At 44.3% G+C, this 72,089-nt stretch overlaps 4 protein-coding genes and 1 long non-coding RNA gene across 5 annotated transcripts; 1 reads left to right on the top strand and 4 right to left on the bottom strand.

The window, feature by feature from the left end:
- Window positions 1-18,122: 18,122 nt before the first annotated feature.
- Window positions 18,123-20,861, bottom strand: LOC123123768 (ER lumen protein-retaining receptor). The gene is made up of 6 exons (XM_044544372.1): window positions 20,605-20,861; window positions 19,700-19,965; window positions 19,393-19,508; window positions 19,044-19,117; window positions 18,889-18,952; window positions 18,123-18,459 (listed from the first exon to the last, which is right to left on the bottom strand). The coding sequence occupies exons 1-6, from the start codon at window positions 20,693-20,695 to the stop codon at window positions 18,423-18,425; spliced, it is 648 nt and encodes a 215-aa protein (XP_044400307.1). The 5' UTR covers window positions 20,696-20,861; the 3' UTR covers window positions 18,123-18,422.
- Window positions 20,862-21,787: 926 nt separating this feature from the next.
- On the bottom strand, window positions 21,788-24,574 carry LOC123126153 (probable polyamine transporter At3g13620). Its single transcript, XM_044546544.1, has 2 exons — window positions 23,586-24,574; window positions 21,788-22,749 (listed from the first exon to the last, which is right to left on the bottom strand). The coding sequence occupies exons 1-2, from the start codon at window positions 24,568-24,570 to the stop codon at window positions 22,166-22,168; spliced, it is 1,569 nt and encodes a 522-aa protein (XP_044402479.1). The 5' UTR covers window positions 24,571-24,574; the 3' UTR covers window positions 21,788-22,165.
- A 7,490-nt stretch (window positions 24,575-32,064) lies between these two features.
- Window positions 32,065-40,103, top strand: LOC123123766 (inner membrane protein PPF-1, chloroplastic). The gene is made up of 12 exons (XM_044544370.1): window positions 32,065-32,511; window positions 33,874-33,984; window positions 34,764-34,838; window positions 35,373-35,433; window positions 35,635-35,708; window positions 35,797-35,901; window positions 36,626-36,733; window positions 37,194-37,297; window positions 37,665-37,883; window positions 38,969-39,113; window positions 39,195-39,290; window positions 39,459-40,103. Exons 1-12 carry the CDS (start codon window positions 32,167-32,169, stop codon window positions 39,570-39,572), a joined length of 1,557 nt encoding a protein of 518 aa, XP_044400305.1. The 5' UTR covers window positions 32,065-32,166; the 3' UTR covers window positions 39,573-40,103.
- LOC123123767 (uncharacterized) lies at window positions 40,038-40,916 on the bottom strand. Its single transcript, XM_044544371.1, has one exon. The coding sequence runs from the start codon at window positions 40,794-40,796 to the stop codon at window positions 40,425-40,427; it is 372 nt and encodes a 123-aa protein (XP_044400306.1). The 5' UTR covers window positions 40,797-40,916; the 3' UTR covers window positions 40,038-40,424.
- A 679-nt stretch (window positions 40,917-41,595) lies between these two features.
- On the bottom strand, window positions 41,596-43,058 carry LOC123126152 (uncharacterized). The gene is made up of 2 exons (XR_006461577.1): window positions 42,544-43,058; window positions 41,596-42,033 (listed from the first exon to the last, which is right to left on the bottom strand). It is a non-coding gene; the product is annotated as an uncharacterized lncRNA (long non-coding RNA).
- Window positions 43,059-72,089: the final 29,031 nt, after the last annotated feature.

The following is a 72,089-nucleotide window of genomic DNA, read 5'->3' as shown; positions in this document are numbered from 1 at the left end:
TGTTGGCGGGCCAACCCATGGAGATGAAGAACTCCAAGAAAAAAGCACTGGCCAAAGAGTTGAAGACGTTGGCAGACGAACTCTTGAATAAAGAAAGCTGCAAGAACAGCCAAGGATTTGGATCCCAAGTGCACTTTTTTTTTCTCGCGGGGCACCGAAATTCTTGGTTACTGTGGTATCCGTGAAATCCCGGAAAATTTTCGAACGAAAATTGAGTTTGAATTTTGAATTCAGTTTACTTTAATATACTATAGAATAGCACTGGATTCGACTTCATTAGCAACACCCGTGACCACAGGAATATAATTGGTCGGCACACGCTTACCACCAGTACGCCATGGCTACCTGCCTGTTCTTTGTGAGTTCCTAGCATATCTAACTTATCTCTCAGAGTTTAAATTCAAAAATTTCAAAAAAAAATCAAACTTTTTCGCTTGGTACAAAGGTTTCTCTTGGGGTGGCGAGAAACGCGGTTACCAGGCGGTATCCGAATATTCCGCCCGGTACCCAAAACCATGAGAATAGCAAGGGCCCCACCGTGCCTACCCCAGAAACTCTAATGGCCACCTATGAGAGCCTCCAGGCCGGGTTTGAGGAGATAGTCGCCGTTGAGAAGCAGTATTTCCCCGGCGAGGCGATGGCCCCCTTCGAGGAGATGGCCCCCGGAGGGATGGGATCCCCCGATGAGCTGTACAAGGTAAAAAAATATGGTTTACCATAGTTGTGGTTTTTGATTATTTGCAATGTGCTTGCTAATATGTTAGGGTTGTGCAGGTGCAGGTGCCGGTGGACGTCCTTGATGATTCCGATGTCGCGGCCCCTCCAATGGGCTCCAGAGATCGATCCCCATGCCGTTGTCCTTCCTGTGGACATTGCCCCACGGATCGATGACAAGAAATAGTTGGTCGCGCTAGTCTTTCAACGTAGTTTGCAGTGTTTAATTACCAGAATGATGTGTGTTATCATGCCTCTTAGGGCTAGTGCAGTGTCTTGTGTGGGCGGTACTTGCTACTTTTATTTGATAGTGAATCATGTGAACCCTCTCCGAGTTATGGAAACAAATGTATCCTCACCAGCTTTTGATATAATATATGGCATGCTTAGGCGTATGTTTAAACTGTTTATCATATAAGCAGGGCTTGATTGATGAAAAAATTGTTTGATGATTCTTGGTGTCAAACCTCGACTGGTTTCGCGCTGTGTTAGTAGGCTAGCTGCTGTGCGAGCTATAGTACTTGCAAATACTGGCCGGAGAAAAACGTTAGGGCTGATAGGTTAACGTGAATATTTAGTTGACGTCGTACTTTCGGAATGGCTACAGAGAGAGTGTGTACGTGTGCTAGTGATAGGTTGTACGAGTGTGTACATGGCCCGCCTCACATATCACTAGTATATATCTTGGAGTCCTTGCGCGTCGGCCGGCGGATCTCTTCTCCCTCCCTGTCTCATTTTCCTTGGCCGACTCTCGGAGGACAATTGCAACGCGTGTCCCCTTTGAGCAGCATGCCAGACTGATTGTGGCGGGTGCGACGCGAACGCGACAGGTGTGCTTTAAGTGTGCCGCCTTTTCCTTTTGAACTTGAAAAGTGTAACATTTTCTACTCTGTTCTTTCCCTTGTTCATGCAATCCATCGATACAAATCCAGAACAAAATGACGAGAGCAGGACTTTCCCGCGCGTTAGGCGGGCTTGTTTGGACTAGTGGGTCTGAGTGATATGACGTGCTACAGTGCCGTGCAGTCTTCGCGTGTGATAGCAGTATTGCTGGTACAGTAGTTTTCTTGAAGAAGCGGATTCAACGAAGTCATGATGGTTCCTTCGTCCGAGCAACTTACAATGGGAAAGGTTGGGCCTGCGATTTGACGGCTCATTAGTCATTATTACTGCGGTGCTACGACCGGGGTGAGTCTCCCTTGAAGTTCCGTGTGATGCAATCTAATTTTGGTGCATGGCAAGTGGACCAGGATGGTCGACGTCCCACATGTCGGCGAATGAAAGTATTCTTTCAGATATCGAGGACGAGCAAGGAAACCAGGCGATATAGTCTCACTGCTCTTTTGTACCGGGCGATATAGTGTGAAATACAGCAGCCCAATGAACTTGGCATGTGCACTACTCCCTCCATCCGTGAAAGTATGTACATATCACATTGTCCAAGAGGAACCTCCATGGCATAATTAACGCCCGAAGCCGCCATCGGCACGTACTGCATCATAATATCACCGTGCATTGCACGTAACATTTAGTGGTACGATTAGTAAAAGACAAATGCCAACATGCCACGCAGGTTCAATTACTGTGCTACATATTACTCAGGTTCGTACATCCCTGGGTACATGTCCGTCTAGTAGTTCCAGTCCCACGTGTTCTTCATAGATGGCACAATCCATAACGGTGGCAACGGGAATCCATATCATCGCAACTCTTTAGTGCGGCTCCCCACGATGGAGACTCATCCAAAGTGAAGCAGCATACATCAGGGGGCGTTCAAGATATGAATCCATCGGTGCACAATGAAAACGCACCCGTTCTTCATGAACGGCAGGCTGACGGCGTCGTGCACGGAAGGTGGCATCATTTTCACTATGGGTAGCTATCCCCAATGAAAACCGAGTACTCTTCAAGTGTGTTCATCCGTACCTAGGTAGCATCACGGGGGTCAAACTCAGCGCCGTTCATCTGATACACGCGGCATCTCAAATCTGGACACATGGTGAATATTGTGCACATAGGTAGATATCGTGTCATGTTAAATGCAATGCTACTTTATGTCATGCATGGCAATAAATAGAATCATCTATGATACTACTCTATGATAATATGCATATGAAGGTACTACTAGTAGTATCATACACTAGTATCATTATTTTTTGAGGAAAACGAGTGCATTAGTTGTGTGCTTTTGCAATTATTGGAGTAGGTGACAATCCCAATCAATCATCAATCAAAAGAAGGAAATAACTACTCCTGGTCCTAGAGTGTAAAGAGGCATGCACTAAAATGTTATACAGTAAGATATACTAAGTCATCTTAGGTTGTGCATCGTGACCAAGGTGGAGGGACAACGAGAGAACTTACTGTTTATTTGCTAATTAATAGCATTGCATGCAATGAACTGACCACTGCATGTCGTGTTTGGTAGTTTCAAGTCATTAAAAGCACACACATCCCACATCTCTTATTGGTTTATTCATTTATTTATGTCAAGAAACTAGAAACGAGGCGGAAGTTAATGCATCGCGCCATGTGTTTTGAGATTATTTGATTTTCGTAAGGTGACTTATACACCTAGACAGAGGGAGAATGGATTACCTGGGTACATGATCAGGGTCCGGTCGTGATAGATCATGGCACCTTGTTGCCCTTCAATGGTGCCATGGGTAACGACCGCTAATATAGTACATCCCAACTCGGTGTCGTCAGCTACAAGGTTCCAAGCTAGAACAAATGCCCCATGCACATTGATGATCGGCGATCTGATTCTGATCGGGGCATGACTGTTAGGGTGGCCAAACGGGTGACGCCGGACTAGGTTCCTCGGCGACCGCATGTCATTAATGTGGATGGCACAGACGAATGGCCGGTCGTGCTATCGTTTCAACGCGGAGCAGTCGCGTGCACTGGGAAGTGGCGCTCTCTCAGCGGTCGTGCGGCTTCAAAGCTGGCGCCAGTGAGGTATCGCATCCGCTCTTTGCCGGGCATTAATGCGGCACTGACACTCTGGGCGGTGCTAACCGTTTCAGGCAGAAAGGGCGCGCCGGCGAGGGGTGGGGTTTGGGTGGGCCAGGGTGGTCAAACGTGGGTGTGGTGGTGGTATTGATTTTGTACCCTTTCAGCCGTACTAGTACTTCGCAAAAGTACATTCATTTCTGAGTTTTCTATAAATCCTTGCATGCAACGATTTAATGCACATTGAAATTTGAACATGTGATGGGGGGCTCTAAATTTGACACTTATAAAACGGAAAATCTAAACATGTACTAGTAAACTAGAAGAAAGTGAGTATACCGTAGGATTTGTCCCATACGAAACAAGCCCCCTGGTTTGTCACCGCGAATATGCGGTTAAAAAGGAGCACGGTGTCTTCATACTCGTACAGCAACAAATCAGTTGCAGACGCATGGTCCACCTTTGACCGCCACGTTCAAGATTGTCCGTGAAAGCAATCGCGATGTCGAACACCGCGATGAAACTGTAATTTTGTTAGCGCACGATCTTATCAGGGCTTCCGGGATTGCTATGTTCTTCAATCTCACCGTGGTTACATCGTACCAATTCAGGCGATGGCCCATTGCATGGCCGATCCCAATGGTGGATAACGGTTCGCCAGGAACAATGTCACCGTTGTGGATGTAGTGCAAATTGATGTTGGTACCCTCCCGTACATATGCAAGCCAATCTCCATTGGCATCTAGCCCAACCTGTGAAACAGTGGGTAGCGAGGGAATTATGAAATGGAACACAGAAGTAGCCTTTAGAATGCATTGACGTGATCAAACTCATCTCACTTACCTCCTCATCGGACAAAATCCGATTGCCCCTCAACGTCAGCATCTCAAGGGGCGTCAACTTGCAACTATGGCCACGCCGCCCTAAAGAGACCCCCCAGGTAACATCCTCGTTCTCGAGGACGCATGGCAGACCAACTAGCATGGCCTTCTCCCACGCATATTTACGCACCTTCACTTACCTACTCATCGGACAAAATCCGATTGCCCCTCAATGTCGGCATATCAAGGGGCGTCAACTTGCAACTACGACCACGCCGCCCTGGAGAGACCCCCTAGGAAACATCCTCGTTCTCGAGGACGCATGGTAGACCAACTAGAATGGCCTTCTCCCACGCATATTTACGCACCTTCGTCAAATATTTGGTGCAAGTACCGCTGAGTCTTGCGGATGTGAGGAAGTTGGAGCGACTTATGATTTCTACCAAAGGATCGTCGTCCAAGGTCTCCCAACCTCGACGAGGACGAGAAGCACCACCGCCTTGCGAATCCATGGAAATGGCGGTGAATTGCCTTGTGCCTTGGGGAACTTGTTTACACGAGAGAAGATGGTAACAGTAGGGCTTCGTCCCTTCAGAAATGATGTTCTGCGGGCGTGCACTAGTGTATACTATTTGAGAATAGGGAGCCGACAGGCGGTTCGGTGTGCGGCATCTTAGCGTCCATCCACTACCCAAGAATTAAAGCACGCACGACATTTAAAGCGACTGAAGTAGTAGTTTGTTTTCTGGGCGCACGGACCAACGCAGACTAGCGGACCTCGTCGTCCTTTTTCGAGCATGACTTCGACAACTACGTACGTTACATGCCTGCATGCAAAATCTTGCGTGGACAAACCATGCGAGCTAGAGAGGTAGGCTATCGAACCACAGCCTGCATGTTGTAGCCATGTCATCCACACACACCCTAAAACTAGCCACAATGGAGAGTAACATACACTAGTAACATACACATATCCCTAGACTATATTACTACCTTTATAGTAGATAGTAACATAAGTGTGGTGTCATGCAAAGCTTCATTTATTAGGTTATAGACTCATATTGCATTGGGACATTGATGTTACAGTAAGTAGCTAAGTTACTCAAACTACCTCTCTCCTCATTAACTCATTGCCACATAAGCAAATTTATTGAGTTGGACTCGATGTTACTGCTGAAGTTTCTCCCACTGTGGCTAGTCTAAGGGCAAATCATACTAAGCTGGTGTACATACAGGGAGGAGAAGAAGTTGCAGTAGAAGGCTGAGATGGGAGGAGGACGTACGCGTGCGTGTAGGCATACTGTACGAGGAAGAAAAAGGAGGCGATCTAGTTGGCTTAATCAATTTGAGAGCAAGAGGCGAAGTGGAAGTGGAGGGTATTCCTGGAAAGAACGGGCTAAGATCAGAACGCGCAGAGCATTCTGTAATTTTTGGCAAAAAGTTATACACGGACTAAATTGGATCGGATGGCGTACTAGCCGGTCGCAATGAGAGTATCATGGCTTGGCAATTTTGATGAGGTGACATTGTATTAAATGAAGAAAGAGAGGGTCGTGTGTCATATCATGATATTGTATCATATTATACGATACTAATATATCATACTATGCTTAGGGAGGTGGTAGTATCATACACTAGTACCATGCATATGCATGATACTAGTATACTATGCATTGTTTGGCACGAAAGTTCCTTGAAGCTCGTGCTGCAGCAGGTTCCACAGCCCGCATCTCCTCTCCTTCCTCTTCCATCGCCCGAGAAGGCGGGCACGTCCGCGGGAATCGACCGGTCTACTAGTGCTACAAAAAGATGCATGCATGACCACTAATTTCATTCATTCACCTTAAAAGCATTTTACATTGAGTACTACTACTATTAGATAGTACTATCTCAAATCCATACAAACCATGCAATAGGAGTACTAACTAGTACTACGCACATAACCTAAGCTAGACCACAGTACTCGTCGTCGGATATGGGTAGGCGGCCGCATGCTGCAACTCCAGCTCCTCCTGCTCCTCCTCCAGTTCGGCGAACATCTAGTTGATCCCCCACTCCCATTGCCAGAGGAAGTGGCGGTTGGCCTTCACCTCGGCCTCCGACTGGATGGGCTCGAGAATGGCCTGCTGTTCCACTGGCCCCTCCTCTTGGGTCAACTCCTTCATGGCGTCGGCCATGGCGAAGTATGCAGCCGGTGGCGCCGGCTCCGCCTCGCCCGCGTCGTCCTCCTCCTGTTCTGGCTCTGCCTCGCCCGCTTCGTCGTCCTCCTCCTCTAGCTCCGCTTTGCCCACGTCGTCCTCCTCCTGTTCCGGCTCCACCTCGCCCGCGTCGTCCTCATCCTCCTCCGGGTCCGTGTCCTCCATGACCGCGTGCTGCTCCGCCTCGTCCTCCGGCTCCGGCTAGTCCGGTGGCAGGATGGCTACGATCCGGACTTCGCACCGCGTCCAGATCTCCGGAAGCAGCTCAAAGTGTTGCTCTAGCGGGAGCATGGCATATGTTGTTACCTTCGGCCAGGCCATGGCTATCGGGCGACGGCGAGCGGAGAAGATGCAGTGGGAGGGGAATGAATGCGACAACTGTTTGGGTTCACTGTCCGGCTTAAATAAATGCGGTCCATCATGTGTACCCGTGTGTGCACAAATTGTATACACATAAGGGTCTGTTTTGGGTGCATCACGTAACTCGCATGCGCGTGCACGAATGGTGTGTTTGTTAGGGAGTGTGCGTGTGTCCCTCTACTCTTCGGACACGTACTCCACCTTTTGCATCAGGATATAAGTATAACGGTACCTTACCTTGTAATTTACCTAGCCATATTAATCAGATTTGTGTAAAAAGAATGTCACTTCTTCTTCGTGATTTGCATTATATAATTATCCGAAGTTTGCTAACTAGTAAAATAAAGTGGAATTTGTGCATGTTATAAGTAAATAAATGTGATTGATTATCATACGGGTAAGGTTGGACGAAGGGTGGTAGGAACAAATACTCCACCTAGAGCATGTGTGTGTGTGGTCGTATAGATAGACCGTGTGTGTGAAAAAAGAACGGCGTGTGTGTGTGTGTGTGTGTGTGTTGTGTGTGTGAGAGAGATGGAGTCTTTGGTAGGTAAAGTAATTAAGTGTGTGTGGCTTCATCGTAGACAGTTGATGTGTTTGACAGAGGCCTCCAACGAGGGAGGGGGGAGAGAGAGAAGAGGCACATAGATATGGAAGAAAGGCATGTGTGTGTGAGACGAGTCGACATCGAGATAACACGTTTGTTCGAGAGACACCGAGGAAAACACTATCAATGGTGCATATAGGTGGGAATTAAACGAAGTGAAAGTCTTATTGGTTTCAGGGATAGAAGGAGGGAGTGACAAAATGGGGTAGCCAGAAGGAGATAGTTAAGTGTGAGTGTGTGTTTTAGAGAAGAGACACATCCAGACGGAAGCCATGTGCACACAAGAAGAGAAACATTCGATGTGGGGTGGGCGCTAGGGGTAATTAACTAGGTATGGAGAGAGATGAGACCTTGGAGGTGCATGTGCAGGACGTATACATATATACATGGGGGTTTGTGTGCACGCGTGCATGATCGAGATAAAAGAGAGGACATAAGTCATAAGATCAACATGATGGGAGAGATGGATCGATATGACAATATGCATCATTGTGAGAGTGGAAGAAAGAAGGCGCGATGATGGAGCGTGTGTTTTTGTCTTTAAGAAAGAGTGGCGTGGGGTGGAGCACGCATATATGGTGAGTACAGAGAGCGAGACACAAATGTGTGTGCAAAAGAGACCGACCTATAGATGCATGTAGAGAGAAACATATATAGTGTGCGTGATAGGAAGCAAGAGTGCGTCTGAGAAAGAAGGTTGATGGAGAAAACACAAAAATAGGGAGATAGAGATGCCAGTTAGAGGGAGATAGGCTAGTGTGTTTTTGTCTTTAAGAGAGATATGGCGTGCGTGATAGGAAGCAAGAGTACGACCTAGAAAGAAAGTTCATGGAGAAACACAGAAATAGGGATATAGATATGCTAGTTAGAGGGAGATTGGCTAGTGTGTTTGCTATAGATAAGATTCGAGTAGATCCGAATAGTAGGCTATGTGTGTGTGTGTGAGAGAGAGAGGGTGTGTGTGAATGACATACAAATGAATATTAGAGAGAAATGAGACCCCGAGAAACGAAGTTTGTGTTAGCGAGAGAGAGTGAGACTTTTCAGAGGGAGAGTCGTAGCTAGAGAGACATAGGGAACACGAGATATCCCTAGGGAGAGAGGGTGTGTGTGAGCGGCATATAGGGGAACGGTGGAGAGAAATGAGACTTTGGGAGACTGAGTTTTTGTTTGAGTGCGAGAGATGGATATTTAAGAGGGAGAGTCGTAGCTATTGAGACTTAGGGAGCGTAAGACATGTCTAGAATGAGAGGGTGTGTGTGAATAGCATATAGGGGAATAGCACAGAGAAATGGGACCCCCGGAGACGAAGTTTTTGTTTGTGTGAGAGAAAGAGATTTCATAGGGAGAATTATAGTTAGAGAGGCATAGTAGGGAGAGATATAGTGAATGTCGAGGGAGAGACTACTGTCAGAGTGTTACGAACAAGAAAATACTGCTATCAACATACAACTAGCACATGTGGCACCCCGGATCAGAGAGACCGGAACACCCCGTATTCCAGCCCAGAGATCGAGGTGAAGTCTTCTGGAATATGGCACTTCTTTGCATGGAACAAATCAGCTCTTCTTACAATGGATAGGGTACAAGGGTCTAATGTTACAAAGGATCACATCAACACGGCGACACTACGCCTGCAAAGGAAGCTCTATGCTAGCAGCGGAATACTTCTAACAACGAAACAACAACGAAGGTGGTGAGCTCCACTCCGCAGGGACTCTGGCTGGGACACGATCTAGCTCGCACGCGCGGTAACCTCGACAAGCAATCACTTAATCACGGCATCACCTGCAATCTGGCATGACACGCCAGGTCAGTACATTGAATGTACTTGCAAGCTCACAACAACCAAAAGCATCAAGGCAAAACAACCACATAACATTAGCAAATTAAGTTATCAACAACTACTATGATGTGAAAGCAATTATTAAGGATGATATAAACTACAGGAATACAGATGAACCAACATCTCAAGAACCATCTCACTCTTGGCTATCCCACCAAGCAATATATCCCCTCGATCACCTCGTGATCACTACCTCCACGTGATCACCACATGATCACATCACAACTGAATGATCATCCTCGAGATCATCCCGACATCATCATTGACATCCTGCCAAACTATTACTGATCACATCATAAACATATGAGTCATCTATAAGTCATTCTGCCATGTGAGTGTTGATCGAACGTTGTGACCTAGTACGAACTTGTGCCCATGACCGAGGACACAGCTATCGATAGATTAAACACACACTCTGCAGAGGTTAGTACACTATACCCACATCACAGAACCCATGGCCTCTTGCTCCCATTCGGGTGGACCAACAGCGTTCCGACAAAACCAATCTACTGCCATGACACTCTCCCGGCCACTCCGACCAACATCCCCTTTGGGTTCAGTCCTGGGTGGCCCCAATGTCAACTCGTGACATCCAACGGCCACCATCGTGGCAAAACAAAAACGGTCCCAAACGGGGACATGTGCACATAACCAAACTCGGGCTCACAAGGTTATTGCCGCCTACCGGTCCAGGGTAGCGCACGCACCTAACCTTCCCTAGTTGGAGGCACCGGCGAGAGGCACGACAATAGACCGCATTAGGGCCTTCCCATAAAGGCAAATGTGGTTGCACTGGAAAAACCCAGTTCGATGGCACCTGACCAACGAAATGATGGAATTAATCCCCAAAGTATCATATATCCACTTGTAATCCAAGTCATAGCAATACCCAACACATAATCCATAGAACAATATAGTCATAACTAATACTCCGAGGGTAGCATATCAACTAAGATCGTGATGAATCCAAGAAACATTATACTACTAACCGAATAACAAAAAGCAAGATAGCTAACCATAAACCAACATGATGACATCATATCCAAAGTAAAACTCAAAAGCATAATATCAACTACCATCATGATGAAAATAATACTAGCCACTAATAATCCAATGGCAACATGATATCCATCAACTCCAAGCATAAATCCTAGTAATCCAAACAGTAGCATGGCAAAAGCAAGATCAGAACAACTCCAAGAAATGAATGTCGAGGGAGAGACTACTATCAGAGTGTTACGAACAAGAAAAGACTGCTATCAACATACAACTAGCACATGTGGCACCCCGGATCAGAGAGACCGGAACGCCCCTTATCTAGCCCAGAGATCAAGGTGAAGTCTTCTGGAATACGACACTGCTTTGCATGGAACAAATCAGCTCTTATTACAAAGGATAGGGTACAAGGGTCTGATGTTACGAAGGATCACATCAGCACGGTGACACTACGCCTGCAAAGGAAGCTCTATGCTAGCAGCGGAACAACTCGTAGCAGCGGAATACTTCTAACAGCGAAACAACGACGAACATGGTGAACTCCACTCCGCAGTGACTCTGGCTGGGACACGATCTAGCTCGCACGCGCGGTAACCTTGACAAGCAATCACTCAATCACGGCATCACCTGCAATCTGGCATGACACGCCGGGTCAGTACATTGAATGTACTTGCAAGCTCACAACAACCAAAAGCATCAAGGCAAAACAACCACATAGCATTAGCAGATTAAGTTATCAACAACTACTATGATGTGAAAGAAATTATTAAGGATGATATAAACTACTGGAATATTGATGAACCAACATCTCAAGAACCATCTCACTCTTGGCTATCCCGCCAAGCAATATATCCCCTCGATCACCTCGTGATCACTACCTCCACGTGATCACCACATGATCACATCACAACTGAATGATCATCCTCGAGATCATCCCAACATCATCATCGACATCCTGCCAAACTGTTACTGATTGTCGGATTTCGGGTTCCGCAGACCCTTGAGAGGTTCGAACTCGGGGGGTGCGTGCGAAGAACTCGTCCTCCCCAGTCTGCCTGCTCGCTAATCTCACGGCCAAGCTCGATGAACCGAATGGAAAACAGACACAACAGTTTACCCAGGTTCGCGCCACCTTACGGTGTAAAACCCTACTCCTGCTTTGTGGTGGATTGGCCTCGAGGGGCTGAGGATGAACTAGTACAGTGGGATAACCACCTCCGGAGGAGAGGACACTACAAAAAAAAGACACATCCATGACATTTCTGGCCGAACGAAATTTTTTTCTGTCATGCTTATGACACTTCTATGACGATAATTGTGACAAAACCTCCCCATATACCAGAAGATGGGCATCGGAGACCTGCCGGGGGCCCACAAACCCTGGGGGCGCGCCCTGGGGGGTAGTGCGCGCCCTAGGGGTAGGGCGCGCCCCCCCAGGCTTGTGGCCACCTGGTGGGTCCCCCTCCGGAGTTTCTTCACCCAATAATTTTTATATATTCCAAAATAATTCTCCGTAAATTTTCAGGACTTTTGGAGTTGTGCAGAATAGGTCTCTCATATTTGCTCCTTTCCGATCCAGAATTCCAGCCGCCGGCATTCTCCCTCTTCATGTAAATCTTGTAAAATAAGAGAGAAAAGGCATAAGTATTGTCCCATAATGTGAAATAACAGTCCATAATGCAATAAATATCAACATAAGAGCATGATGCAAAATGGACGTATCAGCGGCCACAAGCCTTGTTGCCCTTTCGATGATGTGTGAATAGTTTACCATAGACCTACGGGTCCATAGCCAGTAGCTAGATGGCTTCTTCTCTCTCTTTGATCTTCAATACAATGTTCTCCTTGATGTTCTTGGAGATCTATTCGGTGTAATATTCTTTTGCGGTGTGTTTGTTGAGATCCGATGAATTGTGGATTTATGATCAGATTATCTATGAATATTATTTGAGTCTTCTCTGAATTCTTATATGCATGATTAAGATAGCTTTGTATTTCTCTCCGATCTATCGATTTGGTTTGGCCAACTAGATTGGTTTTTCTTGCAATGGGAGAGGTGCTTTGTGATGGGTTCAATCTTGCGGTGTCCTCTCCCAGTGACAGAAGGGGGAGCAAGGCACGTATTGTATTTTTGCCATTAAGGATAAAAAGATGGGGTTTATATCATATTGTTGCTTGAGTTTATCCCTCTACATCATGTCATCTTGCTTAAGGCGTTACTCTGTTCTTATGAGCTTAATACTCTAGATGCAGGCAGGAGTCGGTCGATGTGTGGAGTAATAATAGTAGATGCAGAATCGTTTCAGTCTACTTGTCACGGACGTGATGCCTATATTCATGATCATTGCCTTAGATATCGTCATAACTTGGCGCTTTTCTATCAATTGCTCAATAGTAATTTGTTCACCCACCGTATGCTTTCTTTGAGAGAGAAGCCTCTAGTGAAACCTATGGCCCCGGCCGGGGTCTACTTTGATCATATTATTTTTAGATCTATGAAATCAAGAACACAAGAATACCTCGCTGAGTTTTATTTACTTTTATTTGTTTTACATCTATCACTATCAGATCTCATCCTTGCAAGTGACTGTGAAGGGATTGACAACCCCTTTTTTGCGTTGTGTGCAAGTGTTTGTTAGTTTGTGCAGGTGCATATATTGGGGACTTGCTTGTGCCTCCTACTAGATTGATACATTGGTTCTTAAATGAGGGAAAACTTATTTCTACTTTGCTACATCACCCTTTCCTCTTCAAGGGAAAAATTAACGCAAGCTCAAGAAGTAGCAACCCCCGATGCATATATAAACCGAGGCGTTTAGTCTTTAGAGGCACGATTACCAGCCTTAGGGTTTAGAACACAATCATACGATCTCGAGGTAGATCATTTGTACTATGTACATCATCACATCAATACAATCAAAGCTGGACATAGGATTTTACCTCTTCGAGAGGGCCCGAACATGTGTAAACATCGTCTCCCTTTGTCCCCGGTTATCATTCTTCCTAAACCTACAGCTTGAGACCCCCTACCCGAGATCCGTCGGTTTTAGTTCCGACAGCAATGTCACGAGATAATGAGAGGATCCACAATCAATGGAATCATATTAAGTGACTTGCCCATGGTCAGTCACCAATGAACAGTACAATGACTTTTCCCCCTCTCTAGACTGGTGACGATACCATGTGCACCCGCATACGAGTGTTGCGGGGATGTTTGATCGTGGATCAAATAGTCACATGAAGAGCTCATTCAAATTTGCACAAAACCCCAAGGATTTTGATAATTGCACCCAGATCCAAAGACTTCAGAGCTAACCGTTGGATCCACAATCCAACGAACCGGGAGCTCTCGTATCGTGGGAGCACCTAATAGCCTCCCCTCTAGATGGACCGACTGAGAATCAATAGATAGATCAATATGAATAGTATGTATATACAGTACATATACTACAGAGATTCTCTATAGTGCAATGCTACATGCTTGATGTTGTAGTGCCTGATTTGGCATGTTTAGGTTTGTGGTTGTTGTTGCTTTCAGAATGGTGGTGGCTTCAGAAAAGGGTGTTGCGATGGAAAGTTTTCTCTTGGATATGGTTGTGGCTGTCGTGGAAACAAAACGACTCCTAGATCCTACGAGGAAAGGCCCCAAAGACTAAAAATCTACACAAATATTCAAATTGCAGGACTAAGCTCGCACAATTAACCAAAGGTGGAGGAGAAGTTAGACCCAATCATTAGGAGAATGATGTGATAGTCATGGTTTCCTGACTATACTCGTTAAATTTTTGGCATTCTAAAAAATAAAATTATAAAAAGTATACAAATTTGGTATAAATTGTATTTGTTTTAATTTTCTTCCTGGTACTAAATTTTGCTAGGACCGGTCGCTGCAGAACCAGCACACCGCTTTCTCCTTTCACAAACAAATAACTTGAAAAACAAATAGCCAAAAGTCTAACTTCTCCTCCACCTTTCTTGTATCCGATATCAAGTTTTTCTTCCAAGATAAGATGTCAAAGGCCTTGAGATGTGTGGCTCCATCCTAGAAGCAGCTAAGCAATTCTGAACATGCCCTATAAGGATATCGTTAACACGCTTCTTGCCATATATGATGGAGCTGTGTCATTGTTTTCTCTCGATTGGTCCTATATTATGTGTTCCGTGCAATGCGGGCCGAATAAAAAACATCATGTCTTCATCTTCCTCCCTTCTCCTTTTCCTAATTTTCGATCAATAATCTCGGAATTCATTTTGGCACTACAACTAGAATAAGCAAGCAACAAATAAGAACTACATTTCATGTTTTACTTGACTTATGCAAGTTCTTCATAAAGACATTATAGAAAATATTGATATTTACAAGTTAGAATATCATATCATTAGGAGAGAATAATAATACTACAAGAGGTCAAGAGCTATCAAGTAGGATATACTACTTCGGTAACTAAACAAGGTCAAGAGGCCAAGAAGTACCGAAGTTAGGTGTGGCAACTGGCTCCCAAAACGGAGGCAACTCGTCCACCCCAACAAGAATCCAAGCGGAAGGTTATCAAAATAAGAACATATCAGCAGCATGTAAGATGACATATAATCATTCATACTAGAAAGTAGAAACAAACATCATATGAAATGGTTCCACCAACACTCACACACAACTCAAAACACAATGTACACCATACTGTGGGGTTTCTGGGCCACGCGAGGAAAATCCCTTCAAAACCCGCCCGAAGGTTCAGGCTGCAACATGCCTAGAAGGCCTCCGGCTTGCGGCAAACAGGATTCAGATGCCGACCATTATTGAGTCATACAATGCGTAGGTGATAAAGAGCCTGATGGTGCAGGAAATGAAAAGAGTATTTGTGCCCGGATTGTGGATGTGCAATGGCACAAGCTAAAGACGGGATGAAGCCAACTTCATGGACCTCCTGCCATCGGAATGCTCGTTGACCAAGAATGTAATTTTCATTTTGCTTAGAGTAAATAAATTGCGGGCGCCTAAACTTGTCATGCGCGGTCACTTTGATGTCTAAAGTTGTAAAATACACGAAAGTGGTGCTCGAACTTGTCCGGCCCGCATGGCACGCCAGCATGACAGCTGCCCGCATATAATATTAAGTGGGAGCATTTTTTACAGCCAACCCCTTAGATTTTATTTTAATATTGTCCCGCATATTAGCTCAGGCGAGCGGATGAAATAGTAGTAAAAAGAAAAAAAGAGCGACCCTTGAGGGATTCTAACCGAGCACCTGTCGTGCACAAAATATACATGTTTTTTTTTGCGGGTGCACAAGATATACATGTTAACCACCACACCAAGCACGACCGTCTATGTAAATAGCAGAAACAACGTCTTATATAGAAAAAGATACCATGTGAAACAATAAAGAGAAATAATAAGAAATAATCGGCTTCAAAGTTTGAACTCGGGAGCTCATTCGTGCCAGCCTTATTTAGAGAAACTCCATCTTATGTAAAATATAAATTACCGTATTTATTTTTTGTGTTGTATCTAATCATTTGTAGTAGTATTTTTCTTAATACTGGATCTCGTGTGTGTGTGTGTGTGGTATGCATAATGCGCACACGTCAATGACAATTTATTTGTTTGGCCTATCTAAATTCTTCACTTGTTACTGTACGTAACAATCTCATTAAGATCTAAACTTTCTTTATCCCATTAGAGCTTCTAGTTGGAATTTTCCTGCTGATTTATTTGCCTCGTCCATTGAAAGATGCAGACAGTATTTCTTTGTTTTAGGCATCACCTGGTGTCCTGCCTGGTGGTTACCTTAGGTTTGCCGTGCATTCAAAAAATTGACAACATGTATTTAAAAAAATGTTCAACGTGTACTGAAAAAAATTATTGTGTAAAATTATTCTTACATTTCTGCAAACACCTTTAACATGTTTTAGTTCCTCGCAAAAAAAACATGTTTTAGTACTTCTAGAATTACTATTATTAGACAATAATTTTTAATACATGTTGAACAGTTATGTTGTCATTTTTTTGCAATTGTGTATTTCAAAAACACAATGAATATAAGCAATAATTGTCCGTGCTTGTGCTCCTGCATCAAGATACATAAATTTACGCAATAATTTTTAATATACGTTGAACTATCTAAATCCACATAAATTTTAGAATAAGTTCATGCTTACCTCTTCAAAGTAACAATAATGGAAATAGATTAAAGAAATAAAATACACAGTAATTGCCTACTATTATTATTGTATTTTTTATGGTAAAACTTACATATCATGAAAACTAAACAGGAACTCGAAAATGAATAAAAGGAAAACAAGTAGAAAATGTGTGAAGTAAAATTATTTTTTTTGCATGGTAATGTGTTTCTCATTTATATATCATAAGGATCATAATACAAGCCACGTACATATCGACCTGGCAAAACTGAAAAGATAGTAAAACTCTAGCCTTTGCACAAAGAAACACCAGCCAAGAAGTAAAATTACAAACGAGACCAAAGAATCCTTTGAGCTTGACACCGACGCCCGTCACCTGTCTCTGGTCCACCACAGCAGCCACCAAAAATGGCGGATCACCTCAATACCCGAGTTCGAAGCGGCTACATCGTTGATAAGCAGCTTTGCGGACCTCCAAGGTGGTTCGCCAAAGCCATTACCGTCGAACGAATCAGGCCGGAGCAACACCTTGGACACGCCATCAAACTCCAGATCTGGCACCCCCATATGACTAAGACGTCGGAGGAGGAAACCATACCTGCCATCCACCAAGCACGAACCCAGCACACGATCCACCATCTTCCAGATGCCATCAATGCAGACCACAATCTGCATTCGCTCCTGAACTACCTCCCAAGCTCCGCGTCGGCGCTGGAGCAAACGCCGTCGCAACGGCGGAGCCCGAGGACACAGGTCCACCATGAGGATGTCGCCACCGCCACACCATCCTTACTTGAACAGACTGATTTCCAAATTCATCCCCAACCATAGGACCGATCGCCTCGTCGGAGTAAAATCTGAAGAAACTTTATTCAGCGCCGCATCCTCGCCGCCGAAGCAAAAAGGATGAACAATCTGAAAACCTAAACTAAAGTAATTGCAAAGCGATACGCGGACTAGGTCTATGTATATGTATATGAGTACTAGCTAGTACTAGCACACATGACTTAATTCGGCCGGGTGGTCTGCTCATGCCCGCACTAAGCAGTAGGTCTACCTGTAATTTATTTTAGTGACTTCTCTCTCTGTCATACCTATACATGGGACCTGTATTTCTAATTTGAATAAAACAAGAGGTGTTTTCTAAAAGAAAGGTTGTCCACTGACAAGTGGGCCAGCCGCCAGCACGCAGGCAGCCCATACAGTCGATACGGCCGGAGGCACCGTATATGCACGGAAGACAAGTTACATCATCATTTTTGTATTTTTTGCAAGTTTAAGTACCAAACTGACCATGACAGAGAAGTTCAGACACTCGCAATGTATTTAACTCTTCAACTAGCCTAAACCGAGGATCCTAGAGCAGGACATCCATGAATCTAGTCCAGGGTGGTGTTTTAGAGTGTTCGAGGTTCTAATATGGATCGACTTCTCTCATTTAACTTCTTCACTAGTTAATTACTTTCTTTGAAGGAACACACATGGACGCTATGACATTGCAAGTTATGAAATATAACCATATAAGCAGTATACACTCGCCAAAGGGAGTACAGCAGCAGCACCTTCATCGAGTTCCAAAACAGTATCACAAGTACACAACCTCCTTATATTACCTTACAAGATACAAGGCGAACCTAGCTTTCACCTCCGAAAACATTGGAAGGAAACAAGAAAATCCAGGAACCCAAAACGCACATCTGTATCATATGATCCATATCTGTCCTGTCTATCCATTAAGTTAAGCAAGCCGTAATACCTAGTCTATCTTGGAAGAAAACAGCGGCTCAGGCTGGTAGCTCTAGCTTCACGTTGTTCTTCCAGCTGCAAATTGTCCAGAGTAATACCGTCAGTGGAAAGGGACAATTCATGTTGACTAGCAACTGTGTATGTGCAATGCACATTTTACATAAATGATATCGCAGAATATGTAGTGACATATACAACCAAGAGACGAGTGTTCCAACAGCCGGAGGGTTAGATTATATCAGACAGAATATGTAGTGTACAATGGTTCCAACAGCTGGGGAGCACTGTGTGCCGAGTCAGTACTGAAATGTAACAACAAGACAGAATGCGGGGAAAATCGATACCTAACGAACAACTATTGGTGGGTACTTAGTGTGTAAGTGATTATAAGGACACAAGGTTATCCATTGGATTAATCTGTTTGGAATATGGATTGACTGGACAAATTCCAATTCATGCTTTTTGTATTGGTATAAAAATGATACGGTAAATCAAAGGCAATACCTTATTATGTAATAGTAGAAGAAGTCAGCATACAGCATAGTCTGCACGATACCCGCAATCCAGCCTGCATTGAGAATATCTCGGTTACAAAATGAGTAATGAGTGCATCCTTGTAGTCTTGAGAAACGGGAAGGTATGGTGCATAGAGTTCATACTTATCCAGTGAACAAAATGGGGCTCAGTGAAGTATCGGTAAATCCAGTTGAGGATATAAAGTACGCGGTAGGCACTGTATCACCACCAGGGTAAATGTGTCAGGAAACAATTACATAGCAGCAGCATACCTAAAACTATAAGATGGAAAATAAAGATCCGAGATGATAGCTGAATACCAGAATATGATATTAGGAAATTCATATGATTAACCAAAACTAAAGACACCAATAGTAAACAAAAGGGTAGATTGAAAATTAGATTATGTACAGGCCGCTTTATTATCATACAAAGTACAGTCCTAATCTTTATTTGATATATGCGTCTTCAGATAAAAAGAGGAGACGTTACCCCAAGAAAAAGACATATTGGCCAGTCAAGTTGTCAATATTCCTTGTGCGCTGTAGCAACACAAGTTGAGGCAGAATTGCTACGGCTTCCAAGTAAATGGAGAATGCCCACATTACCTGTCCAGATTAAAGGTGCAAATTATCACAACGGTGGAAATCTATCTAAAGAGTAAAAGTTCAGCAACAATATAAGGCAACACCCATCACAACATCGTGCGATGGTTCCAACAAAGGGACAATTTAGAAAGGTATAAATTTGGCATCATAATTCATAACGTAGTGAGCATCTAGGAACTAAAAAAACTGACCTCTCTAAAGGTAAATCTCTCATTGATGAGGAGAGCCAGAACCAAACATGGCAGCACTATGAAATGATGGCGAAAGGTGTCGTGCTCCCTGTCATAGGTCCTACGCACGATCTTATGCTTCCTCATGTACCAAACTATTGAGAAAGAGCTCGCCAGGAAGACCAGCTTCATGACGGTGTTATACAAAGATACAAAATGCACAAACAGATCCAGGTAGCGAGCTGCAAAAACTAGTGCGTATAGCTCCTGCGTCTTCAGAGATATGCCTGCAGGGAATTATCAAATGTAAAAAAACAAAGGCCCATCAAACTAAATGCTAACAGACTCCATTGCCGGTAGTATTAGCACAACTAATTACTTCCTCCATCCGGAATTAGTTGATGCTCAAACAGATACGTCTAGATACATCCGTTTGAGCGTCAAGTAATTCAGGACACTCCCTCCGTCCCATAATATAAGAACGTTTTTGACACTAGTGTAGTGTTAGAAACGTTCTTATATTATGGGACGGAGGGAGTACTATACAAAGAAAAAATTCAAGTTTAATTATTATGGAGCAAGTTGGCTTGTACTCCAGGATTTGACTCTTTAGCGGTGAGGCGATGCTGTTACAGAACTGGCCTACAGCATAGTCCAGGAAGCAGAGTAACTGATCTCATTAGTAGCATCGATTTACTCTTAATTTCTTACCAAATAGTTGCATCAAAATTAGCATAGCTTGCACAAGCCACCAACATTTTCAGAGCGCAAACTGTCTAATGCTCTGAAATTAGATTTTCTGAGCGCGCACCACCATTATCGATACATGGAAACGAGAAACCAACAGATAAAACTCAAACTAAATTCACCCTCCCTGACTGATTTAACTCTAATTGTATGAATTTCTGGTTCCAAGGCGGAGTTACCTGCGCACGACTTGATGGTGTGGATCTTGAGGAGCAGCACCACCACGCTGACGAGGTGGGTCATGTCCCCGGCGAGCCGAAACAGATTCATCTCCGCGTGCCTTTGAGCGGCCGGGATCCGGCCTCCGGAGCTCTCAGATCTCGTCGGCGGCGACCTGCCTCTCTGGTCGGCGGGAGGGGGGCGAATGGAGGGGGCAGGGTGAGGACTGAGAGGTGGGGCCGGGCGAGTAGAAGGCCGTTTCGGCCGCGTGTATCTTGTGCGTGGCCCGGTGGGCGTGGGCTACGTGGTCGAGCTGACGTGGTGCCCTGCGATTGGCCGGTCCCTCTTGTGGAAGGGGATATTCAGCCCTATATTGGCCGGTCCATTATTAAATTCACACACAAAATCAGTTTGGTGTGAATTGTGTATTCATCTAATAAGTGTAAATTTGGTAAAAATGCTGAAGTTATCGTCTCTTGTCTTCAAAATTGAATGCTATTTGTCGGTCGTAGAAAGGGTGTGTTCTAACTATCCGATTATAAGGAGAACAAAATGGAATCTCACTCACTCATCACATAGGCTACGAAAATACGTTGTTTCATTGCTCCGCGCGCAGAAGAAACGTGATACCAAGAGAATCATAACACTCAAAAAACGACATTTGCACCAACATTTTTTAGCGCAAACTATCTAATTCTGAAATTAGATTTTTTGAGGCCACGCCACCAGTATTGATGCATGGAAATGAGAAACCAACAGATAAAACAGAAATCAAATTTATCCTCAATGACTTATTTAACTCTAATTGTATGAATTTCTAGTTCCAAGGCCGAGTTACCTGCACAAGACATCATGGCGTGGATCTTGAGGAGTAGCACCACCACGGCTGACGAGGTGGGTGATGTCCCCCGCTAACCGAAACAGGTTCATCTCCGCTTGCCTTTGAGCGGCCAGGATCCGACCTCCTGAGCTCTCAGATCTCATCGGTGGGAGGAGGGCGAATGAAGGGGGTCAGGGTGAGGACTGAGAGATGGGGCCGGGCGAGTAGAAGGCCATTTTGTCCGCGTGTATCTTCCGCATGGGCTACGTGGTCGGGCTGACATGGTACCCTTTGATTGGTCGGCCTCTCTTGAGGAAGGGGATATTCAGACCTATATTGCCTGCAAGTCAGAAATGGATACTCTCTTACATTTATGCATTAAATTCATACGAAAAATTAGCTGGCTACAGTATTTATTTAATACGAGTACAAATTTGGTAAAAATGCTTGAGTCCCCATCTCTTATCTTCAAAATTGACTGCCATTACATTGGTTGTAGAATAAGGGTGTGAGCTTCGTCACCATTTTGTTGGTTGACAATATGAGGTTGGTCAATTATCTATTATCCGTTTTCTAACTACCGGATTGTAAGAAGAAAAAATGAAATCTGATTCATTCATCGCATAGGCTATGAGAAACATTGATTTGTTGCTCTGCACACAAAAGAAAGGAAGAGAAACATATGGCATGCACATTACTAGATGTCATAATTGCACTGGCCAAATCAAACTTGTCAACGTGACATCAAGAGAATCGCAACCTCAGACACCAACATTTGCACTCTCCTGGTGACGCTCATACATCAAACCCTCGCCATCGACGGTGCCAAACTTGAGGAACCCCCTTGCCTTACAGAACTTCATGAGGTAATAGACCCCAAGGCCTGCCGCAGTGAAGATGGCGCTGATGGCATACGCCTTCCAACCGGCGATGGCCATGACGAAGACAAGGAACCCCGAGGGGACGAGACACAGGACGACAATGCCTGGGAGTCGGAGTGGCACCCGGTAGGGGCGCGACATCTCGGGCCGCTTGATTCGGAGCCAGATGAATGTGGCAAACTCGAGGAGCATGCCAAGGCTATAGAGGAAGTTGGCAGCGGTCACAATGTTGTTGAAGCTGAAGAAGGACATGCCGAGGGTGATGAGGCTAGTGACCACGATGCTGACCCATGGAGTATTAAAGATTGGGGCGCGTAGGGCGAAGACGCAAGGGAGTAGTCCCAGGTCCGCCATTCCAAGCAGCTGGAATGCCGCACTGCTTAGTGTAGCCGAGTAGAGGCCGATGGAGGAGAGCACCGCGCCCACCTCGATCCAATACTTGAGCCAGTCGCTGGCGATCATGCCTGCGTTGCAATGAAATTAGTCATGTCACAAATTGTTTGTGGCAAAATGGCACTCCTAGCTTGTGTGAACAGAAACCCTTCTTTATAGATGAAAAATAAAAAGTTAATTTGTCTTGGATCTTCATTACTAACACACTATGAGTATTACCAATTGTTGTGCATCTATACATTTTTCTTCTTAGTGACAGTGCTACTATTGAAAGAAAGTCCAACGCGCGAAAAATGGGAAGCTGGAATATAAGCCAGTCAAGTGTCGTTCTAAGGTAAGTAACCCAAATGAAAATTTTCAGACTCACTTTCCCTGCCCTAGTAAGTGAAATTTTAGGACCGCGATAAATCCTGAATCTTCGGAATTTTCTGCCCTATATTGTCATGGTTAAATCCTGGACTTTCGGGATTTATCATTTCCAAAGATTTACTACTACTGCATGAAAAGAAAGTACTACTCTTGCCTAGTTCTACTGGCCGCGACGCAAAATTAGGCTTTTGTCGGGTTAAAGTTTCAATGTTCATGATTTTTACATTTCAAATATCATTTTCAGTACTTGGATTTAAATTCAATGTTGATCTTGAAAATTATTTCAAAATTTTGGGGACCCGGGACCGGGGAGTATATGTGTGCACACCAACACCGCGCAACAATATCCTAGGATTCTTTATGCCAAATGGGTCTCCTCCACACGTGGTTAGGAATCATTTTGCAATCTAAAAACACTAAACAAGTGACAGTAAAATACTAATCCATAGCTGTTCGTAGTGCATCGACAGACAACTTGCATGCAACAAGGGTGTAAAGTCACGCGTTTGCGTTGATTTATAATGAGTAAAATAATTACCCGCGGCGTCGGCGAAGAAGCCGTTCCCCCACTGCTCCGGCGGCGCGTCGATGGCGCCGGTGGCCGCCATGAGCGGCAGCAGGTACCCGAGGGACGTCATGCCCACGGACGCCATGAGCGCCGTCGGGAACGTCTTGCCGGGGTTCTCCACCTCGCCGGCCATGGTGCTGACGCTGTCCCAGTAGTTGAGGTTCCAGAAGAGGGTGTTGAAGAAGAGCTTCCAGTCCTTGTCGCCGGCGGTGGCCCCCCACCTGTGCGGCCGGATCTTGGGCAGCGCGACGCCGGTCATGAGCACGAACGGCGACAGGGAGGCGACCCCGAGCGCCACGGCGGACCACCCGACGACGCTGAGGCCGGTGTAGTTGAGCAGGGAGAGCGCGACGTTGAAGGTGACGATGGTGGCCACCCGTGCGCCGCCGCCGGCCACGGCGGGGACGACGCGGGCCAGGTAGTCGGCGCACAGCGCCGGGAAGGCGGCGCCGTTGATGGCCCCCGACACGTACTTCCAGGTGCCCATGAGGGAGCCGGAGACGGGGCCGAACGCGCGGTCCGCCCACACCACGAAGCCGCCGTTCCCGGGCATCGCGGTGGAGAGCTCGGCCGTGACGAGGGCCTCCGGGATGGCCCAGATGAAGGGGAAGATGAGGAAGCCGAGCAGCGCGTAGAGCGGCCCCGCCGACTGCACCGCCGGCTCGGCGCCGTACGGCCCGCCGGCCACCTCGAAGAAGATGAGGAAGATGAGCGGTACCAGGGACAGCTTGTTCTTGGCGCCCTTGCCATGCCCATGGCCATGGCCGGCTCCTGGTGCTACTGCTGCTGCTCCACCGCCGTCATCGGCCTTGTCGCCGTCGAGATTCTTGATTTCTGGAGTCATTCCCGGAACTGACGACCGTGGATACGTGCTCCGTGGAGTCGGGAGAAGAGGTTGGACTTGGACTTGCTTCCGGCAGCCATTGCCGGCCGATCTGAGTTTATATATATGCATGCATTGTTTACTGGGGTCTGGGAATGAGAGCGATTCTCTTTGTGCATATTACTGTTTTAATTTAGCAAGGCTGCGGGGGTTGGTGCACCAATCCAATCTTTGACTCTTAGTCGCTAGTCTGTTCTTGTATGACTATTTTTGCGTTTTCCGCTAGCAACAAAGCACTGTGAGCGGAGCATACGACTCCTGGCGATTGAACATGAACATTTTTTTAGAAGAACACGGAAGAGAATTGTGTGTCGTTTTTCACCGAAACTTTGTGCATGTACATAGAATGTCCGGATATACCCACGGGATTTTTGTTCCGAATTTTTTAAATTTTCAAAATGTGTATTTAGACAATGGGTGCATATGCACCTAGGAGCCAAAACACCGCGTCCGTATCTTTTGTATTAAGATACTCCCTCCTTTTCGTAACATAAGACCGTGTTTTAACCTAACATTGTGGGACGAAAGGAGTTGAAGAATAGAGTTATCTTCAACTTGCAAGCAATGGCGCATGACATATAATATAATCACCAGCTAACTAAGAGCATCTCTACATGATCCTTTATATCAGTTAGAGGAGTAAAATTCCACCTTTTCTCCTATAACATGCACCTAAGAGAATCTACAGATGGATATGTCAAATATGGTCTCTCAAACGCCAGCGGACGCATCCGGATGCGTTCACGGGCCATGATCGGGCACGCCTCAAATCTCACCAGTTGGATCTAGACATCTCATACTAGATTCTTAAATCCATACAAATATGCGAACGAAATAAACTTATGTACTACGTCGATCACCTAGCTACTCCTCCGACGCCTCCGCCTCTATCTCTGCGTCGAGTTAGGCGAATAGCGCGTCAGACGCCACCTGCTCCTGCCGGAGGAACGCTCGGTTGGCCTCCACATAGGCCTCATCCTGGATGGACTCCAGCTCCCCACCATCTCCTCCGGTTGGATGACGGCGAACTCCGTCTCCGCCTGCTTCATGTTGAAGCCCGACAGCTCTTGCTTCGGCTGCTCTGGCTCCTCCTCCTCCATCGGAGCCAGCTCCTCTCCCTCCTTTTCCCCCGGCTCCTCCTCCTCCTTCGGCTCCCACGAGTCTGGAGGCAGCCCGACGGCGATGCGGGCGACGGGCACGACTTGTCTCGCTCGAATCTCCTACTGGATCTCGTACCGGCGCTTCGGCGTGAGCATTGCATAGTATAGGTGATCTTCCTCCGGACCATGGCGGAGCGCCGCAGCATGGGCAAAGTGCCAGAGCCGGAGAGAGAGGAGGTGGATGGGCTCGGACTGGCGGCGCGGAGAGGAGGGGGATGGATGGGGTAGGGTTGCTGGACGCCGCCGGCTTAAATAGCCGCATTTGGTCTCGGGCGGCGAGCTGGAGCAGCGCCACACGGCGTTCACACCGCAGCGACAGACATGGCGTTCGTTAGACCGTCGCGTTTCCGGGCGTTTCTGCGTGGGACTCCGCCGTCAGTCCAACGTGGCGCGCGTGCCCGGCCGCCCCCATATCCATCCCATATTTGGGCTGGATATAAGGGGTGCCGGTCAGCCTGAACGTTTGAGGGGCCGTCTGGATAAAAATATCGTGACCGGTCAGTGACTGGGGCGGGCCGCCCGGGCGTTTGAGGCCGGTTTGAGGCGTCCGGCTATAGATGCTCTAACTGATCTCTTAAAAGCCTTAGAGGAACAAAAATTACTTCACGCTGCCGTGGTCCTTAAATTTACTTGGCCGCAAGCCCGCCAGAGTAAAAATCCCCCACTCCCACAGTTCCACTCCGCCGCCGCCCAAGCCCCGTCAGCGCTCCCACCCCATCCACCCCGACGCCGTCCCGCTACCCAAAACTTTTCCTCGACTTCCCATCACCATCGGCGCTGCAAGGTTTTGAGCTTCGAAACTAAAATTCCTACATTCGTGAACAAAAAGACAACTATCAAGAGAAGTCATCCGCTCCTTGATCTTCTTGAAGATTACGCTATAGGTTTAGCTAGATCACTGCTCAATATCTTTCACCACCACTAAGCAATCAGAAGCGACCACAATGCTTCTAAGGTTATGATTCTCAGTAAGAGCTACTACTTCTCGTCGTGCCAGAGCTTGTAGACATGGTGGGTCAGTCATTTCATTGACAACAATAGCCGATGCATCAACATATGCTCCATTCGCATCCTTGCAGAGACCCACGACCGCACCTTTAGTATAAGGACGAGCGAAAGCACCATCCGAAAAACATTAAGCCACTTGAAATAAATCAGGATTTCATTTCAATCCTTTTTTATTTTTGATTTTTTCTTCTTAAAAATAATTCAAGATTTCAAAAAAAAAAATCCAATTTTAAAAAAGTGAATTTTAAAAAGAAATCCAAGAAATCATAAACTGTTTGTGAATGAAAAAATTGATGATTTTAAAAAATGTTCGGGAAATCATAAAATGTCCGCGGATTCAGAAAATATTCACAATTTCAAAAAAACATTAATGATTTCGAAGGTTTTTTGGGAATCAAAAAATGGTCATGATTTTGAAAAAAAATTGCATATACAAAAAATATTTTCGAATTTGAAAAAATTGTTCATGAATTTTAAAAATGATCACAAAATTTAAAAGTTATCCTACATTTCAAAAAAACTTCATCGCTTCAATAATGTTCGTTGATTTAAAAAATCATAAATTCGAAAAAATCATGCATTTCCTAAAAGTTTTGTAAATTTCTAAAAAATACTCATTTTTTATAAAAATCACAAATTTGAAAAAAATCACGAGTTAATAAACAGTTCACAATTTTTTTAAACTGCACATTTGTAAAAAATATTTCCAGATTCGAAAGATGTTCCTGAAGTTGTAAACAATTGTTTGTGAATTGGAAAATTGTTCATGATTCTCAAAAAATATATTCAGATTTGTTTCATGATTTCAGAGTATTCATGATTTTAAGAAATGTTCACGATTCTGAAAGATGTTCCCAAAATAAATAAATATATATATATATAAAGAAAAGGAAACATAAAAGATATGAAAATACGAAAACTAAGAAAGAAAGAACCATGGAAAAAACAAAAGGCCGAGTCAGGGGAATATTCTCTAGAACCTTCCAAAACCGATGGAGATGAAACCCAGAATGGACCAGGCAAACAGAGGACCGGTTGCGTGACTGGGTACGTGCTAGGTCGCTAACGTGCGACCTATGCGCCAAATGGGACCGACGTACGATCGATGAGAAGACAAGGGCTGAATGTAAAAAAAAACATATTCTGAGAAAAAAAACATGAGGAGGCGTTGCACGAGCAACGTGTGGTAAATGGTGCAGACCCACACCTGAGGTAGTAGGCCCAGCCCACCCTGGATTCCGTCCGCGAGGCCCACTCTAGCAGCACTAGCCCACGTGTGTATAACTTTCGTACGCAACCGCTCCGCCTCCCAGCCCGATCGCTCTCTACACAAAGTCCAACTCACTCTGTCGCCGCTCCAACCAGAGCCCAGTCGCCGGCCACCTCCTCCTCCTCCTCCCCTCCCCAAAATAGAATGGCGGCTTCGAGCCTCCATTTGCATCCCTACAGAGAGCCACGACCACACCTTTAGTATTAGGACGAGCGAAAAAGCACCATCCACATTAATTTTTGCATGTCCCGGTTGGGGCGACAACCACCGCTGACGGGTGTTGAGGGTAGGTCTAGCTAGGTGCAGAAGCAGCCGCCCGTTCCAATGCCTGTAGCTATGCTTTTTCTTAGCGGAGCCAGTAGCTCTGCTAAATATGACTCAATAAAGTGATGGGTAGGTAATAGGATTTGGAAGATGTTTTAAGAAAGAAAAAAGGGGAAAAAATACAACATATGACCAAAATGCACATACATACAACGAAAGTGCACATGCGACTAAGGGACCTCCTATTCCACGCAGCGCGCGATGCAAAGATGCGGAACATGCACACTACTCCCCCGCGCACCCTTTTGGGCTGGCCCATGTTTGGGGCGGAACTTTCGTTCTTTTTTGCTTTTTTTTCTTTCTATGTTTTCCTTCTTTAACTCAGGATTTCAACAGTATCCAAATTTGAAAAAATGTGAATTTTGAGAAAACTCAAGAAATCATAAAATGTTTCTTAATTAAAAAATCATGATTTTGAAAAAAAATCGGGAAATTATACTATGCCCACGGATTCAAAAAATAATTGCCTATTAAAAAAATATTCATGATTTCGAAAAAGATGTTTGGGAAATGAAAAAAATCATGAATTTGAAAAAAATCATAGTAAAAAATGTTTGTGAATTTGAAAAAATATACAAGAAATGCTAAAAACCCACAAAATTCAAAAATTGTTCCGAAATTTCAAAAAAAGTCCATTGCTTAGAAATGTTTGTTGATTAAAAAAGTTCCTAAATTCGAGAAATGTTCATGCATTTCCAAAAAGGTTCTTGAATTTAGAAAAAAATTGCAATTTTTTTAAATGTTCACCATTTCTAAAAAATGTTCACAAGTTTCAAAAAAGGTTCACAATACTAAAAGATGTTTGCAAATTTGTAAAAAGTATTTGAAAATTCAAAACATGTTCGTGAAGTTGTGATTAAATGTTTGCAAATTTTAGAAATATTCATGATTTTAAAAATTTCTCGCTAATTTAAATTTGTCATGATTTATAAAATATTCACGATTTAAAAATAGTTCATGATTTTGCAATATCTTTTAAAAATAGGAAAAATAGAAAAAATAAGATAGAAAAAACATAAAAAGGAAAGGAAAACAGAAGGCCAATTCAGGGAAGGTTCTAGAACCTTCCAAAACCGATGGAGAAGAAACCCAGAATGGACCATTCTCAGGCTGCAGGTGGGAGTGGGACTAAGTGATTGGCCGTCCCACCCCACTTAAACTGTTCTAATGGACTCCCACTGGACAAGAAGAAAATTAGGTAGGCTAGCCCTATTAACCCATTGGAATCCCACTTAATCTCGTCGCCAATGGCAGTGATCAGCAACAACTTCTCGGCGCCAATGGCAGTCGCGATGTCCCTCGCCGCAGTGGGAGGAGTCCACGCACGTTACCTTGCCGATGAACCCGAGGGATGCGACGTGGTGGAGGGGCGCGCGGTGAGGAGGCCTGCGTCCTTGCCACAGAGGTCGACGACGGTGGTGCGGACGAGGCGGATGAGGGAGACGAGATGCTTGTTAAGGTTGACCTTGCCGACCAGCACCATCTCGACGACCTCCATGGTGAGAGCGTCGGTGACGCGGAGGCCGTTGCGGAACTGCGGCTCGACGCTGACGCGCTGCAACCAGGAGTTGATCCGCGGACCGCCGCCATGCATGAGCAGAGGGCGCAGGCCGACGCAGGAGAGGAGGACCAGGTCACGGTCTCACGGATCACCGACGCCTACAGCTCCCGTGACTTCATGGCCGCGCTGCCGTACTTCACTGCCACCATCTTGCCATTGAACCGTTGGATCAAGGGGAACACCTCCTACAGGTCATCCACGCGGGTTCAGCGCCGCGGCCGCGGGGAGGGAGGCGGACGCGGGCCGCGCTGGTGCCAAGAGAAGGCCGAGACACCCTGTATCTGTTGTTCTGAATACAATGTCTTGTGTTTGCATTTTTTAAGTGAGATCCCACTTTCAACCGCTTAATCCATGTGGGCTACCCAATATTTCCCACCAATTCGTAGTGGGATCAGGTGGATCGAGGTGGGATGCCCACAAGCAGCCCCATCTGCAGCCTGAGACCAGGCCAGGGCGTGTTTAGTATCCTAGGTTGCACCTGGCTCACACCCGAGATGCAGAAACTTGCCCGTTTGTTTCCCTGCATGGCCTCCTCCGCCTGGCCCGAGGGACGCAAAAGAAGCCCTCTTAGCCAGGATGAGAGGAACGCAGGTTTCGGCCGGCCAGGTGACAACACTTGGCCTATCGGAGGTGATCGACCAAGCCGTTCAGCAGGACCGGTCGGGATCTATAAACCTGGATATTTTGCTCAGGCTACGTACGATGACACATAATATACCAATGGCCGAGTTTATCTTGGTGGCCATGTGGTTTATCTGGTGGCAAAGGAGACAAAGTACGAAGGGTGAGACTGTGCAAACGCCAGAACAAACAGCTATTTTCATCCAGGTTCTTGCTACAAATTTTGTTCGTGCTAATACACCAAAGTAGCCAATACGACGTACTGATCATGTATGGAAAAAGCCAAGCACGAGAGTTATCAAAGTGAATATTGATGCATCATTTCATGAGGAGAATTTCAGAGGAGCTTGCGGTGTAGTGGCTCGTGACGACCATGGAAATTTCCTAGGGGCAGAAACCTTAGTATTACCCCACGTGTCTAGCGTAGGTTTAGCAGAGTTGATTGCTATTCGATGTGGACTGTATCTCGCAGCGAAATTGGGTTGCACAAAGCTTATCATTAAGTCTGACTGCATGACAGCACTGGAGGCTATATCTAATCCGGATGCTTATATGGGAGCGGATGTTCCTGTCATTGCAGAATGCTCCCTCTTGGCAATGAACTTCGGTAGTACTAGTTTTAATTATTGCAGCAGAGAAGCAAACTTGTTAGCGGATGGCTTAGCAAAGCACTGTTTTAGCACTAAAGAGTCACAAGCATGGGAGACTTTCGTCCTTGACTTTATTCTTCATCATTATGTAAACGACCTTGCTGTTATTTGAGGAATAAAGTTATTATGCTAAAAAAAATCGCACCCGCAATGCAGCCGGGTTCCAACATACGTTCTCCGTCAACTCAGCGGTAGAAAGGCGTATGACGGTGAGCAAGGGTCAACAGGGGTAGCAGGGACACTAGGACGCAGATTAGAGGACAGATTAATGATTTGGATCCTCTTGTGTAAGTTAGCAGGGGCACTAGGATTCAGATTAGAAGGCATCAAGTCACAAGCGTACGTAACATGTGTGGATTTTTTTTTTTGCGGGGATAACATGTGTGGATTTGAGCAATTACCGAGCTTTGTAAAGATTGATTCTACCTGCAAGTACGTACGCTTAACAAGAGGTGATCAAATCCAGCTCAAATACAACCTACCAAACAACATTTCCTACATACAAAATCCCCGTACACTCTCAGATGCATTATACCAAACAATATCTCTGCTTGGCGTCCATGGACACACAGGTAACCAAACACACATCTTAGCTCATCTTTGCACCTGCTCAGCCAGGCCACACTCACCCAGTATCCCTCATCCGATGCAGGCTAGAGCCACCCAAGCAACCAAACACGCCCACAGAGAACCGGACGCATGACGGGGTACGTGCTACGTCGCTAACGTGCCAATAGTACCGGCGTACGACTGATGAGAAGACCTGGGCTGAATGTTAAAAAAAAACATTCTGAGAAAAAAATCATGACGGAATGAGGAGGCGTTGCACGAGCAACGTGTGGTAAATGCTGCAGGCCCAGACCTGAGGTAGTAGGCCCAGCCCACCCTGGATTCCGTCCGCGGGGCCCACACCTGAGGTAGCACCGGCCCACGTGCGTATAACTTCCGTACCCAACTGCTCCGCCTCCCAGCCCGATCGCTGTCTACACAAACAAAGTCCAACTCACTCAGTCGCCGCCGCTCCGACCAGAGCCCAGCCGCCGGCCACCGCCTCCTCCCCTCCCCCCCAACAGAATGGCGGCTCCCAGCCTCCACCTCCTCCTCCCGCGCCACCCCCAGGCCCTGCTCGCCCTGCCGCCGCCGCCGCCGCGGGCCTCGCCCTCCGTGCTAGCCTTGCCCCGCTTTCCCCTCCCCGCGCGGCGCCGGGGCCGGGCCGTCGCGGCGCTCGGGTGGGGAGGGGGCGGAGGGATCGAGGACGTCGGCCAGCTATTCAGCCGCGTCGAGGCGTTCCTCTACACCGTCGCCGACGCCGCGGTGGCGGCCGCCCCGGGGGTCGCGGCGGACGGCGGGGCCAAGGAGGCCGCCGCGGCCGGGGACTGGTTCGCCGGGATCACCGGCTCCATGGAGACCGTGCTCAAGGTGCGCCCGCCTTAGCCCCGCCCCTCTCCCCTCCCCCGCTCGCCGTTGCGTGCCGTGTGACTGTGCTTACGATGACGGCCATTCCTTCTGCTCCGAGGACACTACCATTTTCGCGCCTGTAGCGTGTCATACCGTGCTCTACACCCTTTCCGCGCTGAAAAATCCGCGCCACTGTTTTTCGGGAAACAGTGGAATCTACTACTCCCCCCGTCCAAAAAAGCTTGTCCCTCAAATGAATGTATTTAGCATCAAGTTAGTGCTAGATACATCCATTTGAGGGACAAGCTTTTTCGGACGGAGGGAGTAGTTGCCTAGCTAGATTCCTGAGCTGGACAATTTCGGCCGGTCCAGGGGCGGTAGGGTTGGTATTGGTAGAGGGAGCGCTGAAATTTCTCAGCATGCTCAAATGTAGCGCGTGATACTGTGGTGTACAGCCCTTCTGCGCTGAAAAATCCTCGCCACTGTTTTTCGGGAAACATGGTGATCTAATTGCCTGGATACTTGAGTCCCCTGAAAGCGATTCGCCGAACAATTCCGATTCAGGGGCCGTTGGGTTGCTGTTACAGGGGCCGTTTGGTTGCTGTTACAAGGGAGTGCTGAAATTTCTCAGCATGCTCAATCGTAGCTAACTAGCGCGTAGTATAGACTGGGGGATAAGATTCAGCATGCCCAGCCGGTATATGCTTTATTAGTACACCATACTGCTGAAAGGAAATTGTTGAAATATGCTTAAAGCCTGGTAGGATCTTGCAAGGGCTGGTTTCCATTTTCTGGTAACTGCTGCAACAGCCTCAATGACTTTTCAGAAGAAGAAATGGCTTTCCTGACATCTGTGCCCAAAGTACGTTTGTTGAGACGGAATTATCATGGGCACTGCTGGTTAGGAAGACAATGGCGATGAATGGTGTTCACTTAAAGAGCGATGCTGTTCATTAATACTTAGTAGTATAGTTTCTGCAGCTTGGCCTATATTTTGTTCTTTGCGGGAATGGACTACTTGCTGTCAAGAATAATGTGTAATTTTGCATGTTTCCGATTTTGGGTACACGAACATACCCTGATTTCTTCTATTGTAATTTCCAACACGCACAGATGATGCTAGGCTTGGAAATGAATGAGGCCTAGCTTTTCACTACGCTCAGAGAGGGGATGAAGAGAGAATCACTGTTCACCTGTTTATCTCTGCTTTCCTCCATTTTTGAGCATGTGATCGTAGGAGTGAACATTAGTGTTAAAAACCTCTTGGTATAAGTGTATGCATTCACATTTGTGTACAGTATAACCCCCCTTCGTTATATGTGTTTATATCATGCCCGAAACCTCAAATATATTATGTGATATGTATCTTTTTCCCATTGGCAGGTTCTGAAAGATGGTCTTTTGACTCTTCATGTTCCTTATCCATATGGTTTCGCGATCATCCTCCTGACGGTTCTGATTAAGGGGGCCACTTTTCCTCTTACAAAGAAGCAGGTAAATCTCTCTCCCGTGTTGCTACGGCCAGAACTTAATGGGATATTTCGAATTTAGATTGCAGTAAATGTTATTCAAATAAAGGTGGTGATGTATGCTCACTATTTCGTCGTGACATGATTAAAAATGATTACTGCATAGAAGTGTGAAACTGTGCATCGTGGGAGTTCTTTCTAAGAGGCATTATGAATTTGTGATATATCTGCAATTCCACTCAGCATTTATTGAGAAACGATAGCATTTACCATGACTGAACTTTGGAAATATTGTGATCCACAGCTTAACAAGACAATCTTGATATTCATGAATACACGATGCATATCCAGCATTTTGAGAGCGCTTTATCTTATATATATACTGGTTGTACCTTCAAGCATATCCTAGTAGATGGTGACATGGTGGTTCCTTGCAGGTCCTCCCCAGCTGAACCAGTAATTAATACATCAATTGATTGATTGTACCGGTAGTCCAGTACTATCTGGCAACAACTTTATTGTGGGGTCTGTTCTACAAGAACAATGTGAATCACGTGTGTTTCAGCTGGCCCTGGGAGGAACTTCTGGCCGTAAACAATTGATGACATTAAAGTCTACTGAGTTTAATTTTGCATTCAAGCATTACCTACTACTAGTGATAAATGAGGATGTATCACACCCTGTCACAGTCCTGCATGGTCCAGGCTTGGCAAATATTGTTGCTTGATGCTAAAGTGCTTAAATGTTTTCTGATATTCTTGTATCCAATAGTGAAACTCGTTTTTTTTTTTTGGTTCCATCTAGGTCGAATCTGCACTTGCAATGAGGTCACTTCAACCTCAAGTGAAGGCTATTCAGGAACGACATGCTGGGGATCAGGTATTTATGTTTTACATATATAAACTTCCGCATGTGTTCCTTTATTGGAATGTTGCTCATATTCTTAAATTAGATTCTTCAATGCACACAGTGGACCGATGATATGATAACCTGTCAACCTTTTGTCATCAATTGAGTAGGGGCAAAAATAAATGCAATATGCATTAAGGTCTACATCAAGTGAAAGACATATTTTTCATGTAGTTTATTTTATATTTCCTCAGAGCTGTTAAGATGTTCTGTGGGAAAGCCACATGATTGAATTAATGTAGGGTTAGCTCATTTCAAAGTACATTTTTAAGACATGCAGCTAATTGAGATATTATCCAAAATGTCTTTAAAAAAGGTGCTTATTCCCCCAAGTGCATGTATCAGATAAAATGCATGTAAACAAACGATCAACTAAAATAACTCAGTTGGCACCTGGGTGATAAAATTGAATGGATTTACATAGTACATTATAGATCCTTACCAATGTATTTGGAATGCTACTGAAATCACTATTGTTTGTAAGTTATTTATTTATCTTTCCAGGAAAGGATACAACTCGAAACTGCCCATTTATATAAGTTGTCTGGCGTTGATCCACTTGCAGGTAGTTATACACACTATGCTTGGTATTTTTCCTACCAGGGGCTCAATGTGAGCCCCTCAAAGCTCAATGCATAGTAAGACTTCAATTTAATTGGGTCTCACATTTCCTTGATCCGTTGCTAGTTTGCTACCGTTTCTATTGAGGTATTTTCTTGTTTATAGTTAATGACGTGCAGTTTCCTTTGGCATGTTTTTGCACCAGGGTGCTTGCCTACTCTTGTAACAATACCAGTCTGGATTGGTCTATACAAAGCTCTCTCCAATGTAGCTAATGAGGTTGATATGATTAAATGTTCTTTTTGTCATTCTTTCTGTTGAACACTAAACATCTATATTAGCTAATGCGTCCATTTTCATTAAAAAGGGACTTCTTACGGAAGGCTTTTTTTGGATACCTTCTTTGGCTGGTCCAACAACAATTGCTGCTCGAGAAAGTGGCCAAGGAATATCCTGGCTTTTTCCATTTACGGTAAACATATAGAACTCGATAACTTCATGTTATATCCTGGGTTTGATCCTTAATTATAAGGCCAAGTAATGTCATACTCGTACCATTATTTTTGTGCATCAGCACGGTCGCACTTACTACAAGCAGTTTAGTCTTCGCCGCTGAGTTAGATGCAACTTTTAGTGTTTAGGACCATGTTGATTCCTCTCAATGTTGTTGCTAAATTATTTCATTTCAACATTGTTGTGTTGTGTAAAAAAATGTCTTCTTGTTCACATTTTTCTTGCCAGAAAATGGTGATATTGCTTAGATTTGACTTTCCCACCTGTATTTAGCTGTCCAAAAAAGACAGATACATGTACACGTATGTTGTGTTCACTTGCTGGCTTTGTAAGCACCAAAGCAACTGTGTTGTCAGCATAGTTGCATTGTCCATGAACATTGATGGAAGGTCCTCTGCAATGATAAGTTGCATCAACTTTTGTAGACATTTCTATCTTCTAGGATGTGCAGACCTTTAATCCTCTTGCAAAACCTGGCTGCAGAAAATGTCGTGTAATACTTGTTTACATTAGAAGATTACGGTTGCATGCATGGTGGACAGTCTCTAGGCACTTCAAAATTATGGTTTTAAAAGCAGACACATCTAGTACAATTCTGCTCCCAGAAATTTCTATGGTTACCTGGAAGTTTGTGGAGTTTTCTCCTTATTTCTTTGACACTTGTATAATTGATGATGTTGTAGGACGGACATCCACCACTTGGTTGGTCGGACACTATGGCATACCTTGTTCTACCAATTCTTCTGGTTATTTCGCAATACTTATCTGCTCAGATAATGCAATCATCACAGGTTTGTGTTGCCAAGTGCTGAACATATCTACTGTATTGTATTCTACTCTTTTCAGGGCATTATTTTTTGTCCTCGGTACTAGTATGGAAATTCTCATATCAGCTGGATTGTTTCTATATGGATTATGGAACTCAAAATGAATACATGCAATACAATGCTGCTGATTGGCTTCATTATTTCTGGTTGAACAAGTCATGAATCATGATTATTCAAAATATCCACAGAAGACTGTCTTTCTCTGCTTTCCTTAAGTAACCTGTGAAGATGTGTAAAGCAGTATAGTTGTAGCTTTTCTGAACTCTGTTAATTGTTTACTCTTTAGAGGAAAACGTTTGGGGCACTGAGAAAGAAACACACAAAGATCAAGGACATACACCTCCTTTGCTGTATGATGCCAATGTAACTGGTACCCCATGAGGTTTGTCTTTACTTGAGCTTACTGTTGTCCATGTCATTGCAGAGCAATGATCCTAGCCAGCAAGGTGCACAAGCTGCAGTGAAGTTCCTGCCTTTGCTAATTGGTTATTTTGCTCTTTCTGTTCCTTCTGGATTGAGTCTATATTGGTGAGTATACACTAGAAATTTCAGATGTTTGTTATACAAAAAACATGTTCAATTTGTTCATTGAAATAAAGGCTTTAACATAACTTCCTATAAATAGAGCAGGTGCTCATATGCTCATCGGAGCATTTCCATATTTATATTTATTTATGTACCTATGCTGGTTGTGCCAGCAGCCCAGCATAATACATAATTGAGATCAAGTTCTCATGCTTTGATTTGCTTCAAACATCTTCGTTTTGTTTTATAGCATGATTGTTTCATTCCTTTTAGTTTCAGGTTGACATACGTGAACATTCCATCAGACCTAGCCAGCTTTCTGTGTCATTTTGTGGCTTCAGTGGTTTTTACCAGTTGTACTTTCTTGCAGGCTTACAAATAATGTCCTTAGCAGTGCACAACAAGTGTGGCTTCAAAAGCTTGGAGGTGCCAAAAATCCTGTCCAAGAATATATTGACAAGCTTGCTAGAGAGGAATCAACTAATGTTGGAAAGTATGAACCTGCTGATAAGAGTGAGGTTCTCCCAAAAGCTGGTAAACCCCAGCCTGGTCAAGTGCCAAAACCAAGCGAACCGCAGCGCGGTGGAAGGTAATGCGATATTGCTTAAGATTGCAGCTCAATGCATGTACTATCTCAGCATTAATGTCATTGTGCTCTCAACCATTGGATCCAAGATCCTTACAACTCACATCAGCAATAAGTTTGGCAAGCATTTTAATTGGCATCTTGATAAATGAGAATTCAGTGACCATATATATAGCTGGCTAAACTCTACTTCCTCTGTCCGAAAAAGCTTGTCCCTCAAATGGATGTATCTAGCAGCAAGTTTGTGCTAGATACATCCATTTGAGGGACAAGCTTGGGACAAGCATTTTTGGACGGAGGGAGTACAATTTTGTCTAGCTGGTGATTATCGGACTTAAAATAAGAAATACTCACTGTTTCGAACTGGAACTGAAATAAGGGGGAACAGATGTAATTCAATTTTGGATATATTGAAGCCTTTTGTACAACAGGAAATTTAGGATCAACCTCAAGAATATATTTGAAAATTGCTAGTGTCATGCTTGGAATATAGCAATCGGTACTATTAAATCATGTGAGACTGCATATCTGTCCAGTAAATCATTCACATGAACTATGAGCACTCTACACTTCATCTTCTTGTCCTTGGGCTGTAGGTACATGTGTAAGCGTCGATATTGTCCTGTCTGCCCATGCCCAGTCAAAGTATTTGGACAGTGCATCACTTTCAGTTACACTCTTGCATTTGCTTGCTGCAGCTAGTGTAATGTGCCAACGAAAAGCATCATGTTTTCATCATGTCAATTGTGCTTTTAAGTATTAGGAGCTCTGAGTAGTGCATTTTATCTGTCCCGTTCCACTTTAGCTCTGATATTGCTCATTTAAAAGGGAGAATCATTCATGCCATTACTAAATAAGTCCAATGCATCCACCAGACTAAATAAAATATAGAATTTCGAGAGCTGATAAACCATTGAATTTAGTAACTGTAGAAGAGTACCAGCAAGAAGAAAACGCAGCATGACATGTGTTGCTTGAAGGATGAATGTTTTTATTTTGTTTTGTTGTTGTGCTAGCTAACTAACCCGCACAGGGTGCAAATGTTTCATATTGTGATATGTTTTTGTGCATTGCATTATGATTGGCAGGTTTAAGAAATTAATGGAAGAAGAGTCAAGGAGAAAACAACTTGTGGAACAAGCAAAGCAAACAGAAGAGGCAAGCGTAGACTCTTTTGCCATTGATGGGAAACAGGATTTTGACAGCTCTGCTCCAGACACCAAAGATGAGCAGGTCAGGTTATTTTGTTGATTGGCGACATAATATCATTTCTTTCAGAAAACTGAAATGTTATTTTTTGTCAATATTGAACAGGAGGAATCCCATGAAAATGAACCGATTTCAGCTAGTAGCAATGGCGGACTTAGCCATGATACACACGAAGCAACCCCAAACAGAAACACGGAAGAGGTATATTCTTCTTGCATGGGAGCATATTTTAGTCTGTAAAAACTGGAGAATTTCACAAACAGAAATCTCTCTCTCTCTCTCTCTCTCTCTCTCTCTCTCTCTCTCTCTCTCTCTGCACTCAATCAATCATAGGTCGAAAGATTCTAACAAAGCCGTCCTGCTGTGCAGGGAACAATTCAGGAAGCGACCGACGCCGACAGCCATTCTTCAGTAAGCAATGCTGCTTCCCCCTCCGACAATAGATTGAGAGGCCAAGATGAGGATGGTAAAGACGCAGAATAGTGAACACGGACTGGCTGGTGAATCTAACGAGTTCATCGTCGTTGGTTGGTTCCAGCGTATCCGCTGTGCTATCCTCGACGTGCTCGTGCAAAACCGCCATGCAGGCGGCCTATTTTTTCACAGGAGGATACCATAATACCATGCGGCAAGATTGATCAAGATACAAACTGTATGCTTCTCTTGTCAGAACCGGAGATTTATGTAGAGTACGCGTAGCTTGTGTAGCTTGTAGGGCTGGATCGCTCTCGAGTAGAGAACTGTTGATCATCCCTCCTTCTGATGTATTTTCGGCTGGGAAATTGGGACGAATATGTCCTGTCTAAGGTTTGCTGTAATCTATAAATGGACATCTTCCTTGCCTGAATGGGAAACTGGGACTATGTATCAGGCATTCAGGCGCCACATCTCTATCTAGTGGCTGCACTTGAATTTGAAATAATTTGTAATACTCCCTTGGAAACTTTGTACTAAATCAGTGATGATTAATCATATACTATATACTTGTACAATCGAAACTTAATTAATTTGCTCCACTGGACAAGGCAAGCAAAAACAAAGCTGTGCTGAACTTACAATGAGATTAGCATGGGAAAATTCCTTGGAGAACTATATGTTGCACGCACCACGGTCTTTAATTTACTCGTGTGCTCTCGCAGTTTCATAGTGTCGTGCATGCCAGCGTACGTACGTGGTTAGATACATATATACGGAGAGAGAGAGAGAGAAAGAGAGAGGATGAATGGAAGAGCGATGAGCGTGGGTGAAGGCCTGGATCCGCCATTGCCGGCGACCCCGCGTGCATGGAGCTGGCCGCACCGGAGTACGTAGTTGATCTCCCTGGACGGAGCTTAATTAGAAGGCGAGGACGCCGGCGGCCGCTGCGACCACGGCGACGGCGCCGCCGAGGCGGGCCGCGAGGGAGGAGGCGGCGCTGGGCGCTGGCGCGTCGCCCCCGGCGGCGCCGGGCGTGGACTGCTCCGGTTTGGGCTCGGTCATGGTGGTGCCGAGGGGGGAGCCGACGGGCGCGGCGTCCTCGTCGTCCATGGCGTCGTCCCCCGGCTTGTCGCCCTCGAAGGACCCCACGGGGGTCTTGGCCACCGGGGTCAGGATGGTCGGCTTGGCGTCGTCCGCCGCGGCCACCGCCGCGAGCAGCGCGACGGCGGCGAGGAGGAGGAGGAAGAGCAGCGGCAGCGGCAGCGGCGTCCGGTGCCCGGCGGCGGCCATGTTGCGGGTACACACGCACGTACGTACGTACGTCGAGGTTCTCCGGCGATGAAAATCTGCGAGCGCGCGAGGCGTGCGTGCGTGCGTGCGTGTGTCGGGGAGCTCGGCGAGGCGCGCGCGCGCGTATATATGCGTGCGACGGGAAGAGCGGAGCGGTGGAGAATTCGGGCGGACGAGGTTTGAAACTGATGGACGGACGAGCGGTGGCGGATGGGCGGGAGGCACCACTGGCTGCGCGGGCCCCACGCTCCTCGATCGCCCTCCCTGTTTAGTTTTTCTCTTGTTTCAGCACGGATATCTTGGAAGCATCCATTCCACGTCCTTCAATATTTGCTATAGCGAAAAATCCCGGTGCTCGCATTTATTCTTGGATTTACTTTAGGATTTTTGGTGATGCATGTTCAGTGGAAGAAGACATTACCGTGGACTACGAAACGTCTTTGGTGACTTCGTCAATCTCAAGACGATATGACGGTTAGTCTCTCGGAGGTGCTCATAGGGTAGGGTGTACGTATGTGTTCATATGGATGAGTGTATGCGTGTACATATCAGCGCTTGTTCCAGCACGTACTGCGTTCAAAAAAATGATATTTGCTATAAGACCTGTTAAAAAGTAATTTCCTAAAATTTGCTATAAAAATGGTTCCACTATCAAACGATAACGAAGCAAAACAAAGATTAAAAAGCATCCGGTGCGAGTTTTGCAGGCTTGCCCCATCCATGTTTTGGATATTTCAATATGGATTACATACAGATTTAAATGAATAAACAAGCACAGTAAACCACGTTTATACACATCTGAATCAGGAAAAAAGATTAAAACATCTTATAATTCAGAACAGAGGGAATAACAACAAAGCAAACATGAAACAACACTGGAAACGGCATCCAAAATAGAGCAACTAGTATAAACACACACAAAGCAATATAACCATCGCAAGCATGCATCAGCCTTTCCGTTCCTCTGTTTTCCTTCTCCTACTCTTCTTCCATAGTTGTGTTCCCATTTTCAGCTTTTTCTTCAGCTTCTGCTCGTCCACCCTCTTTTAGACGTACTCCCTCCGTCCCATAATATAAGAGCGTTTATGAAACCCTCCGTCCCATAATATAAGAGCGTTTATGAAACAACACTGGAGGGAGTACAATTTTGCCGTCTCCATTCCCCACGCCCGTCTGCATGGGCCGTCAGTGCCTCCTGTTGTAATGCGTATGCTCATTCTTCTAGCATCACATGACCCTCCTCCGATTGCAAGCAGTAACATTTGAAAACAATAATAAACCACTGTTATCTAAAGATTAAATAGACCAACTGAAAGGAATAACACATTGAACAACACATATATAGAAGCTAAAACAGCAGTTTCATTTAACTGAATCAAAAAGACACCACAAACATTTAGCAAACACTAAAATACAAGCCAGTATGAGCCAACAGTAGAAATTATTGTTGAGACCCTAATCTAGTACTAACAGAGTAATTATCTACTACGGCTAATACAACACAGAGACTAGCAGCACTTAGAAGTAAACCTAGAAGCACAGTTTCAGAGTTAACTGCGTAAAATTCAACCAAGTTCAGAGTTAAGCAGTACAAAGAACTAGATCAGAGCAAACCACCACTGCCACCAAGGACACAAACCACTACCACTAAGCTCTAGAACACTTCCATACTAAATTTAGATCATCACAAACAAGGCTAGCATCAAGCAGTGGAGCAGAAACCGTAGAACAGGAGGAGAGGGCTCACCAAGAGGGGATGGAGCCGTAGTATAAACAAAGCCACACCATGGCTGTGGTCTGACCACCATCACACCCAGGAAAGGGCTAGGAGTTCGTCGGAGAATCCACGGCGACCAGAGCAAGCGCCGGGCACGCTGACGCTGCTCCAAGGGCACCATCGCACGGAGACGCCACCCAGGAGCATCACCGCGCCGCGGTGAGAAAAATGGAGACGTCCTGTGCACCCCACATCAACCGGGGGATCACCGGAGTTCCACACCAGAACCACCAACGAAACCCTAGGTCACCAAGAACAAGGGACCGGGCTAGGAGGAAGCAATCAAGGAGATTGGTTGGACTGAAAGGAAGAGCGGAGCGAGGGAAGTAATTTATGAGCTAGCGCGGCGCTGAAGACCACCGGAGATGGCCAGGAGAGGCGGCGATAGTAGTGGCGGAGGTGGAGATCGAGAGAAAGGAGGGGATCGAGCAGAGAGAGAGAGAGAGAGAGAGAGAAGATAGAGACATAGAGTGGGGGCGACTGGCCAGGAGGGCCCAGTCTACATAGACTGGGGGTAGGTAGGTGCTGTGCTTAGTAATAGCACGCGCCATGGAAGCCGCGCTACTACTATACCCAGTAGTTGTAGCACAGTCCGGGACAGACACGGTATTCATAAGTGGGGCCCACAAGCTGGCCTCGTCTATCCATAGTAGTAGCGTGGGATGATCCACCTGCACTACGACTATCCACTTAGTAGTAGCGTAGGTTTTACACCTCGCTCTACTACTACTGCATGTGAGGGGGGCACGGTGGGGTCTACATAGTAGTAATGCGTGCCTATTGTACCTGCGCTATTACTACGGTTTACCTGTAGCACAAGGTTTACACCCGTGCTACTACTAAGTAGCAGTAGGGCAGGTTAAATAAGGGGGTGCCACTACTAAGTGGTTACCTATAGGGTTTTTCCTACTAGTGTGCCCAGTAATGCATAAAGGAGCATGCATAACACACACATTCAACTAGTGATCGAAACAGTTTGAAATCAAAACAAGGTCTACTACGAAGGTTCCATATCGCCCATCAAAGAGCTGCGAAGCCCAATTTGTATATTGTGACTATTTGGCAGAAATTTAAGAATCCACAAGAAATATTGTAAGGGAGCTTTTAATTTGTATAATGAGTCATCACACCATGGTGGACTACCTTAGCAGATTGGCCCTAGAGAATCCTTATCAGATAGTTGTGTTCCTGTCTATTTTTGTCTCTGTCAGCGCCCCGCGAAAACAGGTTTGATGCAAAACAGTTACCTTTCTTCCTTGCTCTGTGCGATCGATCACGTCTCGACGAATCGGCTTCCTAAGTTAAGGTGGGCAATTGGCAGAACATGCAGATTTCATATAAGCCCTCTCTAAAAACCTTCACACTTTTTCGGGGAGGAGGGGGGCAATGCCCCCTCCCCCCAATAAACTTTGTCGCCATTGTTGGGATAAGGAGACGAGCAGCAAGGTTGACATTTAGTTTTAATTTGGGCAACTGACTTCTACTACTTCAGCAGTTCAACTAGCCAATGCGTGTGCGTGAGTTATATTCCCTCCAACTAGGAGTATGAGTGTAGGACGAAGAGAATTGTAGGTAATGCGGTGTGTGCATTGAACCTCTTGGAATTGCAGGTAGACTACAAGGTTGGGAAATGCTTGTCTTCAACCAATCGATCCCAGGTGAGCATTGATACGTCTCCAACGTATCTATAATTTTTTATTGTTACATGTGATACGTCTCCAACGTATCTACAATTTATGAAGTATTCATGCCGTTATTTTATCATTCTTGGATGTTTTACAATCATTTTATAGCAACTTTATATCATTTTTTGGGACTAACCTATTGACCCAGTGCCCAGTGCCAGTTGCTGTTTTTTGCTTGTTTTTTACATCGCAGGAAATCAATATCAAACGGAGTCCAAACACCATGAAACTTGCTGGAGATTTTTTATGGACCAGAACACCCAAGATGGGCCAGAGCAGCACCTGGGGGGGTGCCCCGAGGGGGGCACAACCCACTAGGGCGCGCCTGGGGGCCTAGGCGCGCCCAGGTGGGTTGTGCCCACCTCGGTGGCCTCCCGCACCCCCTCTTTACCCTATAAATTCACAAATATTCCAAAACCCTTCGGGGTTACCCTAGATCAGAAGTTCCGCCGCCTCAAGGCTCTGTAGCCACCGAAAACCAATCAAGACCCCGTTCCGGCACCCTTCCAGAGGGGGACATCATCACCGGTGGCCATCTTCATCATCCCGGCGGCCACCATGATGAGGAGGGAGTAGTCCACCCTTGGGGCTGAGGGTTTGTACCAGTAGCTATGTGTTTAATCTCTCTCTCTCTCTCTCTCTCTCTCTCTCGTGTTCTTGAGATGTCATGATCTTGATGTATCACGGGCTTTGTTAATATAGTCGGATCATATGGTGTTTTCCCCTCTTTATCTTGTTGTGATGAATTGAGTTTTTCCCTTTGAGATTTCGTTGTTATCGGATTGGATACTTTTATGGATTTGAGAACACTTGATATATGTCTTGCAATTGAATACTCATGGTGACAATGGGGTATCGTATTGATTCACTTGATATATGTTTTGGCACTCAACTCGCGGATTCCCGAGGTGACATTGGGGTAATCTATGCATAGGGGTTGATGCACGTTCTTGTCTTTGTTTCTCCCGTAGAAATCTTGGGGCACTCTTTGGAGTTCTTTGTGTTGGATTGAGTATTATGAATATGAATTTGGTTTGTTGTTATTTTAGTACGAACTCTAGGATAGATCGAATGGAAAGTATAGCTTTGTGTTATTTTAGTACGAACTCTTGAATAGATCGAACAGAAAGAATAGCTTTGAGGTGGTTTCGTACCCTACAAACAATTTATTCTTATGTTCTCTGCTAGATAGGAACTTTGGAGTGATTCTTCATCGCACTTTGAGGGGTGGTTATATGATCCAATTATATTAGCATTGTTGAGAGATGGCACTAGTGAAAGTACAGACCCTAGGCCTCATTTTCAAGCATTGCAATACCGTTTTTGTGCCCGTTTACTATTTGCTACTTGCTGTTTTTATTTATTCAGATTATAAAAGTATATTTCTACCATCCATATTACACTTTTATCGCCATCTCTTCGCCGAAATAGTGCACCTATACAATTTGCCATTGTATTGGGTGTGTTGGGGACACTAGAGATTTCTTGTATTTGGTTGCAGGGTCGTTTGAGAGAGACCATCTTCATCCTACACCTCTCACGGATTGATAAACCTTAGGTCATCCACTTAAGGGAAAATTGCTACTGTCCTACAAAACTCTGCGCTTGGAGGCCCAACACGTGTCTACAAGAATAAAGTTGCGTAGTAGACATCAAGCTCTTTTCTAGCGCCGTTGCTGGGAGGTGAGTGCATGAGGGTATATCTTTAGATCTTGCAATTAAATCTTTTAGTTTCTTGTTTTATCACTAGTTTGGTTTATAAAAGAAAACTACAAAAAAATGGAATTGAGGTTGCATCATATTATTGATCATCTTTATAATGTCTTTCTTGAAAATGATGGATCGGAAAATTGTGCTCAATTTTTAGAAGAAGAAGTCAATAAAATGCTTGGCACAAAATATTTGAATGATGAGCATGATTGCAGTGTTGTTAGTGTGAATTCTTTGACTATCCAAAATGCTAATGATGATTGCACAAGTCATGACAAAAATGTTTCTTATAAGCATGTCACTTTTTGCGGAGTGAATTGGGAGTGCCTTTGCACACCAAAAAGGGAAGATAGATTTTGTAAGAAGCATAAATATTTAGAAACGAAAAAGTTGCAAGAGAGGCTAGATGATTGTGCTGAAAGATGTAATTTTTTTCTCCATCCTTGTGAACTTTGCAATGAACTTGGTCATTTAAACCTCCAATGCAAATTATTTCATGATCAAATCGTGTCCAAAAATTGTGATAACTTGATTAACCTTGAGCATCATAAAGAGCTTAGTCTTCTTTTGGGGTATGAAGAAATGAAACGTATAACTAAGGGTTTTCCAAATCCCGAGAGCTTTCTTGATTTTGATCTAGAAAAAATTTATATGTTTTGTGCGGTAAATTGCATTGAGAATCCCTATATTGCCAACTACCTAAAGACAAGAAAACAAATGGGATATGAAGAGAGTACTAATGAAAGGGAAAATATTTCCCAATACCCTCCGAGTGTTTATTATGATGAATCAGGTAACAAGGAGGCGCTTCCTATCCAATCAATCTCATCAATAAGAAGCTTGAAAAGATTAATTAAACCCACACATGATGTGGTGAAGAAGAAGAAAGAAGAAAGAATAGAGGTAAAAAGGTATCTCTCCCAAATAATGTTGCTCCCATTATTGTTGTGCCTCATGAAAATGAATCAAAAATAATTGTGGAAGATGATGCACTTGATGATGATTTTGTTATGCCTATTGCTTGTTGTGATGATTATGATTGGGAGGATAATGATGCTTCTTATAATCTTGGAAATCTTTTTGGCACCAACTTGGGAAATTATGATGATAGCAATTGTTATACCATTGGTGCTATTCATACTATTAACGATGAGAGTGATTATGCTTATGATATGCCAAGCCACAGGCTTGGGGATGCTATGTTTGATGAGAATGACATGTTTGAGAATTTATTTGCTGCAATTAATGTTTGTCCCAAGCTTGGGGATGCTATGTTTAATGAAGATGATCTTTTTAGTCCCCCTACGTTGAATGATCAAACTTTCTATGATGGTTGCATGCCTCCTATCTATGATGAGAACAAAGTTGCTACTTATGATGATTATTGTGATCATACTTATGTTATAAAAAGTAGTGATAATTATTGTCATAATTTTGAATATCCTTTTACTGAACATTATGTTGGGGATCGTAGCAGAAATTAAAAATTTTCTACGCATCACCAAGATCAATCTATGGAGTCATCTAGCAACGAGAGAGAGGAGTGCATCTACATACCCTTGTAGATCGCGAGCGGAAGTGTTCAAGTGAACGGGGTTGATGGAGTCGTACTCGTCGTGATCCAAATCACCGATGACCGAGCGCCAAACGGACGGCACCTCCGCGTTCAACACATGTACGGTTGGGGAAGACGTCTCCTCCTACTTGATCCAGCAAGGGGGAAGGAGAGGTTGATGGAGATCCAGCAGCACGACGGCGTAGTGGTGGAAGTAGCGGGGATCTCGGCAGGGCTTCGCCAAGCTCAGCGAGAGGGAGAGGTGTCACAGGAGGTAGAGGGAGGCGCCAGGGGCTGTGGTGCTGCTACCCTCCCTCCCCCCACTATATATAGGGCCCCTTGGGGGGGGGGGCGCCGGCCCTGGGAGATGCAATCTCCAGGGGGGCGGCGGCCAAGGGGGGGTGGCTTCCCCCCAACCCAAGTGGGGCGCCCCCACCCCCAGGGTTTCCAACCCTAGGCGCAGGGGGAGGCCCAAGGGGGGCGCACCAGCCCACCAGGGGCTGGTTCCCCTCCCACTTCAGCCCATGGGGCCCACCGGGATAGGTGGCCCCACCCGGTGGACCCCCGGGACCCTTTCGGTGGTCCCGGTACAATACCGGTAACCCCCGAAACTTTCCCGATGGCCGAAAATGGACTTCCTATATATAATTCTTCACCTCCGGACAATTCCGGAACTCGTCGTGACGTCCGGGATCTCATCCGGGACTCCGAACAACTTTCAGATTTCCGCATACTAATATCTCTACAACCCTAGCGTCACCGAACCTTAAGTGTGTAGACCCTACGGGTTCGGGAGACATGCAGACATGACCGAGACGACTCTCCGGTCAATAACCAACAGCGGGATCTGGATACCCATGTTGGCTCCCACATGTTCCACGATGATCTCATCGGATGAACCACGATGTCGAGGATTCAATCAATCCCGTATACAATTCCCTTTGTCAATCGGTAAGTTACTTGCCCGAGATCGATCGTCGGTATCCCAATACCATTTTCAATCTCGTTACCGGCAAGTCACTTTACTCGTACCGTAATGCATGATCCCGTGACCAACCACTTGGTCACTTTGAGCTCATTATGATGATGCATTACCGAGTGGGCCCAGAGATACCTCTCCGTCATACGGAGTGACAAATCCCAGTCTCGATCCGTGTCAACCCAACAGACACTTTCAGAGATACCTGTAGTGTACCTTTATAGTCACCCAGTTACGTTGTGACGTTTGGTACACCCAAAGCACTCCTATGGCATCCGGGAGTTACACGATCTCATGGTCTAAGGAAAAGATACTTGACATTGGAAAATCTCTAGCAAACGAACTACACGATCTTTGTGCTATGCTTAGGATTGGGTCTTGTCCATCACATCATTCTCCTAATGATGTGATCCCGTTATCAATGACATCCAATGTCCATAGTCAGGAAACCATGACTATCTGTTGATCAACGAGCTAGTCAACTAGAGGCTTACTAGGGACATGTTGTGGTCTATTTATTCACACATGTATTACGATTTCCGGATAACACAATTATAGCATGAACAATAGACAATTATCATGAACAAAGAAATATAATAATAACCATTTTATTATTGCCTCTAGGGCATATTTCCAACAGTCTCCCACTTGCACTAGAGTCAATAATCTAGTTACATTGTGATGAATCGAACACCCATAGAGTTCTGGTGTTGATCATGTTTTGCTCTAGGGAGAGGTTTAGTCAACGGATCTGCTACATTCAGGTCCGTATGTACTTTACAAATATCTATGTCTCCATTTTGAACACTTTCACGAATGGAGTTGAAGCGACGCTTGATATGCCTGGTCTTCCTGTGAAACCTGGGCTCCTTGGCAAGGGCAATAGCTCCAGTGTTGTCACAGAAGAGAGTCATCGGGCCCGACGCATTGGGAATCACCCCTAGGTCGGTAATGAACTCCTTCATCCAGATTGCTTCTTGTGCTGCCTCTGAGGCCGCCATGTACTCCGCTTCACATGTAGATCCCGCCACAACGCTTTGCTTGCAACTGCACCAGCTGACCGCCCCACCATTCAAAATATACACGTATCCGGTTTGTGACTTAGAGTCATCCAGATCTGTGTCGAAGCTAGCATCGACGTAACCCTTTACGACGAGCTCTTCGTCACCTCCATAAACGAGAAACATATCCTTAGTCCTTTCAGGTACTTCAGGATGTTCTTGACCGCTGTCCAGTGTTCCATGCCGGGATTACTTTGGTACCTTCCTACCAAACTTACGGCAAGGTTTACATCAGGTCTGGTACACAGCATGGCATACATAATAGACCCTATGGCCGAGGCATATTGGACGACACTCATCTTTTCTCTATCTTCTGCCGTGGTCGGGTATTGAGCCGTGCTCAATTGCACACCTTGCAATACAGGCAAGAACCCCTTCTTGGACTGATCCATATTGAACTTCTTCAATATCTTGTCAAGGTACGTACTTTGTGAAAGACAATGAGGCGTCTTGATCTATCTCTATAGATCTTGATGCCTAATATATAAGCAGCTTCTCCAAGGTCCTTCATTGAAAAACACTTATTCAAGTAGGCCTTTATACTTTCCAAGAATTCTATATCATTTCCCATCAATAGTATGTCATCCACATATAATAAGAGAAATGCTATAGAGCTCCCACTCACTTTCTTGTAAACACAGGCTTCTCCATAAGTCTGTGTAAACCCAAACGCTTTGATCATCTCATCAAAGCGAATGTTCCAACTCCGAGATGCTTGCACCAGCCCATAGATTGAGCGCTGGAGCTTGCATACTTTGTCAGCATTCTTAGGATCGACAAAACCTTCCGGCTGCATCATATACAATTCTTCCTTAAGAAAGCCGTTAAGGAATGCCGTTTTGACGTCCATTTGCCATATCTCATAATCATAGAATGCGGCAATTGCTAACATGATTCGGACGGACTTCAGCTTCGCTACGGGTGAGAAAGTCTCATCGTAGTCAACCCCTTGAACTTGTCGATAACCCTTAGCGACAAGTCGAGCCTTATAGATGGTCACATTACCATCCGCGTCTGTCTTCTTCTTAAAGATCCATTTATTTTCTATGGCTCGCCGATCATCGGGCAAGTTAGTCAAAGTCCATACTTCGTTTTCATACATGGATCCTATCTCGGATTTCATGGCTTCTAGCCATTTGTCGGAATCTGGGCCCGCCATTGCTTCTTCATAGTTCGAAGGTTCACCGTTGTCTAACAACATGATTTCCAAGACAGGGTTGCCGTACCACTCTGGCGCGGAACGTGTCCTTGTGGACTTACGAAGTTCAGTAGTAACTTGATCTGAAGCTTCATGATCATGATGATTAACTTCCTCCCCAGTCGGTGCAGGCACCACAGGAACATCTTCCCGCGCTGCGCTACTTTCCGGTTCGGAAGGGGTGACTATCACCTCATCAAGTTCCACTTTCCTCCCACTCATTTCTTTCGAGAGAAACTCTTTCTCCAGAAAGGACCCGTTCTTGGCAACAAAGATCTTGCCTTCGGATCTGAGATAGAAGGTATACCCAATGGTTTCCTTAGGGTATCCTATGAAGACGCATTTCTCCGACTTGGGTTCGAGCTTTTCAGGTTGATGTTTCTTGACATAAGCATCGCATCCCCAAACTTTTAGAAACGACAGCTTAGGTTTCTTCCCAAACCATAATTCATACGGTGTCGTCTCAACGGATTTCGACGGAGCCCTATTTAAAGTGAATGCGGCAGTCTCTAAAGCATAGCCCCAAAATGAGAGCGGTAGATCGGTAAGAGACATCATAGATCGCACCATATCCAATAGAGTGCGATTACGACGTTCGGACACACCATTTCGCTGAGGTGTTCCAGGCGGCGTGAGTTGTGAAACTATTCCACATTTCCTTAAGTGTGTGCCAAATTCGTGACTCAAATATTCCCCTCCACGATCTGATCGTAAGAACTTTATTTTCCTGTCACGTTGATTCTCAACCTCACTCTGAAATTCCTTGAACTTTTCAAAGGTCTCAGACTTGTGTTTCATTAGGTAGACATACCCATATCTACTCAAGTCATCAGTGAGAGTGAGAACATAACAATAGCCACCGCGAGCCTCAACACTCATTGGACCGCACACATCGGTATGTATGATTTCCAACAAGTTGGTTGCTCGCTCCATTGTTCCGGAGAACGGAGTCTTGGTCATCTTACCCATGAGGCATGGTTCGCACGTGTCAAATGATTCGTAATCAAGAGACTCCAAAAGTCCATCTGCATGGAGCTTCTTCATGCGCTTCACACCAATGTGACCAAGACGGCAGTGCCACAAGTATGTGGGACTATCGTTATCAACTTTACATCTTTTGGTATTCACACTATGAATATGTGTAACATCACGTTCGAGATTCATTAAGAATAAACCATTGACCAGTGGGCCATGACCATAAAACATATCTCTCATATAAATAGAACAACCATTATTCTCGGATTTAAATGAGTAGCCATCTCGAATTAAACGAGATCCTGATACAATGTTCATGCTCAAAGCTGGCACTAAATAACAATTATTGAGGTTTAAAACTAATCCCGTAGGTAAATGTAGAGGTAGCGTGCCGACGGCGATCACATCGACCATGGAACCATTCCCGACGCGCATCGTCACCTCGTCCTTCGCCAGTCTCCGCTTATTCCGTAGCTCCTGTTTTGAGTTATAAATATGAGCAACCGCACCGGTATCAAATACCCAGGAGCTACTACGAGTACTGGTAAGGTACACATCAATTACATGTATATCACATATACCTTTGGTGTTGCCGGCCTTCTTGTCCGCTAAGTATTTGGGGCAGTTCCGCTTCCAGTGACCACTTCCCTTGCAATAAAAGCACTCAGTCTCAGGCTTGGGTCCATTCTTTGGCTTCTTCCCGGCAACTGGCTTACCGGGCGCAGCAACTCCCTTGCCGTCTTTCTTGAAGTTCTTCTTACCCTTGCCTTTCTTGAACTTAGTGGTTTTATTCACCATCAACACTTGATGTTCCTTTCTGATCTCCACCTCCACTGATTTCAGCATTGAATATACCTCAGGAATGGTCTTTTCCATCCCCTGCATATTGAAGTTCATGACAAAGCTCTTGTAGCTCGGTGGAAGCGACTGAAGGATTCTGTCAATGACCGCGTCATCCGGGAGATTAACTCCCAGCTGAGTCAAGCGGTTGTGTAACCCAGACATTCTGAGTATGTGCTCACTGACAGAATTGTTTTCCTCCATCTTACAACTGAAGAACTTGTCGGAGACTTCATATCTCTCGACCCGGGCATGAGCTTGGAAAACCATTTTCAGCTCTTCGAACATCTCATATGCTCCGTGTTGCTCAAAACGCTTTTGGAGCCCCGGTTCTAAGCTGTAAAGCATGCCGCACTGAACGAGGGAGTAATCATCAGCACGGTGCTGCCAAGCATTCATAACGTCTTGGTTCTCTGGGACTGGTGCTTCACCTAGCGGTGCTTCTAGGACATAATCTTTCTTGGCAGCTATGAGGATGATCCTCAGGTTCCGGACCCAGTCCGTATAGTTGCTGCCATCATCTTTCAGCTTGGTTTTCTCTAGGAACGCGTTGAAGTTGAGGGCAACGTGGGCCATTTGATCTACAAGACATATTGTAAAGATTTTAGACTAAGTTCATGATAATTAAGTTCATCTAATCAAATTATTCAATGAACTCCCACTCAGATAGACATCCCTCTAGTCATCTAAGTGAAACATGTTCCGAGTCAACTAGGCCGTGTCCGATCATCACGTGAGACGGACTAGTCAACATCGGCGAACATCTTCATGTTGATCGTATCTTCTATACGACTCATGCTCGACCTTTCGGTCTTCTTATTCCGAGGCCATGTCTGTACATGCTAGGCTCGTCAAGTCAACCTAAGTGTATTGCGTGTGTTCCGAGGCCATGTCTGTACATGCTAGGCTCATCAACACCCGTTGTATGCGAACGTTAGAATCTATCACACCCGATCATCACGTGGTGCTTCGAAACAACGAACCTTCGCAACGGTGCACAGTTAGGGGGAACACTTTCTTGAAATTATTATAAGGGATCATCTTACTTACTACCGTCGATCTAAGCAAATAAGATGTAAAACATGATAATCATCACATGCAATCAAATAGTGACATGATATGGCCAATATCATTTTGCTCCTTTGATCTCCATCTTCGGGGCGCCATGATCATCTTCGTCACCGGCATGACATCATGATCTCCATCATTATGATATCCATCATCGTGTCTTCATGAAGTTGTCACGCCAACGATTACTTCTACTTCTATGGCTAACGCGTTTAGCAATAAAGTAAAGTAATTTACATGGCGTTATTCAATGACACGCAGGTCATACAAAAAATAAAGACAACTCCTATGGCTCCTGCCGGTTGTCATACTCATCGACATGCAAGTCGTGATTCCTATTACAAGAACATGATCAATCTCATACATCACATATATTTCATTCATCACATCCTTTTTGGCCATATCACATCACAAGGCATATGCTGCAAAAACAAGTTAGACGTCCTCTAATTGTTGTTGCAAGTTTTTACGTGGCTGCTATAGGTTTCTTAGCAAGAACGTTTCTTACCTACGCCAAAACCACAACGTGATATGCCAATTTCTATTTACCCTTCATAAGGACCCTTTTCATCGAATCTGATCCGACTAAAGTGGGAGAGACAGACACCCGCTAGCCACCTTATGCAACTAGTGCATGTCAGTCGGTGGAACCTGTCTCACGTAAGCGTACGTGTAAGATCGGTCCGGGCCGCTTCATCCCACGATGCCGCCGAAACAAGATAAGACTAGTAGTGGCAAGAAAATTGACAACATCTACGCCCACAACTGCTTTGTGTTCTACTCGTGCATAGAAACTACGCATAGACCTAGCTCATGATGCCACTGTTGGGGATCGTAGCAGAAATTAAAATTTTTCAATACGCATCACCAAGATCAATCTATGGAGTCATCTAGCAATGAGAGAGAGGAGTGCATCTACATACCCTTGTAGATCGCGAGCTGAAGCGTTCAAGTGAACGGGGTTGATGGAATCGTACTCGTCGTGATCCAAATCACCGATGACCGAGCGCCGAACGGACGGCACCTCTGCGTTCAACACACGTACGGTTGGGGAAGACGTCTCCTCCTACTTGATCCAGCAAGGGGGAAGGAGAGGTTGATGGAGATCCAGCAGCACGACGGCGTGGTGGTGGAAGTAGCGGGGATCTCGGCAGGGCTTCGCCAAGCTCAGCGAGAGGGAGAGGTGTCACGGGAGGGAGAGGGAGGCGCCAGGGGCTGTGGTGCTGCTGCCCTCCCTCCCCCACTATATATAGGGCCCCTGGGGGGGGGGGGGCGCCGGCCCTGGGAGATGCAATCTCCAGGGGGGCGGCGGCCAAGGGGGGGTGGCTTCCCCCCAAGCCAAGTGGGGCGCCCCCCACCCCCAGGGTTTCCAACCCTAGGCGCAGGGGGAGGCCCAAGGGGGGCGCACCAGCCCACCAGGGGCTGGTTCCCCTCCCACTTCAGCCCATGGGGCCCTCCGGGATAGGTGGCCCCACCCGGTGGACCCCCGGGACCCTTCCGGTGGTCCCGGTACAATACCGGTAACCCCTGAAACTTTCTCGGTGGCCGAAAATGGACTTCCTATATATAATTCTTCACCTCCGGACCATTCCGGAACTCCTCGTGACGTCCGGGATCTCATCCGGGACTCCGAACAACTTTCGGATTTCCGCATACTAATATCTCTACAACCCTAGCGTCACCGAACCTTAAGTGTGTAGACCCTACGGGTTCGGGAGACATGCAGACATGACCGAGACGACTCTCCGGTCAATAACCAAAAGCGGGATCTAGATACCCATGTTGGCTCCCACATGTTCCACGATGATCTCATTGGATGAACCACAATGTCGAGGATTCAATCAATCCCGTATACAATTCCCTTTGTCAATCGGTACGTTACTTGCCCGAGATTCGATCGTCGGTATCCCAATACCTTGTTCAATCTCGTTACCGGCAAGTCACTTTACTCGTACCGTAATGCATGATCCCGTGACCAACCACTTGGTCACTTTGAGCTCATTATGATGATGCATTACCGAGTGGGCCCAGGGATACCTCTCTGTCATACGGAGTGACAAATCCCAGTCTCGATCCGTGTCAACCCAATAGACACTTTCAGAGATACCTGTAGTGTACCTTTATAGTCACCCAGTTACGTTGTGACGTTTGGTACACCCAAAGCACTCCTATGGCATCCGGGAGTTACACGATCTCATGGTCTAAGGAAAAGATACTTGACATTGGAAAAGCTCTAGCAAACGAACTACACGATCTTTTGTGCTATGCTTAGGATTGGGTCTTGTCCATCACATCATTCTCCTAATGATGTGATCCCGTTATCAATGACATCCAATGTCCATAGTCAGGAAACCATGACTATCTGTTGATCAACGAGCTAGTCAACTAGAGGCTTACTAGGGACATGTTGTGGTCTATTTATTCACACATGTATTACGATTTCCGGATAACACAATTATAGCATGAACAATAGACAATTATCATCAACAAAGAAATATAATAATAACCATTTTATTATTGCCTCTAGGGCATATTTCCAACACATTACTCTCTTAATGTGGGAACAATTTTTAGTATTCATGTCTCATATGATACTCCCACTATTGTGAATGAGAATAAAATTGCTTATGTGGAGAGTAATAAATTTTCTATGCTTGTGGATCATGAAAAGAATGCTTTATGTAATGATTATGTTGATGAATATATTCATGATGCTACTGAAAATTATTATGAGAGAGGAACTTATGATGCATGATGTTCTCTTTATGTTTCAATTCTTATCTTTTATAAGAGCATCATTGAATTCATCATGCCTAGCTAAAAGGCATTAAAGAAAAGTGCTTGTTGGGAGACAACCCAACACTGTTACCTACTCTTTTTGTGTGTTCACATGATTATGCTATTGTATTGATCATGTTTTATAGCTTTTGTTTCAATAAAGTGCCAGGTAAAGCCTTTGGGATCATGTTGGGTGATAGTAGATTTGATCTTGCTGAAAAACAGAAACTTTTGCGCTCACGGAAATAAGTCTCATTTTTAACAAAAGAGTGCTTTTGAGTTGATTCTTTTTGAATAAGTTTAATATACAAATTACTCACGTGGTCCTAATTTTTTCATAATTTTTGGAGTAGCATAAGTATGGTTTGAGTACAGATCATTACAGACTGTTCTGTTTTTGACAGATTCTGTTTTCAATGCATTGTTTGCTTGCTTTCTAGTTTCTACGGCTTATATTGCTCAATATAAATTGTGGAAATAATATTCTACAGTAGGAATTGTGTGGAAAAAATTATGAATCTTGTCTTTGACAGTACCAAAGGGAAATGGTTTGCTCTTTATCATACTAACCTATCTCACGAAGTTTCGTTAAGTTTTTTGTTATTGAAGTTTTCAAGTTTTGGGTGAGATGTCGATATGAGGAGATTAAGGAGTGACAAGACCCTAAGCTTGGGGATACACAAGTCACCCCAAGGTGATATTGAAGTAAGATCCAAGCAACTAATCTTGGGGATGCCCCGGAAGGCATCCCCTCTTTCGTCTCCAACATTATCAGTAACCTCACTTGGAGCTATGTTTTCATTAGTCACATGATATGTGTTTTGCTTGGAGTGTCAATTTATTTTGTTAAGAATTTGCTTGCTCTTATTTATAATAACGTTTTGCATCTTTTATTTCAATAAAAGTGGCATTGATAGCCTTTGCCATGCTTATCTTGCAAGTATACATGTTCCTGTTTGAAAACAGAAAGTTTATCGATATTGCAAAAATTCCCGAGGAAAGTCAGAATGTGATAAAATGTTGAAACGTTTTGCATAATAAGCTCTGATAAATTTTCTACAGTGTGGTAGATTTTCATAATGTTTGGAGTTGAATAAGTATTGATACTCTTGCATTATTTACAGACTGTACTGTTTTGGCAGATTGCTGTTATGTTTGCATTGTTTGCATATTCTTGCTTGTTTAATGAATCTATTTGAGGATAGGAGTATTAAATATGTAGAGGAATTTAGTATGCGATGTTGAATATAATTTTAGTGATTTGCTACAGTAGATATTGATAAGGTTTTTGCATTAGTTTATACTAACTTATCTCACGAGTTCTTGTTGAGTTTTGTGTGGATGAAGCTTTTGAGATTTAGGAAAACCGTGATATGAGAAGAATTAAAGAGACACAACAGCTCAATGTTGGGGATGCCCAAGGCATCCCAAGATAATATTTCAAGAAGTCTCAATAATCTAAGCTTGAGGATGCCCCGGTAGGCATCCCACCTTTCTTTATCAACAATTATCGGTTAGTATCAGTTGATCCTAAGTTTGTGCTTCTTCACATGAGTTGTGCTATTCTTGAAATGTCATTTTATTTTGTTTTGCTTGCTGTTTGAATAAAATACTTAGATCTGAAAGTTTTTAAATAAAATAGAGTCCTCGAATAGTTGCCAAGGAGGCTAAGTAAGCGGCATTCACATCCCGTCAATGAAGCTCTTTTCTTTGGAATTGCTCTTGTGCTTCACTTATATCCTATGAGTAAATTGTTGAATAAATTGAATGTCATGAAGTTGAAATCATATCATGCCTAGTGGTAGCTTCACATTGGGTTTAGAAAGTGAAATCTTTTGAGGCTTGACAATCACAATATTGGTCATACAAGCAATTCACGAATAATTAGTGTAAGGAAGAGAACTTTCACATGCAAATACACTATCCTAGAAATCTTTTGTGATTGTGAGCCCCCATCAAAATATTATATGCCAAAATTGTTGACGCTGGACAAGGAAGACAACGTAATGATTTATGTTTGTTCATATTCACATAGAAGTTATATTGTCATAGATCCTTCAACATGTGGTGCTTGCCCCTCATCTTTGCTAGCCAAAAATTCCACACCAAGTAGAGATACTACTTGTGCATCCAAAAACCCTTAAACCCAAATCTTATCTTTAAGAGTCCACCATACCTACCTAAGGATTGAGCAAGATCCTTCAAGTAAGTTGTCATCGGTGCAATAAGGCAATAAAAATTGCTTCTAAAAGTGTTAGATCATTTAGTGTAAGAGAAAATTGAGCGTTGTACGAACTTGTGATGGCAAAGCAATAAAAGCGACGGACTGCATAATAAATGTTGCTATCATAAGGGGCAATATAACGTGACGTTCTTTTGCACTAAGGGGTTGAGCATACAAACAAATAAGCGCATGGCAGCCTCTGCTTCCCTTTGCGAAGGGCCTATCTTTTACTTTTCAGTATTTATTTTTATGCAAAGAGTCAAAGTTATTCTCTCTATTCCTTTTTATTTTTCTCTTTTGGCAAGCATCATGTGGTGAGGAAAGATCTAGGCACATATGTCCAGTTGAATATGGGTAGCATGAGTTATTATTGTTGACATCACCCTTGAGGTGAATACGTTGGGAGGCAAAACAATAAGCCCCTATCTTTCTATGTGTCCGGTTGAAACGTTTTGCTCATGTGTATGCGGTGAGTGTTAGCAATCATAGAAGACTATATGATGGTTGAGTATGTGGAGCTCTTACTTAGACTCCGTTGAATAAGTTGAATTGCAATTGCTTGGTGACTAAGAACATAGGTTGTTGGGTTTCAAGAGAATTCATTGTTTGAACCTTAACATGTGAATTGGTTGCTACTATAACATGAGAAATTTTATAAGAAAGAACTGCTGTTATGGTGCTAGGAAAAGTGATTGAAATTGTCATTGATCAAACTTGTGCACTTTGCTAGCATTCACACTTCATAAATTATTTCTTTTATAATTTACCTACTCGAGGACGAGTAGGAATTAAGCTTGGGGATGCTGATACGTCTCCAACGTATCTATAATTTATGAAGTATTCATGCTATTATTTTATCATTCTTGGATGTTCTACAATCATTTTATAGCAACTTTATTTCATTTTTTGGGCCTAACCTATTGACCCAGTGCCCAGTGTCAGTTGCTATTTTTTGCTTGTTTTTTACATCGCAGGAAATCAATATCAAACGGAGTCCAAACACCGTGAAACTTGCTAGACATTTTTGATGGACCAGAACACCCAAGATGGGCCAGAGCAGCACCTAGGGGGTGCCCCGAGGGGGGTACAACCCACCAGGGCGTGCCTGGGGGCCCAGGCGCGCCCAGGTGGGTTGTGCCCACCTCGGTGGCCTCCCGCACCCCCTCTTTACCCTATAAATTCACAAATACTCCAAAACCCTTTGGGGTTACCCTAGATCAGAAGTTTCGCCGCCGCAAGGCTCTGTAGCCACCGAAAACCAATCTAGACCCCGTTCGGGCACCCTGCCAGAGGGGGAGATCATCACCGGTGGCCATCTTCATCATCCCGGCAACCACCACGATGAGGAGGGAGTAGTCCACCCTAGGGGCTGAGGGTTTGTACCAGTAGCTATGTGTTTAATCTCTCTCTCTCTCTCCGTCTCTCTCTCTCTCTCTCTCTCTCTCGTGTTCTTGAGATATCACGATCTTGATGTATCACGGGCTTTGTTAATATAGTCGGATCATATGGTGTTTTCCCCTCTCTATCTTGTTGTGATGAATTGAGTTTTCCCCTTTGAGATTTCGTTGTTATCGGATTGAATAATTTTATGGATTTGAGAACACTTGATATATGTCTTGCAATTGAATACTCGTGGTGACAATGGGGTATCGTATTGATTCACTTGATATATGTTTTGGCACTTAACTCGCGGATTCCTGAGGTGACATTGGGGTAATCTATGCATAGGGGTTGATGCACGTTCTTGTCTTTGTTTCTCTGGTAGAAATCTTGGGGCACTCTTTGAAGTTCTTTGTGTTGGATTGAGTATTATGAATATGAATTTGCTTTGGTGTTATTTTAGTACAAACTCTAGGATAGATCGAACGGAAAGAATAGCTTTATGTTATTTTAGTACGAACTCTTGAATAGATCGAACGGAAAGAATAGCTTTGAGGTGGTTTCATACCCTACAAACAATTTATTCTTAGACTACGTACGAGAAATCATTCTCACAGCCAACATTCCTTCTTCTGAGCAAATAAATGTAGTATTTAGTCAAACCAATCATTGGTGAATTTATGTCTTTCGTGAAAAGTGGAGTATTTGTGCCCACCTTGAGATATCAGAAGTGAGAATGCTGACATGAGTAACGAGAAATCATGTGAAAAACACGATCGCCTGCCAGTGGAAGGCTTTCTGCGTTCAGTCAATCTACGCAGCAGCCCGGAATCAATGAAGGAGTTCATTCAACACAGAGCCGAGCAAGCGTAGATTCAATATGTTAATTGTACCGAACGAAGGATTTGTTATGTTCTCCGCTAGATAGGAACTTTGGAGTGATTCTTCATCGCACTTTGAGGGGTGGTTATATGATCCAATAATATTAGCATTGTTGAGAGATTGCACTAGTGAAAGTACGGACACTAGGCCTCATTTTCAAGCATTGCAATACCGTTTTTGTGCCCGTTTACTATTTCCTACCTTGATGTTTTTATATATTCAGATTATAAAAATATACTTCTACCATCCATATTACACTTTTATCGCCATCTCTTCGCCAAACTAGTGCACCTATACAATTTGCCATTGTATTGGGTGTGTTGGGGACACAAGAGATTTCTTATATTTGGTTGCAGGGTCGTTTGAGAGATAGCATCTTCATCCTACACCTCTCACGGATTGATAAACCTTAGGTCATCCACTTGAGGGAAAATTGCTACTGTCCTACAAAACTGTGCGCTTGGAGGCCCAACACGTGTCTACAAGAATAAAGTTGCATAGTAGACATCAAGCTCTTTTCTGGCGCCGTTCCCGGGGAGGTGAGTGCATGAGGGTATATCTTTAGATCTTGCAACTGAATCTTTTAGTTTCTTGTTTTATCACTAGTTTGGTTTATAAAAGAAAACTACAAAAAATGGAATTGAGGTTGCATCATATTATTCATCATCTTTATAATGTCTTTCTTGAAAATGATGGATCGGAAAATTGTTCTCAATTGTTAGAAGAAGAATTCAATAAAATGCTTGGCACAAAATATTTGAACGATGAGCATGATTGCAATGTTGTTAGTGTGAATTCTTTGAATATCCAAAATGCTAATGATGATTGCACAAGTCATGACAAAAATATTTCTTATAAGCATGTCACTTTTTGCGGAGTGAATTGGGAGTGCCTTTGCACACCAAAAAAGGAAGATAGATTTTGTAAGAAGCATAAATATTTAGAAACGAAAAAGTTGCAAGAGAGGCTAGATGATTGTGCTCAAAGATGTAATTTTTTTTGCCATCCTTGTGAACTTTGCAATGAACTTGGTCATTTAAATCTCCAATGCAAATTATTTCATGATCAAATCGTGTCAAAAAATTGTGATAACTTGATTACCCTTGAGCATCATAAAGAGCTTAGTCTTCTTTTGGGGTTTGAAGAAATGAAACGTATAACTAAGGGTTTTCCAAATCCCGAGAGATTTCTTGATTTTGATCTAGAAGAAGTTTATATGTTTTGTGCAGTAAATTGCATTGAGAATACCTATATTGCCAACTACCTAAAGACAAGAAAACAAATGGAATATGAAGAGAGTACTAATGAAAGGGAAAATGTTTCCGAATACCCTCCTAGTGTTTATTATGATGAATCAGGTAACAAGGAGGAGCTTCCTTTCCAATCAATCTCATCAATAAGAAGCTTGAAAAGATTACAGAGGGAAACACGATCACAGAGGGGTTCATTATCCTCATTGGTGCTCCTCCGATGATGTATGAGTAGTTTACCACAAACCTACGGGTCCATAGGCAGTAGCTAGATGGATTCTTCTCTCCTTTTGATTCTCAATACAATGTTCTCCTCTATGTTCTTGGAGATCTATTTGATGTAATGACTTTTTGCGGTGTGTTTGTTGGGATCCGATGAATTGCAAGTTTATGATCAGATCTATCTATGAATATTGTTTGAGTCTTCTTTGATCTCTTATATGCATGATTATTATAGCCTCGTATTGAAGGAAATATGCCCTAGAGGCAATAATAAATTTGTTATTTATATTTCCTTACATCATGATAAATGTTTATTATTCATGTTAGAATTGTATTAACGGGAAACTTAGTACATGTGTGAATACATAGACAAACAGAGTGTCACTAGTATGCCTCTACTTAACTAGCCCGTTAATCGAAGATGGTTAAGTTTCCTAGCCATAAACATGAGTTGTCATTTGATGAACGGGATCACATCATTAGAGAATGATGTGATTGACAAGACCCATCCGTTAGCTTAGCACTATGATCGTTTAGTTTGTTGCTATTGCTTTCTTCATGACTTATACATGTTCCTATGACTATGAGATTATGCAACTCCCGAATACTGGAGGAACACTTAGTGTGCTATCAAATGTCACAACGTAACTGGGTGATTATAAATATGCTCTACAGGTGTCTCCGATGGTGTTTGTTGAGTTGGCATAGATCGAGATTAGGATTTGTCACTCCGATTGTCGGAGAGGTATCTCTGGGCCCTCTCGGTAATGCACATCACTATAAGCCTTGCAAGCAATGTGACTAATGAGTTAGTGATACGTCTCCAACGTATCTATAATTTTTGATTGTTCCATGCTATTATATTATCCATCTTGGATGTTTTATATGCATTTATATGATTTTTGGGACTAACCTATTAACCTAGAGCCCAGTGCCAGTTTCTGTTATTTCCTTGTTTTTGAGTTTTACAGAAAAGGAATACCAAACAGAGTCCAATTGACGTGCCAATTTTTGATGATTTTGATGGACCAAAAGAATCCCCCGGAGTAACATAGTTGGGCCAGAAGAGTCCCGAGCCATCCACGAGAGTGGAGGGCGCGCCCTACCCCCTAGGCGCGCCCTACCCCCTAGGCGCGCCCCCTGCCTCGTGGATGACTTGGAGACCCCCCTGACGTGAGACCGACGCCAAAAATTCCTATAAATACAGAAACCACTGAAATGAAACTTAGATCGGGGAGTTCCGCCGCCGCAAGCCTCTGTAGCCACCAAAAACCAATCGGGACCCTGTTCCGGCACCCTGCCGGAGGGGGGATCCATCACCGGTGGCCATCTTCATCATCTCGGTGCTCTCCATGACGAGGAGGGAGTAGTTCACCCTCGGGGCTGAGGGTGTGTACCACTAGCTATGTGTTTGATATCTCTCTCTTGTGTTCTAGATTTGGCACGATCTTGATGTATCGCGAGCTTTGCTATTATAGTTGGATCTTATGATGTTTCTCCCCGTCTATCTCTTGTGGATTGAGTTTTCCCTTTGAAGTTATCTTATCGGATTGAGTCTTTAAGGATTTGAGAACACTTGATGTATGTCTTGCGTGGGATACCTGTGGTGACAATGGGGTATTCTATTGATTCACTTGATGTATGTTTTGGTGATCAACTTGCGGGTTCCGTGACCTTGGGAATCTATGCATAGGGGTTGGCACACGTTTTCGTCTTGACTCTCCGGTAGAAACTTTGGGGCACTCTTTGAAGTTCTTTGTGTTGGTTTGGATAGATGAATATGAGATTGTGTGATGCATATCGTATAATCATACCCGCGGATACTTGTGGTGACATTGGAGTATCTAGGTGACATTAGGGTTTTTGTTGATTTTTGTCTTAAGGTGTTATTTTACTACGAACTATAGGGCTGTTTGTGACACTTATAGGAATAGCCCAATGGATTGATCGGAAAGAATAACTTTGAGGTGGTTTCGTACCCTACAATAATCTCTTCATTTGTTCTCCGCTATTAGTGACTTTGAAGTGACTCTTTGTTGCATGCTGAGGGATAGTTATATGATCCAATTATGTTATTATTGTTGAGAGAACTTGCACTAGTGAAAGTATGAACCCTAGGCCTTGTTTCCTAGCATTGCAATACCGTTTGTGCTCACTTTTATCATTAGTGACCTTGCTGTTTTTATATTTTCAGATTACAAAAACCTATATCTACCATCCATATTGCACTTGTATCACCATCTCTTCACCGAACTAGTGCACCTATACAATTTACCATTGTATTGGGTGTGTTGGGGACACAAGAGACTCTTGTTATTTGGTTGCAGGGTTGGTTGAGAGAGACCATCTTCATCCTACGCCTCCCACGGATTGATAAACCTTAGGTCATCCACTTCAGGGAAATTTGCTACTATCCTACAAACCTCTGCACTTGGATGCCCAACAACGTCTACAAGAAGAAGGTTGTGTAGTAGACATCAAGCTCTTTTCTGGCGCCGTTGCCGGGGAGGCTAGGTAAGCGGCACTCACACCCCGTCAACTAAGCTCTTCTCTGGCGCCGTTGCCGGGGAGGTTAGTGCTTGAAGGTATATCTTTAGGTCTTGCAATCGAATCTTTTTGTTTCTTGTTTTATCACTAGTTTAGTTTATAAAAGAAAAACTACAAAAAAATGGAATGAGGGTGCCTCATATGCTTCATATTTTTAATATCTTTCGTGAAAATAAGGATTCCGATAATTGTGCCAAAATGTTAGAAGAAGAATGCAATAAAATTTTTGGCATACAATCTTTGAATGATGAGCATGATTGCAATGTTGTTAGTATGAACTCTTTGAATATCCATAGTACTAATGATGATTGCTCTAGTCATGATAAAAATATCTCTTATAAGCACGTCAATTTTTGTGGAGTGCATAGAGTTTGCAAGTACACACCAAATAGGGAAGATAGATTTTGCAAGAGGAATAAGTATTTAGAAACTAAATGGTTGCAAGAAAGGCTAGATGTTTGTGCTGAAAATTTAAATTTTCTTAGCCATCCTTGTGAACTTTGCAATGAACGTGGTCATTTAAATATCCAATGCAAATTGTTTCATGATCGAATCGTGTCCAAAAATTGTGATGACTTGATTTCCCTTGCGCATCATAATGAACTTAGTTTGCTTATGGGTTATGAAGAAATGAAACGTATAACTAAGGATATTCCAGAATTTTCCCTTGAGACAGTTCTTGATTTTGATCTAGAGGAAATTTATATGTATTGTGCGGTGAATTGCATTGAAAATCCTTATATTGCCAATTACATAAAGACAAGAAAACAAATAGAAGATGAAGAGAATACTAATGAAAGGGAAGAGACTTCCCAATATTCTCCTATTATTTCTTATGATGAATCAGGTTACGAGCATGAGCCTTCTATTCAACCAATCTCATTAATAAGGAGCTCCAAAAAGAGGATTAAACCCACACATGATGCGAATAAGAAAAAGAAAAGACGGAGAAGCAAAGGTAAAAAGGTATCCCTCCCAAATGATGTTGCTCCTATTACTCATTGTGATGATGATAATTGTTATACTATTGGTGCTATCCATACTATTAATGATGAGAGTGATTATGCTTATGATATGCAAAGACCCAAGCTTGGGGATGCTATGTTTGATGAGAATGACATGTTTGAGAATTTATTTGTTGCAATTAATGTTTGTCCCAAGCTTGGGGATGCTATGTTTAATGAAGATGATATTTTTAGTCTCCCAAGTTTTGATGAGCAAATTTATTATGATGATATCATGCCTCCTATTTATGATGATTATATTGATGAAAGTGGGTTTGGAAGAGTGTCAACTTTAGGAAGTACTGATCCCACTATTTTGGAGGATGTTGAATCTTACTGTGATAATTATGAAAGTGGATTTGGAGAGGTCATGACTTTATTTAGTAATGATTCCACTATCTTGGAAGAGGTTTCAATTGATTATGATGAGAACAAAGTTGCTACTTATGATGATTATTGTGATGACACTTATGCTATAAAAAGTAGTGATGATTATATTTATAAAACTTCTCATGATTATGATTACCCTTTTTCTGAACATTACTCTTTTAATGTGGAAACAATTTATAGTATTCGAGTTTCTTATGATACTCCCACTATTCCGAATGAGAAGAATTTTGCTTATGTGGAGAGTAATAAAATTTATATGCTTGGGGATCATGAAAAGAATGCTTTATGTGATGGTTATATTGTTGAATTCATTCATGATGCTACTGAAATTTATTATGAAGGAGGAACATATGCTTGTAGGAATTGCAATAATATCAAGTTTCCTCTCTATGTGTTGAAAATCTTGAAGCTATGCTTGCTTTGCTTTCCTATGCTAGTTGATTCTTGTTCCCATAAGTTGTTTGCTCACAAAATCCCTATGCATAGGAAGTGGGTTAGACATAAATGTTAGAAATATGCCCTAGAGGCAATAATAAAATGGTTATTATTATATTTCCTTGTTCATGATAATTGTCTATTGTTCATGCTATAATTGTGTTATCCGGAAATCGTAATACATGTGTGAATACATAGACCACAACATGTCCCTAGTGAGCCTCTAGTTGACTAGCTCGTTGATCAATAGATGGTTACGGTTTCCTAACCATGGACATAGGATGTCATTGATAACGGGATCACATCATTAGGATAATGATGTGATGGACAAGACCCAATCCTAAGCATAGCACAAGATCGTGTAGTTCGTCTGCTAAAGCTTTTCTAATGTCAAGTATCTTTTCCTTAGACCATGAGATTGTGCAACTCCCGGATACCTTAAGGGTACTTTGGGTGTGCCAAACGTCACAACGTAACTGGGTGGCTATAAAGGTACACTACGGGTATCCCCGAAAGTATCTGTTGGGTTGGCATGAATCGAGACTGGGATTTGTCACTCCGTATGACGGAGAGGTATCTCTGGGCCCACTTGGTAAGACATCATCGTAATGAGCTCAATGTGACTAAGGGGTTGGTCGCGGGATGATGTGTTACGGAACGATTAAAGAGACTTGCCGTAACGAGATTGAACAAGGTATCAGTATACCGACGATCGAATCTCGGGCAAGTGCTATATCGGTAGACAAAGGGAATCGTATACGGGATTGATTGAATCCTTGACATCGTGGTTCATACGATGAGATCATCGTGGAACATGTAGGAGCCAACATGGGTATCCAGATCCCGCTGTTGGTTATTGGCCGGAGAGATGTCTCGGTCATGTCTGCATAGTTCCCGAACCCGTAGGGTCTACACACTTAAGGTTCGATGACGCCAGGGTTATAGGGAATAGATGTACGTGGTTACCGAATGTTGTTCGGAGTCCCATATGAGATCCCGGACGTTACTAGGAGTTCCGGAATGGTCCGGAGGTGAAGATTTATATATGGGAAGTCCAGTTTCAGTCACCGGAAAGGTTTCGGGGTTTATCGGTATTGTATCGGGACCACCGAAGGGGTTCCGGGGGTCCACCGGGAGGGTCCACCTGCCCCGAAGGACCTAATGGGCTGTAGTTGGGTGGGAACCTGCCCCTTAGTGGGCTGGTGCGCCCCCCAAGGGCCCAAGGCGCCTAGGGTTGGAAACCCTAGGGGGCCGCTGCCCCCCGGGGGGCGGGCGCCCCCCCTAGTTGGAAACCCTAAGGGGGCCGCTGCCCCGGGGGCCGCCGCCCCCCCCTTCTAGATGGATCTAGGGGGCCGCCCCCTCCCCTTCCCCTATATATAGTGGGGGTTTTGGGGCTGCCAGAGACACGAGTCTCCCTCTCTCTTGGCGCAGCCCTACCCCTCTCCCTCCTCGTCTCTCGCAGTGCTTGGCGAAGCCCTGCTGGAGTGCCACGCTCCTCCACCACCACCACGCCGTCGTGCTGCTGCTGGACGGAGTATTCCCCAACCTCTCCCTCTCTCCTTGCTGGATCAAGGCGCGGGAGACGTCACCGGGCTGCACGTGTGTTGAACGCGGAGGCACCATTGTTCGGTGCTTAGATCGGATTCGGCCACGATCTGAATCACTTCGTGTACGACTCCACCGACCGCGTTCTTGCAATGCTTCCGCATCGCGATCTTCAAAGGTATGAAGATGCATTCCCCTCTCGTTGCTAGTAAGCTCCATATATTGATCTTGGTGATTGGTAGAAAATTTTAATTTCTGCAACGATCCCCAACAGTGGCATCATGAGCTAGGTCTATGCGTAGTTTCTATGCACGAGTAGAACACAAGTTGTTGTGGGCATCGATTTTGTCAATTTACTTGCCGTTACTAGTCTTATCTTGATTCGGCGGCATCCTGGGATGAAGCGGCCCGGACCGACCTTACACGTATACTTACGTGAGACAGGTTCCACCGACTGACATGCACTAGTTGCATAAGGTGGCTAGCGGGTGTCTGTCTCTCCCACTTTAGTCGGATCAGATTCGATGAAAAGGGTCCTTATGAAGGGTAAATAGAAATTGGCATATCACGTTGTGGTTTTGGCGTAGGTAAGAAACGTTCTTGCTAAGAAACCTATAGCAGCCACGTAAAAATTTGCAACAACAATTAGAGGACGTCTAACTTGTTTTTGCAGCATATGCCATGTGATGTGATATGGCCAAAAGGATGTGATGAATGATATATGTGATGTATGAGATTGATCATGTTCTTGTAATAGGAATCACGACTTGCATGTCGATGAGTATGACAACCGGCAGGAGCCATAGGAGTTGTCTTAATTTATTTATGACCTGTGTGTCAACATAAACGTCATGTAATTACTTTACTTTATTGCTAAACCGTTAGCCATAGTAGTAGAAGTAATAGTTGACGAGACAACTTCATGAAGACACGATGATGGAGATCATGATGATGGAGATCATGGTGTCATGCCGGTGACGATGATGATCATGGCGCCCCGAAGATGGAGATCAAAAGGAGCAAAATGATATTGGCCATATCATGTCACTATTTGATTGCATGTGATGTTTATCATGTTTTTACATCTTATTTGCTTAGAACGACGGTAGCATAAATAAGATGATCCCTCATTAAAATATCAAGAATTGTGTTCCCCCTAACTGTGCACTGTTCCTAAGGTCCGTTGTTCCGAAGCACCACGTGATGATCGGGTGTGATAGGTTCTAACGTTCGCATACAACGGGTGTAAGCCAGATTTACACACGCAATACACTTAGGTTGACTTGACGAGCCTAGCATGTACAGACATGGCCTCGGAACACGGAAGACCGAAAGGTCGAACATGAGTCGTATAGAAGATACGATCAACATGAAGATGTTCACCGATGATGACTAGTCCGTCTCACGTGATGATCGGACACGGCCTAGTTGACTCGGATCATGTATCACTTAGATGGCTAGAGGGATGTCTATCTGAGTGGGAGTTCATTAAATAATTTGATTAGATGAACTTAATTATCATGAACATAGTCTAAAACTTTTCAATATGTCTTGTAGATGAAATGGCCCACGCTAATGTTGCCCTCAACTTCAACGCGTTCCTAGAGAAAACCAAGCTGAAAGACGATGGTAGCAACTACACGGACTGGGTCCGTAACTTGAGGATTATCCTCATAGCTGCCAAGAAAGCATATGTCCTTGATGCACCGCTAGGTGAAGCACCTGTTTTCCCAGCAACTCAAGACGTTATGAACACCTGGCAGTCGCGTAGTGATGATTACTCCCTGGTTCAGCGCAGCATGCTTTACAGCTTAGAACCGGGGCTCCAAAAGCGGGTTGAGAAGCACGGAGCATATGAGATGTTCCAAGAGTTGAAAATGGTTTTCCAAGCTCATGCCCGGGTCGAGAGATATGAAGTCTCCGACAAGTTCTACAGTTGTAAGATGGAGGAGAATAGTTCTGTCAGTGAGCACATACTCAAAATGTCTGGGTTGCACAACCGCTTATCTCAGCTGGGAGTTAATCTCCCAGATGATGCGGTTGTTGACAGAATCCTTCAGTCGCTCCCACCTAGCTACAAGAGCTTTGTGATGAACTTCAATATGCAGGGGATGGAAAAGACCATTCCTGAGGTATATTCAATGCTGAAATCAGCGGAGGTGGAGATCAAAAAGGAACATCAAGTGTTGATGGTGAATAAAACCACTAAGTTCAAGAAAGGCAAGGGTAAGAAGAACTTCAAGAAGGACGGCAAGGGAGTTGCCGCGCCCGGTAAGCCAGTTGCCGGGAAGAAGCCAAAGCATGGACCCAAGCCTGAGACTGAGTGCTTTTATTGCAAGGGAAACGGTCACTGGAAGCAGAACTGCCCCAAGTACTTAGCGGATAAGAAGGCCGGCAATACCAAAGGTATATGTGATATACATGTTATTGATGTGTACCTAACCAGCGCTTGTAGTAGCTCCTGGGTATTTGATACCGGTGCGGTTGCTCATATTTGTAACTCAAAACAGGAGCTGCGGAATAAGCGGAGACTGGCGAAGAACGAGGTGACGATGCGCGTCGGGAATGGTTCCAAGGTCGATGTGATCGTCGTCGGCACGCTACCTCTACATTTACCTACGGGATTAGTTTTAAACCTCAATAATTGTTATTTAGTACCAGCTTTGAGCATGAACATTGTATCTGGATCTCGTTTAAAGCGAGATGGCTACTCATTTAAATATGAGAATAATGGTTGTTCTATTTATACGACAGACATGTTTTATGGTCATGCCCCTGTTGGAAATATGCCCTAGAGGCAATAATAAATGGTTATTATTATATTTCCTTGTTCATGATAATTGTCTATTATTCATGCTATAATTGTGTTATCCGGAAATCGTAATACATGTGTGAACACGTAGACCACAACATGTCCCTAGTGAGCCTCTAGTTGACTAGCTCGTTGATCAACAGATAGTCATGGTTTCCTGACTATGGACATTGGATGTCATTGATAACGGGATCACATCATTAGGAGAATGATGTGATGGACAAGACCCAATCCTAAGCATAGCTCAAAGATCGTGTAGTTCGTTTGCTAGAGCTTTTCCAATGTCAAGTATCTTCTCCTTAGACCATGAGATCGTGCAACTCCCGGATACCGTAAGAGTACTTTGGGTGTGCCAAACGTCTCAACGTAACTGGGTGACTATAAAGGTACACTACGGGTATCTCCGAAAGTGTCTGTTGAGTTGGCACGGATCGAGACTGGGATTTGTCACTCCGTATGACGGAGAGGTATCTCTGGGCCCACTCGGTAATGCATCATCATAATGAGCTCAATGTGACTAAGGAGTTAGTCACGGGATCATGCATTGCGGTACGAGTAAAGAGACTTGCCGGTAACGAGATTGAACAAGGTATTGGGATACCGACGATCGAATCTCGGGCAAGTAACATACCGATTGACAAAGGGAATTGTATACGGGATTGATTGAATCCTCGACATTGTGGTTCATCCGATGAGATCATCGTGGAACATGTGGGAGCCAACATGGGTATCCAGATCCCGCTGTTGGTTATTGACCGGAGAGGCGTCTCGGTCATGTCTGCATGTCTCCCGAACCCGTAGGGTCTACACACTTAAGGTTCGGTGACGCTAGGGTTGTAGAGATATGAGTATGCGGAAACCCGAAAGTTGTTCGGAGTCCCGGATGAGATCCCAGACGTCACGAGGAGTTCCAGAATTCTCTGGAGGTGAAGAATTCTATATAGGAAGTCAAGTTTCGGCCACCGGGAAAGTTTCG

Source organism: Triticum aestivum, chromosome 5D, assembly GCF_018294505.1.
Source record: "Triticum aestivum cultivar Chinese Spring chromosome 5D, IWGSC CS RefSeq v2.1, whole genome shotgun sequence".
NCBI lineage: Eukaryota > Viridiplantae > Streptophyta > Magnoliopsida > Poales > Poaceae > Triticum > Triticum aestivum.
The sequence above is the reverse complement of the archived record's forward strand: the minus strand, read 5'-3'. Positions and strand labels throughout refer to the sequence as shown.

Coding starts and splice junctions, on each gene's coding strand:
- LOC123126153 (XM_044546544.1), bottom strand. CDS start 24,570: ATGCATATATATAAACTCAGATCGGCCGGCAATGGCTGCCGGAAGCAA. Junction 22,750..23,585: donor CTTCTTCGCCGACGCCGCGG/GTAATTATTTTA, acceptor ATTGCAACGCAG/GCATGATCGCCAGCGACTGG.
- LOC123123766 (XM_044544370.1), top strand. CDS start 32,167: ATGGCGGCTCCCAGCCTCCACCTCCTCCTCCCGCGCCACCCCCAGGCC. Junction 34,839..35,372: donor AACGACATGCTGGGGATCAG/GTATTTATGTTT, acceptor TTATCTTTCCAG/GAAAGGATACAACTCGAAAC. Junction 35,709..35,796: donor TCTCCAATGTAGCTAATGAG/GTTGATATGATT, acceptor TTCATTAAAAAG/GGACTTCTTACGGAAGGCTT.
- LOC123123768 (XM_044544372.1), bottom strand. CDS start 20,695: ATGAATCTGTTTCGGCTCGCCGGGGACATGACCCACCTCGTCAGCGTG. Junction 18,953..19,043: donor CCATTTTGTTCACTGGATAA/GTATGAACTCTA, acceptor TTCTCAATGCAG/GCTGGATTGCGGGTATCGTG. Junction 18,460..18,888: donor TTCTACTATTACATAATAAG/GTATTGCCTTTG, acceptor GACAATTTGCAG/CTGGAAGAACAACGTGAAGC.
- LOC123123767 (XM_044544371.1), bottom strand. CDS start 40,796: ATGGCCGCCGCCGGGCACCGGACGCCGCTGCCGCTGCCGCTGCTCTTC.